General features: G+C 46.2%; 1 long non-coding RNA gene across 2 annotated transcripts; it reads left to right on the top strand.

The window, feature by feature from the left end:
* Positions 1 to 21,427: 21,427 nt before the first annotated feature.
* Positions 21,428 to 56,767, top strand: LOC144941248 (uncharacterized). 2 transcript variants are annotated; one of them, XR_013639240.1, is made up of 3 exons: positions 21,428 to 21,503; positions 21,649 to 21,984; positions 56,537 to 56,767. It is a non-coding gene; the product is annotated as an uncharacterized LOC144941248 (long non-coding RNA). The 2 variants fall into 2 exon arrangements; XR_013639241.1 differs by lacking the exon at positions 56,537 to 56,767 and adding an exon at positions 22,582 to 22,700.
* Positions 56,768 to 72,089: the final 15,322 nt, after the last annotated feature.

Below are 72,089 nucleotides of genomic sequence, written 5' to 3'. Positions count from 1 at the left end.
TTACATTCAGTATTGGATGCGCATCATCTGATTCTCTTTGCCCATCATGCCATCGCCCTTGCAGATGAAAGCCAAAGTGTTTTATCATGTTAACGGTCGTGTCACAGCCACATTCACGTGGGAATATTCCCGTGTTTTTTACTTGCGGAACTAAAAATGTTGTTGCACTGGTATTACTTTCACTTGTTTCATTACAGTAATGTAGTCCAAATTATTGAAGAGACATATACAATAGTTAATGTATAGCGCACTTACTTATATTTACACAATATTTCTCGCTAATTTAAACAGGTTTAGTTTTTTTCAAGTTGCCATATGAAGAGTTCAAGTGAGAATTACGAGTAGCGTTGCTGCTGTTGGCCATTCAAAGTCCTGCTCTGAGTTCACGTTCACAATCAGGTTTAGGTCGAGAGATTTGGGTTTAGACGATTCCTGGGCCAGTGCTTCTCGTGATCAATGGCCACGTGGTCTCCTCTTCACCCCTTCACCATCCCCACCCTGGAGTCTCTGTGCTCTGCTGCTGTAATCACGAGTAGAGGAGCAGTGCAGGAGGCATTCCATGATCTCAACTGCGCTGTGAGGACTCCAGGCTCCAATCTCCTGGAATCTTAGCACAGATGTGGATTCCACGTGACCAGGGATAAGCCATACCTCAAACTTCAGAATGATTTGTACTCTAGTTTGGCCTGTGATTTTGAATCAATGAGTCGTAAATGTTGATTTTTGTTTCGTGTTCTTTAGTTTTGTCCAACGCATCCGACACCGTAGCAGAAGGAGAGAGCACCAGTCTGACCTGCCAGCTCTCTAACGACTCCTATGCACACATGGTCAGATGGATTCACAATGGGATTGAGATCAGCCATCAAAGCAGCATCGTGTTGGTGAAAGTGAACGCTGCTCACAGTGGGTTGTTGAAGTGTGCCGTGAAAAGGGAGAGTGGAGAGATCTCAGAGGTAGCGTACAATGTGAACGTGCTGAAAAATGGTAAATACACATCTCACGTTACTTCAGTAACATTATAAAAGCACATAGTGAGAATAAATACTTTGATCAAGTACATGAATTAAGTTACATCTTGCGTGTATTAAAAAACACTTACATTGATTAAAGGAATTGGTGAGCTTGACACAATGTCCATGCTTATACCTGCAGCTGTAAGATATGTATCTGTGCGCCTTTTAGCGTTATTTGGTCCAACACCATGTGAGACTAGGCTCTAGGAAAAGCTGTCTCGGGTGTGGACCAATCAACTTCAAGGACAGTGCATACATTTCGATTTAAAGCTTTCGTGACTGCAGGGATTCATCTTCTTGGTTCTTTCGGTAAAGTCACGTAGAAGGGAAGTATTATTTTATTACTTCCCTTCTACGTGACTTTACCGAAAGAACCAAGAAAAAGTGCATACATTATTAGAGTTATTCATAATCAACGTTTTTGGGTTTAGATCGCGTTATTTATAAATGTGTCGTAACCCTCCATGAATAACATTGGTCGCAAAAGCCGACGTGTTAAACATTATTAGAGTTATGTTTTTTTTTGCATTACGACTGCAGGTATTGTGGTCTATGCAAACATGACTCCTTGTAAAAAAAGGTGTCAGTTTTGTTGCCAGATAAAAGGGTAAAAAACTCCAATTATCATATGTATCTGTATTGTGGCATCCTGTATTTGTTTGGTTGTCGATTAAACTATTAAACTATTGTTTTTACACGATTTGCAGACTCAGAGCATCAGGCAACCAGGAATTACGCGTCTCAAATTGGTGAAGGAATCACGTTGCCCTGCAACGAGTCTGACCCTGGGTTTGTGTGGAGGAGCTCCTCCAATGAGTCTCGTTCGGTCACCTGGTACTGGAGGCCACGTGGTGACAGCACAGTCCGTACGATACTCGCGGCTCACCCAGCCGGACCTCACGCTGCATTCAGTTCCCACCTCAACTCCAACGTAAACATCTCGTCCTCCGTTTTTGACGACGACGACTTCTCTCTGACCATCTCAGTGGTGAATGATGATGCAGGGGGGGTTTACACTTGTCAGGTTGAAGGATATTTCCGATCATGGCGGTTGGAAATGGAGTTGATTACGTCACAAGGTACAAGACTTCCCATTTTTGTCATGGAAAACAAACACATTGCTCTTTTTTATTATCTAAATTACGTCTCCCGCTTTTACGATATAATCACTGGCTTTCAATGTTACATTGCAGATCTGGAAAGTAAATGTTAATCTGAATCTTTTGTTACGTTAAAGTATACGGCTGTGAAATGCATGTTACTGCACTCCTTTCAATCTATGAAAATATAAAATGTGTTTATGAAATATCTTAAATTATTTTATCGTCTCTTTAGTTCATGCATTATTTTGTATTTCGCAACAGTTCCAGGGGCATCTCCGTACGTGTCGGTGGCTGTTGGAGTGGTGCTGGCTGTGCTGCTCGCTGCTGGAGCTGCTGTTGTTGCTGTGGTGGGCTACAGAAGAAGGAAGCTCAATGCAGGTCATTGGCACCACCCCCACCACTCTACAACCAAACAGCATTCCTCACACTGAACCCCGTTCACCCAACACACGTTGCGTAGCTCCCTTAAGGGTCACTACAACCGCATGTCATTTCATTAATGGAGGAGGGGGTTACCCCTTGGCTGGGATCGCTGTTGATGTCGGCATTGCTGCGGTGTCTCTATGTGTGGCTGTCAGCCTTGTGTGCTACACACAGCAACACTCGTGCAGGTGTGAGACCATCCACACGCCACTGCCAGCAATGCCTCCTCCGAGCAGGGGAAACAGCTCTCGTTCATTATGACCCAGCCGAGAGCCACTTGAGAATCTGCCATTGAGACCCGTGTACACCGTCTATGTGTAAATGTTGGTAAACTTTTTAAGAGTTGTGGGCAATGAAAGAAAACGTAATATTTAAAATGCGTTCCAGAATCAAATTAAACGTTTGGTATTCAAAAGAAATTCAGTAGTGTGTGCTGACCACCACAGTTTTAATAGCATGTGGTCTGTGTGTTCAAAGAGGTAAACCACACCTTTTGTTTTGACAAGTATATATATTTTTTGTGGAAATAACACTCGTTCAGTTTGGCTAACTCTATGCGAGACAAAGATGTTAACTCTTGGTTTTATTTCGATTCAATTAAAAACACTATTTCATATTCTTAGCAGAGTCTCAGCCAGAGCAAGACAGTGCTTATCAAGGATTGAACTTGCAATCGATGATGAGGGATGGTAAGTTTCCGCATTTATGCGGCACTATTTTCTACCCATATGCAAAACGCACTTACTTCACAGTGGCCAGACATCCCTTTGCAGGACGCACTTGAAACATATTCTCGAGACTCTGGCTTCCCAGGATACATTAATAGCATAACAACTTCAATATCCTTTGATCTATACGCTTTGTACCATTACAGGTTCACAGTTTTGTTTAAACGTCAGATTCAATGAAATCATACCCATGTTATTTGAAGATTTCCTGATAACTACATTGAATAAACAGTTCATGAAGTTGACAGTGAAGCACAGGCTACTGTAGTGCAGGCAAACAGAGCCAAAACAAGAACACGCGTTGTGACCATTGATGCCTTCGCCTCCTCACATTCGCTAATGGGTCGAGAGGAGTGGCATCGCCGTGAAGTCCACAGTGAAGTTTTTGTTTCACGACAGGTCCTGATCCACAGCGAGGAAGCGACTCCGAAGTGCTGGAATCGCCATCGGTGACCAGCAATGGTAGTAGCTGTCACTTGTTCACGCGTCGCTATGTCACGCACTTTGTGACGACGAGGATGTCTGCTGTCACGTGACGCTTGCGATCGTCAACTGAAGTCAGATGGCGCCTATGAATTGCAACGTATAAATTGCAACGTATTAAATGCAACGTATACATTACGACGTATACATTACGACGTATAAATAACGACGTATAAAATACGACCTATATATTACGTTTAAATTACAACGTATAAATTACGAAATAAATTACAACGATAAATTGTTTTGTTACCCTTATATCTGGCAATTGTTTTTTTACCCCCTTTTATCTGGCGAGATAAAAGGGGTTAAAAAACCAATCATCATATTTTGCTACTGGCAAAGGAGGTTCCAATGGTATGAATGACAACGTCAACAACTTGCTGGCAGATGCCCCCCGGCAGGAGCGCGAAGGCCACTACCAAGCCCTCAAGCTGCAGCGGAAGGAGGCAGAAGGAAGAGGGCGCACGAGACGACCTGCAGAGAGCGCCACGTGGCCCCACTTCACTTTGGCCATCGACCACAACATCGCCAGCGGCAGGCGCTGCAATGTTGCTTAACTTATTGAGAGTCCAAGGGACACGTCCACTGATTTAATCCATCCACTCCATTGGAGTTTATTTGCTTGTGCTGTTCAACTATTTTTAATCGTGTACTTTGGTCTTCATTACGTTGTTGATGCTGGAATGTAAACTCTTATTCCGTTTGTTGCAGACGAATATGACAATCTTAACGTGTGATGCGAGGACGGCACAGGCCTTGTGAGTACAGTATATCTTTTTGGGGTTATTTTGATTGTTCTATGAAATTAATACAACTCGCAGAGTTTAAGCCATACGATGCAAACAATTCCATTTTAAAGACAGCGTTTAGAGGACGAGCAGACAAAATGGAGATGCAGAGATGAAGACAACACCATAAGGCAGTTAAGGTTTTACCTGGTTAAGAACATCCTTCCAATGATTGCTCAATTTGTATCCATCTTCTCGGTTGAAGTTACGTCTATGTTTATTTATGTGTACACCTCAGTTGACTGTAATTCACTTGGTAAGGCCAAAGCAATGACAAAGTCGAACGCTGTCTCATAGTTGTGTTTGTACCGCACGCTGTGCCTCATTGTGTCCGCTAGGGGGCCCTGGCCACTCGTGCCCGTGAGGCGCCGTCTGGGCCTCCCAGCCCCTGCGGTGGCCCTCGGGAACGGCGTCCGTCGCTCGCATCTCCAGGGGATCTCGGCTGCTTCTTCCGGACCCAGCTTTAGTTTTCGTTGAGCACACAAGTGGTTTGTAGAGGCCAAAGGGTGTTTCAAAGGCAGTGGCTTGCTCGTGGCTCTTGATGTGAAGCGGTGAGGGGGGGATAACAAAACCACAATCGCTTAGCCCACTTACAGGTGACGCGTGGATGTCCAGCATCAGCCGCCATGGTGTCTCTGCCAAAGGCAATATCTACATCAGGGCCACTTAGGAACATCGATATGAATGTTTCCCACAAGGCCTGAACGCATTTTTTGTCGTTCTCAATACCTTTTCACTTAAGATGGTCCTGGTTTCTTACGTCAAAATTTTCCACCCTACGAAGTTGCCTCCTTCACCATGACACATCTGTGCCTGCTCACGATTATTTTGTAGTTTTATAGCCGTATAATTATTGTTTGATACTGCTAAATAGTCGCTTTTCATTCTGCTGTACCTTAAAGAGCCATATACACCGTACAATAATTTTCTAAATGTTGCAAGACAAGTTATTGAACTTGCGACTCCTGCTTGTCGTTAGTGGCAGGAGTGGCACCACACTGACTGCTTGGAAACCTGCTGAGTAGAGTCGCGTTTGACCGTAACGTTAATATGTTTGCATGCAAAATGTTCGTGCATAGCAAATTAATATTTTTATACTAATACTAGCAGTCTCGTGTATGCATAAACCACACTATAATGATAAAATATTCTTCAAGGTTTTTGCTATGCAAGTAGAATAGTGACTGCCTGTTGTGTGTAAGATAAGGATGCATGGGACGTATGTGCAGCACCAGGGGGAAACAAGGGAAGGGAAGTAATTACCCTGCCCATTTCTGTTCGTGATATTTTCATGAAAATTAAAGTTGACATTGTGAAATGACCACTTCATACGCAAGTACCCAGCCTGACAACGTAAAGCAGAGATGGCTGCGATGAAAGTGTTCATCTTTAATTTTGGTAGAAACCATCAAATGGGCCATGCCTCATCATTACAGAAGTGTAACATATGGTCTAAAAGTAAACATTCACCTGTCAATGTGATGCGATACTTGTCCCTTTATCGTAACACGTGGGATTGAAATTTACACCACATAACGCCAGTTGACAATATTGAGTAATTTACACCTATGTAAGTATCCACGAGTAATAATCTTGTTGTTGAAGTGAGAAATCCACCCCAGTGTCCCACAGTTGGCTCTGTGGTGGCTGCTGCTATTGAATGGATCCAACGGGGAGCAGCATCACCTGAGCCTTGGGTCAAACAGCAGCAAACAGCGTCCAGAGACGGGCTCTGACCTCATGACCAAGGAGGCAAATGCTGCACGGGCTGAGAAGTAAATTTTTGAGACTCCTCGACCTGTATTAATGAGCGATGCACATTTTCCAAATGCTGTGCAGTTACTTTTCTGGAGCCGAGTATTTCCATGTAACATTGTTTTGGTTCGATGATGTTATTTAATTGATTTAAATTCACGTTTTGAGTTATCAACAATCCAGTATTAAGATGGTTCTGTGCATATTTAACATTCGGTATATTAGAATAATCGCTGAAGGTTTGTAATCTTTCAGTTGTGTTCAAAAGCAGAAGTAACAAAGTGTGCTGTGCTCTTCACACGGAATGCGATTTAATGAGAAATCCTTCTCGCTTGGGCTTCAAATATCAAGACGTGCAAACAAAACGCGTGGCTATTTAAATGCTCATCAGTAATTTCCAGCTGTGATTCGTGTCTCTCTGAATCGGAGTCTGCCACTATAAATTCAAGTTGTAATAGAGACTTATTGTGTGAATGGGTATTTACCTTGTGAAACAAGGACTGGTATTGTATTTGCTACAAACGGAATCTGTATTTTTATTCGGTTATATTGTTCAACTTGATGTTCTAAAACAAGTTGTAATTCTGCTTTGTTGTACTTAAAAAACCCAAATGACATGCAATGGGACTTGTTCCATCTGCTTGTAGTGCTCTTTACCAGCGAACCATCACGTCATCCCTGTTTTTACTCATATGGAGAACACGCACAATAGTCGCAACAGTGACCATGTTAGCAGGGAGAAGGGCCGGGTTTAGATGTCTTTACCCCCGGGACACCGGATCAGAGAAGACCTCCCTCCCCTTCTGACATTAAAACAACGTAAGAAATAACACTTAATGAAGCTAGTATTGTTCATTTATTATTGTTAAAACAATTATACGTAATTAATTAAGTCATATTTCTAAATACAGATTTTTTTTTGTTATATTTCTTGCGCCTCTGGCGTTCTGGAGCCTGGACAAATGTCCCATCTCGCTGCACGCTGATGGGGCCCTGCGGCACTGCTGAGCCTTGGGTCAAACAGCAGCGAGCCGCGTCCAGGCAGCGCCTCCGACTTTATGGCCAGGGAGGCGGATGGCGCATGGACGCACACCACCAGACTTGACGTGCACGGACGCGAATTGAACACGCACGTTCCAAACGGCGTCAGGCGACTCTTCTATACACAAGCACGTTCATGGTGATTAATGTTAGTTATGAATTCGTATTTTGTTCTAGGTCAATAAATTACTTTTTGAGCACGATAACAGTGGTAACGTTTTTGTTTTTATTTGGCGCTGATACAGTAAAAGGAAGTGTGATGATGAAACCGTGCTCTAGAGAGAGGCTGGGGTTTGGCGTGGGAGCTGTGGTTGGAAGTGAAACCTCAGCGAGCTGTGGGTGGGATGTCGCGACTCTTCAACTGAAGGCGGCAGCAGGAGCGACATAAAACGTGGTGCGTGCTGAGAACTGAGCAGACGGCGCCGTGGCTCTGAGCCATGGACACGGGGACGAGGAGGCGTGCGGTGTGGATGAGTGTTGTCATCTGCATCTTGTCCCGCATCAGTGAGTTATTATTCACGTGCTGTTATACACCACACTGTGTTTAGGTACAGCATGTACGTTCAACTTGTTGCGCACCGTACATTTAAAAACCGTACCGGAGTGTTCAATATTTATAATTTGCCGTTTTGTCGTTTCACTTTTGAAGCGAGTGTTCATTTACAGACATCCTCCAGAGAGTATTTTGTTGCTGTGGGACAGGAAGTCACCTTTACGTGTGACAAAAACACACCAGGATGGACACAGAACGACAATTCCAATATCAGATATCTCACCTGGTGGCGTGGTGAAGACAGTGAAACTACCGGGATCGATTTAACAAACTCACGAGAGGCCAGGATAACAGCCACTGAAGATGATAATCAACATAGGTTTTCTATCCGAATCGCAAATGTGCAGCACAGTGACGCTGGCGTTTACAGTTGCCTTGAAAGGGAATTAGGAGAAGAGAGTCTCATGATGGAAATTATCACAATGGAAGGTAAGGAAATGTGTTACACTATTTTGCACAAGCACCCTTCCTACACTTCAAAGTGAAATGCATGATTATTTGTTGTACATTTCTAATCGTGATATACTTTCATCACATTTCATCCGTGAAGAACAAGTTGTGGTTTAAACGCTGCAAGAGTTTACGCGAGGGTGATGCGTGGCGCTGGTACTGCACGTGACGAGCCCTTCCACTGCAATGCCACCGGTAGATTGTCCTCGCTGCCTCACGTCCTCTGCCTCGTCGTGGCACTGCGACTTGTGGAGGTGACACGGCACAGACTTCCTATCGCTCCCACGGTGGCATTGCACAGGGAGTCCTGTTCGGCGCTCTCCTAGCGAAGCCGCGCGTTTACTTGCAGGAGTGTCAGTGCAACAGGAGACGTTGGTACTGATGCAGGCCCCTCACACCGCCCCCTGTCACACAGCCCGTCAGGTCTCTGTGGTGAACGGGGACAGTTTAGGAGTCGCCCAGACTCGCTGAGCGTCGCTGCTGTGGTCTCGTCCTCAAGAGGAGTAGTGGAGGCGTCTGGAGCACGGAGTCACTGCTGATGTCTGAGTTTGTTTTACTGCTTTTGCTTTCTTTAGTTTCAGCAAACCCATCCAGCTATGTGACAGAAGGAGATACTGTCATATTGACGTGTGACATCTCAAACAGTGCCTATGTAACAAGTATTGTTTGGACTCACGGTCGCATTGAGATGAACAAAGGCAATTCTGTGCTGACATTACACAAAGTCAAACGATGTCAAGAGGGAGCATGGACATGTGGTGTAAAAACCCAAACTGACCAAGCCTCTGCTTCTCACGATTTGAAAGTCTCATCACAGAGTAAGTGTATTCAGGGATTGATTTCAGCTGGAGCTGTCTGGGGTTGATCCCTGGAAAATATGTATCCCTTCCCCTCTCTTCCTTTTGCTACCCCCATCAGTTGGGGGAAGGGGTGGGGGGCGTCCAGGTGTTTGGGCAGCCCCAGAAATGTTTCAAAATAAATGAAGCCCTCGGTGAATTTAATTTCACACAGGGATCTGTTAACAATGTGGTTAATTTGTGTTACCAATGCAATCAGTATCTTCTAAATGTGATGAATATGATGTATGTGATGCATCCCCTGTGTAGTTGTAATAACTTAAAGCATCATTAAAATTGTCAAATATTTGTCCGTAATTTCAATGTTTAAAGTGTAATAATTTCTCGGTTTTATATTTTTGTAGATGTTTGTGAAGTAAAGGAACCTGCTCCTAGAAAGTATTTTGTTTCTGTGGGCCAGACGGCCATTTTGCCATGCGTTGAATCTGATCCAGAGTTTAAATGGAAAGATCACCCTTCCTCTGACCGGGCTGTGATCTGGAAATGGGAGAGGCAGGGTAGTGGCAGCGCAACGATTGTCCAGTATTCTAAGCAAACTGGTCAATGGACTAGGAAAAATACCGCTAGAATAACAGCATTGAAGTCTGCTTTTGATCAAGACAACTTCTCTATTCAAATCTCAAAAGTGCAACACAGTGATGCTGGGCTCTACATTTGCCACTTTGCTGGCTACTTTAGAACAAGCAGCTTAACAAGAGAACTGATCACAATGCAAGGTAAATTATATTTTACTGTTTTGTACAAGCATGTTCACTTAAATATTAAAGTCGAATGCATTTCATTATTCATTGTGTACAATTGCTTTATTAATAGTCCATGAATGTAAACTGCTACCAATTATTCTTTGGTTCTTTCGGAAAAGTCACGTCGAAAGATAATATAACACGACATTTCGATTGCAACACAAGCAATCGTCATCAGGTAGAAAACAAACCTAGTGAACTTAAAAATGATTGTGACGTAAATGCCAGAATGAGTTTATGTTCACATGAACGATTGTTACTTCTGCTGCACATACAAGCTGTCATTGCTGTTACATTCAGTATTGGATGCGCATCATCTGATTCTCTTTGCCCATCATGCCATCGCCCTTGCAGATGAAAGCCAAAGTGTTTTATCATGTTAACGGTCGTGTCACAGCCACATTCACGTGGGAATATTCCCGTGTTTTTTACTTGCGGAACTAAAAATGTTGTTGCACTGGTATTACTTTCACTTGTTTCATTACAGTAATGTAGTCCAAATTATTGAAGAGACATATACAATAGTTAATGTATAGCGCACTTACTTATATTTACACAATATTTCTCGCTAATTTAAACAGGTTTAGTTTTTTTCAAGTTGCCATATGAAGAGTTCAAGTGAGAATTACGAGTAGCGTTGCTGCTGTTGGCCATTCAAAGTCCTGCTCTGAGTTCACGTTCACAATCAGGTTTAGGTCGAGAGATTTGGGTTTAGACGATTCCTGGGCCAGTGCTTCTCGTGATCAATGGCCACGTGGTCTCCTCTTCACCCCTTCACCATCCCCACCCTGGAGTCTCTGTGCTCTGCTGCTGTAATCACGAGTAGAGGAGCAGTGCAGGAGGCATTCCATGATCTCAACTGCGCTGTGAGGACTCCAGGCTCCAATCTCCTGGAATCTTAGCACAGATGTGGATTCCACGTGACCAGGGATAAGCCATACCTCAAACTTCAGAATGATTTGTACTCTAGTTTGGCCTGTGATTTTGAATCAATGAGTCGTAAATGTTGATTTTTGTTTCGTGTTCTTTAGTTTTGTCCAACGCATCCGACACCGTAGCAGAAGGAAAGAGCATCAGTCTGACCTGCCAACTCTCTAACGAGTTCTATGCACACATGGTCAGATGGATTCACAATGGGATTGAGATCAGCAATAAAAGCAGCCTCGTGTTGGTGAAAGTGAAGGCTGCTCAGAGTGGGTTGTGGAAGTGTTCCCTGAAAAGGGAGAGTGGAGAGATCTCAGAGGTAGCGTACAATTTGAAGGTGCAGAAAATTGGTAAGTACACATCTCACCATACTTCAGTTCCATCATAAAAACACTGCAATCACATACTGAACATAAATATAATTGGTTTTTTACCCTTCTATCTGGCAACAGAACTGACACCTATTTTAACTGCAGTTTTGTTGCCAGATAGAAGGGTAAAAAACCAATTATCATATTTTTTACTGGCAAATGAGGTTCCAATGGTGAACATAAATACTCTGATCAAGTGTGTTACGTTTCATCCTATATATAAACTGCAGTTATTGCCATCATTCTAAATTGCAAAAGAAATTAATACACATGAAAGAAGTCTCTGGCCCTTTTCTTTATCCACAAGGTAAGGTCTTTATTTCACGGCGCGGGTCCACACCTTCCTTCTCGTTCTCTCTCCCGCAAAGCCCCGAACTCCAAACTCCAACTCCCTCTTTTAAACTCTTCCTCGCTCCGTACCTCGTCGCACTCCGTCTCCACCAATCATCACCTCTCTTACCCTCACCTGGCCTCACCATTCCACCTGGCGCTTACCGAACCCTCCAGTTCTTGTCTCTTCTGAACGTTCCGGACAATCCCCTTGCTCCCCGTTCCCTCACCAATCAGAGCGTGGAGTGTTTACTCCAGCCTGCTTGATTCCTCCGTCCCAGGGATCGTGTGAGACTCTCACTGCACGCATCGGACGTACAGTTAAATTGACGAAAGTAATTTGTGAGCTTAAAACAATTTCCATGCTTATACCTTCAGGTGCAAGATATGTAGCTGTATTGTGCCGTCCTGCCTGTTTGGTAATTAAACCATTGCTTTAACACGATCTGCAGGTGCAGAGCAAAACGCAAACAGGAATTACGCGGATCAAATTGGTCACGGAACCACGTTGCCCTGCACCGAGTCTGACCCTGGGTTTGTGTGGAGGAGCTCCTCCACTGAGTCTCGTTCGGTCACCTGGTACTGGAGGCCACGTGGTGACAACACCATCCGTACGATACTCGCGGCTCACCCAGCCGGACCTCACGCTGCATTCAGTTCCCACCTCAACTCCCACGTAAACATCTCGTCTTCCGCTTTTGACGACGACGACTTCTCTCTGACCATCTCAGTGGTGAATGAAAGTTCTGCAGGTGTCTACACTTGTCAGCTGACAGGATATTATCGGTCAGGGAGACTGATGTCGGAACTGTTTACAACACAAGGTACAATACTTTCCTTTTTATAACCTACAACAAAACACTTGACATTATTTTGTACGTTCCAAATTATGTCTCTAATGTTTGAATGATCATTACTCTCTTTCAATGTTATCTTGCAGATCAGGAAAGTAAATTTAAAGCTACAGCTCTTAGTATGTCATACTACGCAGCTGTGAAACACTTTTGAGTAAATGTTCCCACACTGCTTTAAAAAATTGCCCAAACAAAACTGTATTTGATTCCGTAAACTTTTTTTCCATCTCAGTTCTTGCAGTTTTCATATTTTGTATTTCGCATTAGTGCCATGGGCATCTCCGTACGTGTCGATTGCTGTTGGAGTGGTGCTGGCTGTGCTGCTCGCTGCTGGAGCTGCTGTTGTTGCTGTGGTGGGCTACAGAAGAAGGAAGCTCAATGCAGGTCATTGGCACCACCCACCACTCTACAACCAAACAGCATTCCTCACACTGAACCCCATTCACCCAACACACGTTGCGTAGCTCCTTTAAGGGTCACTACAACCGCATGTCATTTCATTAATGGAGGAGGGGGTTACCCCTTGGCTGGGATCGCTGTTGATGTCGGCATTGCTGCGGTGTCTCTATGTGTGGCTGTCAGCCTTGTGTGCTACACACATCAACACTCGTGCAGGTGTGAGACTATTCACACGCCACTGCCAGCCATGCCTCCTCCGAGCAGGGGAAACAGCTCTCGTTAATTATGACCCAGCCGAGAGCCACTTGAGAATCTGCCATTGAGACCCGTGTACACAGTCTATGTGTAAATGTTGGTAAACTTTTTAAGAGTTGTGGACAATGTAAGAAAACGGAATATAAAAAAATGCGTGCCAGCATAAAATGAAACGTTTGGTATTCAAAATAAATTCAGTAGTGTGTGCTGACCACCACAGTTTTAATAGCATGTGGTCTGTGTGTTCAAAGAGGTAAACCACACCTTTTGTCTTGACAAGTATATTTATTTTTTGTGGAAATAACACTCGTTCAGTTTTGCTAACTCTATGCGAAACTAAAATGTTAACCCTTGGTTTAATTTCGATTCAATTAAAGACACTATTTCATATTCTTAGCAGAGTCTCAGCCAGAGCAAGAAAGGGTGTATCAAGCATTGAACTTGCAATCGACGATGAGGGATGGTAAGTTTTTACGCATTTATGCGGCACTATTTTCTACCCATATGCAAAACGCACTTACTTCACAGTGGCCAGACATCCCTTTGCAGGACGCACTTGAAACATAGTCTTGATGTTGCACACTCGAAATGAAGGACGTGGGCAGGTGCTCGAAATCGGGGGCAAGCACATTTATTGTGGTTAATAGCAATCTTGTGAAGAACAGCACCGTCACTTTGTAAAATGCACCAGCACGTGGCACAAACAGCAATTATTCCGAGTCGCCATTAACCATGTGGCTGGTTTACATGTGCGGTTATTCATTAACAGTTTTCTCTTAAACCCAATTCTACTACTGATAAACCATCTTTGTCTTTGACAATCACATTTGCACATCACTATTCGAATATTCATTTAATCCTAAGCTGTATGTCTATCTATACCATCCACTTATATCGGTATCTTACACCCATTATATGTACTGTATGTGTACAGTATACGTACTGTATGTCACCATTGTACAGCTTACTACTTTACATGTGTTCTATTCTCAATAGCATTGCAAGTAATCATACTCTGGGTACATGGGCATGGTTATAGACTAAACAGTATTAGAGTTAGAGAATTACAATGACAGTAGGTAATTACAGTACGTCATCCTGGCAATGCACAGTGCTAAAACGCCTCTAATTGCATATATCACAAACTAACAATTCAAAGCCAAGCTTAACGTCTAGAACAAGTCTAGAAGAAGTCTAGAACATTTACATAACGCTCAAAAACATCCTTTGGATCCTATACCTGTAAAATGCACCAGCACGTGGCACACACAGCAATTATTCCGAGTCGCCATTAACCATGTGGCTAGTGTATCCGCGCGGTCATTCAATAACCCTCCCAGGCCACCTACAGGCCCAACTCAAACTCAGTCATCCCATGCTGCTGTACACACATGCATTGATGCACTGCACAGCACATCAGGACTTTCACAGAACCACACTTTACTCCCTTGCTGCACAAGGACATAATTAAAAGAGTGATCCATTCCTAATGTGCCACACTGAGACGCTGGCTTCCCAGGATACATAAATAGCGTAACAACTTCAAGAACCTTTGACCTATACGCTTTTTACCATTAAAGGTTCACAGTTATGTTTAAACGTCAGATTTAATGAAATTATACTCATGTTATTTGAAGATTTCCTGATAACTACATTGAATGAACAGTTATTGAAGTTAACAGTGAAGCACAGGCTACCGTAGTGCAGGCAAAAGAGCCAAAACAAGAACATGCGTTGTCACCGTTGATGCTTTTGCCTCCTCACGTTCGGTAATGGGTCGAGAGGAGTGGCATCGCCGTGAAGTCCACAGTGGAGTTTTTGTTTCACGACAGGTCCTGATCCACAGCGAGGAAGCGACTACGAAGTGCTGGAATCGCCATCGGTGACCAACAATGGTAGTAGCTGTCATTTGTTCACGCGTCGCTATGTCACGCACTTTGTGACGACGAGGATGTCTGCTGTCACGTGACGCTTGCGATCGTCAACTGAAGTCAGATGGCGCCTATGAATTACAACGTATTAATTACAATGTATTAATTGCAACGTATACATTACGACGTAAAAATTACGACCGATAAATTACGTTTAAATTACAACGTATAAATTATGACATAAATTACGATAAATTGGTTTTTCCCTTTTTATCTGGCAATTGTTTTTTTTACCCTTTTATCTACCCAGATAAAAGGGTAAAAAAAACAATTCTCATATTTTGCTACTGGCAAAGGAGGTTCCAATGGTATGAATGACAACGTCAACAACTTGCTGGCAGATGCCCCCCGGCAGGAGCGCGAAGGCCACTACCAAGCCCTCAAGCTGCAGCGGAAGGAGGCAGAAGGTAGAGGGCGCACGAGACGACCTGCAGAGAGCGCCACGTGGCCCCACTTCACTTTGGCCATCGACCACAACATCGCCAGCGGCAGGCGCTGCAATGTTGCTTAACTTATTGAGAGTCCAAGGGACACGTCCACTGATTTCATCCATCCACTCCATTGGAGTTTATTTGCTTGTGCTGTTCAACTATTTTTAATCGTGTACTTTGGTCATTAATACGTTGTTGATGCTGGAATGTAAACTGTTATTCTGTTTGTTGCAGACGAATATGACAATCTTAACGTGTGACGCGAGGACGGCACAGGCCTTGTGAGTACAGTATATTTTTCTGGGGTTATTTTGATTGTTCTATGCACTTAATACAACTCGCAGAGTTTAAGCCATACGATGCAAACAAATCAACAATTAAAATAGAGATAGAGGGAGGGGGGGAGCGTTTAGAGGACGAGCAGACAAAATGCCAGGGGGGGGGGGGGGAAGTAGGTGGGGCTGGGAGTGGGAGGCTGTAGAAAGCTGGCGATGCGGAAATGACGCCAACACCATGAATCCGTTAAGGTTTTACCTTGTTAAGAACATCCTTCCAATGATTGCTCAATTTGTATCCATCTTCTCGGTTGTAGTTACGTCTATGTTTATACATGTTTACAATTCAGTTGACTGTAATTCACTTGGTAAGGCCAAAGCAATGACAAAGTCGAACGCTGTCTCATAGTTGTTTGTACCGCACACTGTGCCTCATTGTGTCCGCTAGGGGGCCCTGGCCACTCGTGCCCGTGAGGCGCCGTCTGGGCCTCCCAGCCCCAGCGGTGGCCCTCGGGAACGGCGGCCGTCGCTCGCATCTCCAGGGGATCTCGGCTGCTTCTTCCGGACCCAGCTTTAGTTTTCGTTGAGCACACAAGTGGTTTGTAGAGGCCAAAAGGTGTTTCAAAGGCAGTGGCTTGCTCGTGGCTCTTGATGTGAAGCGGTGGCGGGGTACACACCAAAAAATTACTCAACAAATAACTAAATTAATATTGTACGTAGTGATCATCGCCCCCTGCAGGCAGATTAATGCCTCAACACTCTTGCAAACGAGATGCTACTGGCATCTTGAGTTCTCAACAGGTTAATAATAAAATATGTAAAAATACTTAAAAAAACACGCTTTAATGAAATGTACTGTCCGAGCTGCCCCTCCCCCTGCCCCCTTCGCCCCTCCCCTCTTTCGACATTCCCCAACGTAAGGGACCGTGGTGATTTACAGCCAACGTGAGTTGAGCGTCGACAATTAAAGCCGTAAAAAATATATATTTTTAAATATATGAAAAATTTTCAATGATAGAATATAGTATTGTCATCAGTATGACATACCTATACCAAGTTTGCAGTCGATACGACATTGGGAATACGGTTGAAATGGAGTTACAAGATTTTTGGATATGACAACACATACAGTAAGTTCAATAAAAACGTTTAAAAAGTTTTAAAATATATGTTTTGGATATTTTATGATAGAATATCGTGTTGTCATCAGTATGACATACTTATACGAAGTTTGCTGTCGATAGCACATTGGGAAGTGTGTAAAAATTGAGTTGCAAGATTTATTTTTTGAGGATACAACAGACGAAGTGAGTTAAATAAAAGCGTGTAAATAAATAAACCTGATCTTACAAAATCGCTGAATTGGCAACACGGGTGGTCAACCGCACAGTCGCGACTTTCTGAGATGTAGAGCCAATCACTGCACAGAATGCAATGTGATGACAATATGCACCTGCCTTGTCCTTACAAAAAGAATAAAGGGTAAATGAAATGCATTCTATCAGCGGTTCTCAACCGGTGGTCCGCGGACCCCTGGTGGTCGGTGAGGCTACTGCATGGGGTTCGCGGAAAATAAAAACAACATCCTCACCGAGGGAATTTCAAATAACTCGTGGCATGTTGTGGTCCGCGAAATGCTTGGAGGTTGAAAAAGGGTCCGCACACTGGAAAATGTTGGGAACCGCTGCATTCAGTTAAACATTTTATCAATGTGATTTATATTACAGTGTACACATCCGCGTATACTAATTGTTCTCAAGTTACTAATTTCTAAATTTTGCCTGCTGATTTAATTATGTAACTCGTCAAACATGGGATGTAATAGTAGAGTAGAATAGGCATTACAGTATATCCGTGGTTGCCATCTGTGCCATTATTTGTCTTTGTACATCTGGGCTGGATTGCACTGCTGCCCTGAAACCTGTTTGGCCCAGGTGACGCTTCTAATGGAGACTTGATGTGTCAGCGGGTCCTTGCCTGGCCAAGTGAAGTTGTTGAGTACAATGCTAATTAATCAAACTATTGATGAATTTTTATTTGATTATTTTGTAGTTTTATAGCCGTAGAATTATTGTTTGATACTGATAAAACGTCGCTTTTCATTCTGCTGTACCTTAAAAAGCCATATATACCGTACAATAATTTTCAAATGTTTCAAGACAAGTTATTGACCTTGCTACTCCTGCTTGTCGTTAGTGGCAGGAGTGGCATCACACTGACTGCTTGGAAACATTCTGCTGAGTAGAGTCGCATTTGACCGTAACGTTAATATGTTTGCATGCAAAATGTTCGTGCATAGCAAATTAATCTTTTTTTATACTAATACCCTCAGTCTCGTGTATGCATCAACCATACTATAATGATGAAATATTCTTCAAGGTTTTTGCTATGCAAGTAGAATAGTGACTGCCTGTTGTGTGTAAGATAAGGCTGCATGGGAAGTATGTGCGGCACCAGGGGGAAACACAAGGGAAGGAAAGTAATTACCCTGCCCATTCCTGTTCATGATATTTTTATGAAAATTAAAGTTGACATTGTGAAATGACCACTTCATACGCATGTACCCAGCATGACAACGTGAAGCAGAAATGGCTGCGATGAAAGTGTTCATCTTTTATATTGGTAGAAACCATCGAACGGGCCATACCTCATCATTACAGAAGTGTGTTGCGGTACATGTCTCTTTATCGTAACACGTGGGATTTAATTTTACACCACATGATGCCAGTTTGTAATCTTGAGCAATTTACACGTATCTGTAAGTATCCACGAGTAATAATCTTGTTTTTGAAGTGAGAAATCCACCCCAGTGTCCCACAGTTGGCTCTGTGGTGGCTGCTTCGATTGGAATGGATCCAACGGGGAGCACATGAGATTGAATTTTACACCACATAATGGCAGTTGACAATATTGAGTAATTTACACATCTGTCTCGGCCTCGCTGTGTGCTGCGTTGCACCACAACCTGAGTAGATAACCTCGCGTCCAATAAACCCTCAGAGCTAGGGTAAACATCCGACTCCAAACGTCATTTATTGATTTTAACGAGGTAAAACTGGTAAGAAAACAGCACAGATACAACATCTGTTAATACCCGGAAACACCAACACAATGAATGAACACCACAGCATCATAACATTGTCTTAGATAACATGTTTCTAAACAATAGATCCTGGATGGACCAGGCCCTTACATTACCACTGAATAACTATACAAGAGCATACGCTGCTGTGTTACATAAAGGCACATCATGTATTCATCACACTGCACCCCAAATGTACAGTATTACACATAACACTAAATTGTGGATGAGATATTTCGTCATCCTTGCTCTCAGGATCGCAATATAGTTACTTGGGTACAAGTTTGACTCGACTTATTAAATTACAAGTAACATTCACAATAAGGAAAGTTGCAGGCTTCGTTGTTAACTAGGCCTCGTATTTATAATAACACTTTAACAGCATTATAAAGGCATTTACATAATTATAACGGTCATTCTAACATTATACCAGCATTGCCAATATTATAAGAACATAAACGAACTTACAGACAATGATTCTTAAAGTCCCACAATGTACAGTTACAGTTGTCTTCACTGGGACGCGATGTGTGCCGCCATTTTGAATTCTGTGTAACGGCAGACGCCAGCCTCATGGTTGAAAGACTGTCAAATCGTAACTTGCTGTTCACGTGACCAAACTCAACCTCAAAACAGGAAATTCCGGTGTACTCACACCCCCACTCCTGCCGTGGAGTAAAACACCTGCTGTGAGGCAGAACAGTTGATGTTAACGTAAGGGGGGTATACAATTGCGGCTGGCTTCACTGGGACGCAATGTGTGCCGCCATCTTAAATTATGTGTGTAATGGCCGACGCCCGCGTGGTTGAGCGGGAATCTTAAATCGCAACTTCCTGGTCACGTGACCAAAATTAGCATCAAAAACAGGAAATTCCTGTGTACATACTGCCCCCCCCCCCGCCACCTGCCGTGAGGCAAAACCCCTGCCATGAGGCAGAACAACATCTGTAAGTATCCACAAGTAATAATCTTGTTTTTGAAGTTATAAATCCCACCCCAGTGTCTCAGAGTTTGAATGGATGCAACGGGGAGCAGCATCACCGGAGCTTTGGGTCAAACAGCAGCAAACAGCGTCCAGAGACGGGCTCTGACCTCATGACCAAGGAGGCAAATGCTGCACGGGTTGAGAAGTCCATTTTTGAGACTCCTCGACCTGTATGAATGAGCGATACACATTTTCCAAATGCTTTGCAGTTACTTTTCTGGAGCCGAGTATTTCCATGTAACATTGTTTTAGTTCGATGATGTTATTTACTTGATTTAAATTCACGTTTTGAGTTATTAACAATCCAGTATTAAGATGTGTTCTGTGCATATTTAACATTCGGTATATTGGAATAATCGCTGAAGGTTCGTAATCTTTCAGTTGTGTTCAAAAGCAGAAGTAAGTGCTATTCACACGGAATGCGATTTAATGAGAAATCCTTCTGGCTTGGGCTTCAAATATGAAGACGTGAAAACAAAACGCGTGGCTATTTAAATGCTCATCAGTCGTCATTGCCAGCTGTTATTACGGTCTTTCTGAATAGAAGTCTCCCACTATTAATGCAGCAATTGTGAAACAACGGACGGTCATGGTATTTGATAAAAAACGAAATCTGTATATTTTTTCGGTTATATTGTTCAACTTGATTCTGTAAAGCAAGTTGTAATTCTGCTTTGCTGTACTTAAAAAACCCAAATGACAAGCATTTATAATCTATTGGCTGTGCAAGGGAAGTTATGGAACTTGCTCTATATCCTGCAGTTGTTTACCAGCGAACCATTCACGTCATCCCTGTTCTGACTCAGATGGAGCGCACGCACAGAGGGTCTGGTAGTAGCAACAGTGACCGTGTGAGCAGAGAGAAGGGCCGGGTTTAGACGTCTTTACCCCCGGGACACCGAAGCAGAAAAGACCCAAGCCCCTTCTGACATTAAAACGTAAAAAATAACACTTAATGAAGCTAGTATTCATGTTATTTATTTCATTCTTTTTTCTATCTACGTGATTTTACCGAAAAAACCAGAGAGTATTCATTGTATTCTTGTTAAACAATTATACATAATTAATAAAGTCATATTTCTGAATACAGATTTTGTTTGTTATATTTATTGGGCCTCTGGCGTTCTGGAGCCTGGACAAATGTTGCATCTCGCTGCACGCTGATGGGGCCCTGCGGCTCTGCTGAGCCTTGGGTCAAACAGCAGCGAGCCGCGTCCAGGCAGGGCCTCCGACTTCATGGCCAGGGAGGCGGATGGCGCATGGACGCACACCACCAGACTTGACATGCACGGACGCGAATTGAACACGCACGTTCCAAATGGCGTCAGGCGACTCTTCTATACCCAAGCACGTTCATTGTTTTTAATGTTAGTTATGAATTCGTATTTTGTTCTAGGTCAATAAATTGCTGTTTGAGCACGATAACAGTGGTAACGTTTTTTTTTATTTATTTGGCGCTGAAACAGTCAAAGGAAGTGTGACGATGAAGTCGTGCTCTAGAGAGAGGTTGGGGTTTGGCGTGGGAGCTGTGGTTGGAAGTGAAACCTCAGCGAGCTGTGGGTGGGATGTCGCGACTCTTCAACTGAAGGCGGCAGCAGGAGCGACATAAAACGTGGTGCGTGCTGAGAACTGAGCAGACGGCGCCGTGGCTCTGAGCCATGGACACGGGGACGAGGAGGCGTGCGGTGTGGATGAGTGTTGTCATCTGCATCTTGTCCAGCATCAGTGAGTTGTTATTCACGTGCTGTTATACACCACACTGTGTTTACCTACAGTATGTACGTTCAACTTGTTGCGCACCATACATTTAAAAACCGCACCGGAGTGTTCAATATGTATAATTTGCCGTTTTGTCGTTCCACTTTTGAAGCGAGTGTTTATTTACAGGCATCCCCCAGAGAGTATTTTGTTGCTGTGGGACAGGAAGTCACCTTGACGTGTGACAGAAACACTCCAGGATGGACACAGCACGACAATCCCAATGTCAGATCTATCACCTGGCGGCGTGGTGAAGGCAGTGGAGCAACCGAGATCGATTTAACAAAATCACGAGAGGCCAGGATAACATTCACTACGGATGTTAATCAACATAGGGCTTCTATCCGAATCAAAAATGTGCAGCGCAGTGACGCAGGCGTTTACAGTTGCCTGGTTGAAAGCGAATTTGGAACAGAGAGTCTCATGATGGATATTATCACAATGGAAGGTAAAGAAATGTGTTGCACTATTTTGCACAAGCACCCTTCCAATACTTCAAAGTGAAATGTATGATTATTTGTTGTACATTTTTCATCGTGATATACTTTCATCACATTTTATCCGTCAATATCAAGTTGTGGTTTAAACGCTACAAAGAGTTGACACGAGGGTGATGCGTGGCGCTGGTACTGCACGTGACGAGTCCTTCCACTGCAATACCACCGGTAGATTGTCCTCGCTGCCTCACGTCCTCTGCCTCACCGTGGCACTGCGACTCGTGGAGGTGACACGGCACAGACTTCCTATCGCTCCCACGGTGGCATTGCACCGGGAGTCCTGTGCGGCGCTCTCCTAGCGATGCCGCGCGTTTACTTGCAGGAGTGGCAGTGCAACAGGAGACGTTGGTACCGATGCAGGCCCCCCACACCGCCCCCTGTCACACAGCCCGTCAGGTCTCTGTGGTGAACGGGGACCGGTTACGAGTCGCCCAGAGTCGCTGCGCGTCGCTGCTGTGGTCTCGTCCACAAGAGGAGTAGTGGAGGAGTCTGGAGCAGGGAGTCACTGCTGATGTCTGAGTTTGTTTTACTGCTTTTGCTTTCTTTAGTTTCAGCCAACCCATCCCGCTCTGTGACAGAAGGAACGACTGTCACATTTGAGTGTGACATCTCAAACAGTGCCTATGTACAAAGTATTGTTTGGACTCACGGTGGCATTGAAATGAACAAAGGCTATTCTGTGCTGACATTACGCAAAGTCAAACGATGTCAAGAGGGAGAATGGACATGTGGTGTAAAAACCCAAACTGACCAAGCCTCTGCTTCTCTCGATTTGAAAGTCTCATCACTGAGTAAGTGTATTCAAGGATTGATTTCAGCTGGAGCTGTCTGGGGTTGATCCCTGGAAAATATTTATCCCTTCCCCTCTCTTCCTTTTGCTATCCCCATCAGTTGGGGGAAGGGGTGGGGGGGTCCAGGGGTTTGGGCAGCCCCAGAAATGTTTCAAAATAAATTAAGCCCTCGGTGAATTTAATTTCTCACCGGGATCTGTTAACAATGTGGTTAATTTGCGTTACCAATGCAATCAGTATCTTCTAAATGTGATGAATATGATGTATGTGATACATCCCCTGTGGAGGTGTAATAACTTAAAGTATCATTAAAATTGTCAAATATTTGTCCGTAATTTCAATGTTTAAAGTGTAATAATTTCTCTCTTTTCTTATATTTTTGTAGATGTTTGTGAAGTAAAGGAACCTGCTCCCAGAAAGTATTTTGTTTCTGTGGGCCAGACGGCCATTTTGCCATGCGTTGAATCTGATCCAGAATTTAAATGGGAAGATCACCCTTCCTCTGACCGGGCTGTGATCTGGAAATGGGTGAGGCAGGGTAGTGGCAGCGCAACGATTGTCCAGTATCAAAAGCAAACTGGTCAATGGACTAGAGATGTAAGGAAAAATACCGCTATAGCACTGGTTTTCAGAATAACAGCATTGAAGTCTGCTTTTGATCAAGACAGCTTCTCTATTCAAATCTCAAACGCACAATACAGTGATGCTGGGCTCTACATTTGCCACTTTGCTGGCTACTTTAGAACAAGCAGCTTAACACGAGAACTTATCACAATGCAAGGTAAATTATATTTTACTTTTTTGCACAAGCATATGCACTTAAATATAAAAGTGGAATGCATTTCATTATTCATAGTGTACGATTTTGTATTAATAGTCCATGAATGTAAACTGCTACCAATTATATAAAAGTATTAATTTTGATGGCTGTAATGAGTTTAGTCAAGCATAAAACACACTGCTGCTATTGCCCATTATGAATTCTTCCAACGTGATGGCACCGCACGTCCGAGGAATCCCACGAGACTGACGATTGTACCCCGATCCATGGAGATGGCAACCCAGGCTTCCCATGGCACTCGCACTGGCGTCACATCCACAGCCATCGCCCGTGACATTCTGCCTGTGGTGTAGTGCAGCCACGTGTTTTACGGCACATCTGTGAACAGAAGAATCTCCTGCTGATGCAGACCCATCCTACTCACATGGACAGAGCTCTGTGGTGAACGGGGACCGGTTAGGAGTCGCCCAGACTCGCTGAGCGTCGCTGATGTGGCCTTGTCCACAAGAGGAGTCGTGGAGGAGTCTGGAGCGCGGAGTCACTGCTGATGTCTGAGTTTGTTTTACTGCTTTTGCTCTCTTTAGTTTCAGCCAATCCATCTCGCTCTGTGACAGAAGGAGATAATGTCACATTGACGTGTGACATCTCAAACAGTGCCTATGGAACAGGTCTGGTTTGGTATCATGGTGACACTTACATTTCACAAGGCAATCGGCTGACACTGAACAAAGTAAAACGATCTCAACAGGGAGAATGGAAATGTTTTCTACAAAAGCAGCACAACAGTCGCTTTGCCTCGTACAAATTGGAGTTTACATCAACTGGTAAGTCTACTGTTATATACATTTAAATGTACTGTTATTAACTCACGTTTTTTTATTTTTTGAATTTAAATAATTTTAATGTTAAATGTACAATTACATATTTACATTTAGCATATGTTTTGATAATTACTGTGCATTGGTTAATTCACTGCTGCTTGTTTTATAGGAAGTGATGATGGGCAGGCACCCGCAGTGAAGAAATATTTCATACACGAGGGTGGGAAGGTCACTTTGTCATGTGATGAATCTGATCCTGGATTTAAGTGGAAAGATCATTCACAGCTGTCACGCGCTGTCACTTGGAAATGGAGATCGCATGATGGCACAACACAGGGTTCTGATCAGAACCTACAAGATCCACCGCAATCGTCTTATTATACAGATCAGTTTCCTTTAACATTGTCGACAGTTACATTTTCACGTGGTGGGGTTTACACATGTGAGTTTACTGGCTACTATAGGATAGGCACCCTCACAATGGAACTGATCACAATCAAAGGTAAGACAATATTAAGTCATAGAATATAAATTTCCATTCAAAATTAAAATTAATACATTTTCATTATATTTCATTTTCATTAAAAATTAAAACGTATATTTACATATATTTAGATATACATTTATTTATGTAAATTATATGAAATGAAAATTTATATAGTCTACGTATGTATTCTATTTATATTTAATTTCATTAAAAAAGAAAATTTATATATATTTATATATAAATGTATACATATGTAATAAACGACTGGACCACGATGTCTGGCTCAGTGTCCTTTATTATTCGGTTCGTGCTGTACACCCACACGGCTGTCTTTACTCTGTAGCTTCTCCACGGTGCTGACTCCAATGTCGGCCCGATCCACAACAGCAGCTCCGCTGCTGTTTCTCTCACACAGCCCCCCTTGGCTGTACTCTCTGCTGCTCTTCTCCCTCCGCAGCTCTCACAGCTTCTTGCTCTCTCTCTCTCTCCGCAGCTCCTCCTGGCAGCCACACCGCTGCCTCTAACAAGCAGCCCCCTCTCTCTCTCTCTCCGCAGCTCCTCCTGGCAGCCACACTGCTGCCTCTAACACGCAGCCCTCCTGGCTGTCTCCTCTGCAGCTGCACACCACTCCGCAGCTTCCTCTTATCTTCGGGGTTGGCTCCCGATGGCCGTCGGCGCCCCCCCTCTCCACACTTGCCCGCGTGGCCTCACTCTTTTCCGCTCACACCCCGACTACTTTCCCCTTCCGGTTTACCCGCTTAAAGCCCCGAACCTTACCCCCACGTCACATGACTCCACCCCCCGTGACGTCACCTCCGGAAGGTCGCTTACGCCCGCATTACACCACCCTCCCCCGTAGAAAAATCCCAGCCGACCTCGGCTGACCAATAGCAAATCGTAATGCGGCGAACCGAGCTTCCCCCCCTAAAGGACACTAAGCATATAATGTAACAACAAGAACAACAACAACGCAATGAACATCAACGATCGTACAAAAGCATGCAATAAATACAACTGTAAGAAAAAAATAACAAGACAGCAACAATCAACGAAACGTAAGCGATTTGGAACGTGTGCGGGTCGCCGGCCCGTCCCGGACGGTCGGCGGCCCACTCGCAGAACGGGAACGCGATGAAAGTCGAGGAATGACAGGGGGTAATCCCCCTGTCGCAGCTGGAAGTCCACCGACGTCCCGTGTCCCTAAAGAGTTAGTCTTGGGCTTGTCCTGTGACCGTGCCCGCAGCTGGGTCGGAAGGGCTGCAGGGCTCGAAGGTCCCGCAGACCTGGCAGGCGTCCTCCGAGCAGGGCCCCTCGTCCCCCGCAATGTCACGGCCGGCCTGTCTGGAACAGGTACGACAGGCGCTCCAGCGAGATCAATGGACGCAGGCAGGGGAGAGTCAGCAGCAACAGACCCCGGCAAGGCAACATTGGGGGATGACGCATCATGTAAGGGAGCAACATATGGTTTCAAGCGCGACGTATGCACAACCCAGCGACGAGACCCAATCTGGACGCGTGCTGTCTGTGGGTTGGGAACCGCAATGAGGCGTACGGGACCATGCCAGGGTTTGTGCAATTTCGGCGAGGTCCCCGGACGTACCTGTGGACAATGAAGCCAGGCTAGGTCCCCAACCTTCCAAGGGCACTCCCCCTCAGACCGTCGCGCATATCGCTCGTTCCGGGCCTGGGCTTTGGCCGTAGCCACGCGGGCATTCTCCCGCGCCTCCGTGACTCGGCGAACCGTGTCCTGAATGTATTCAGGAAGTGGTTTACGAGGTCCCTTCACCCCAGTTCCCAATTGCACATCCACCGGCGGCACGTTTTCCCGACCATACATAAGGTAAAACGGCGAATATCCTGTAGCCGCATGAGGCGTCATCCTGTACGCCGAAAGCACCCCGGGGATGTGCAGATCCCAATCTGATTGTTGTTCACTCACGGTATGGCAAAGCATGGCAGACAACGTCCTGTTCAGCCGTTCAACCATACCATCCGTCTGCGGATGGTATGGGGATGTCCGTACTTTCTTAGTCCCAAGGCCCGCGCACACTTCCGCCAATAATTTAGAAGAGAAATTCCTGCCCTGGTCCGTGAGGAGTCTCTCAGGCGCCCCCTTATCCATAATATACCCAAACAAAAAGGCGTCGGTAATGGCCGCGGCCGACTGATCGGGCAACGGCCAGGCCATCGGCCAACGGGAGAGGTACTCAACCCCTACCAGCAAATATTTATTACCCCTCGCCGATGGTGGAAAAGGTCCCAATATGTCCAGCGCCACCAATTCATTGACTCGAGACACCTGAATCGACTGGAGAGGCGGCACGTAAGGATGTTTCGGCGGCTTACGTTGTGCACACGCAGGGCACGCGCGCACGTGCCCTACGACATCTGTCGCCATGCCGTGCCAAAAATAATGACGTTGCAACGTCAACAAGGTCTTCTGCACCCCTAAATGTAAGAGAGTGTCACAATGGAGGGTTCTAATCAACTCGAACCGCAAGGACGTTGGTACCACCAGGCGCCAACGTTCCTGGAACCCCTCCCGCCACATAAGCAGACCATCTCGGAGAGCGGTTTGCGGCCCCACAGCCGTACTCGGACTCCCATTGTCCTTAGCAGACCGCTTCCGCAAGGACACCAATGACTCATCCATCATCTGTTCCCGGATCCAGACAGACCGCGGCAGATTCAAAACCCCGTCAGCCGGTCCCGGTTCCATCGGAGTGTCCGACTTCTCGACGGCCAACGTGAGCGGCTGAGGGGGGTTTGGAATCGGCGAACACCTATGCGTCCCCGACTCACATTTACAAGGGGCGCGCCGCGGTAATCTGGAAAGTGCGTCAGCGTTCGCATGGCGCACTCCCTTCCGATGTTGAATTTGGAAGGAAAATTCCTGTAGCGTGTCCAACCAACGTGCCAACTGTCCGGATGGCTGGTCAATTTTAAGGGCATATTGCAAGGCCGCATGATCCGTACGCACAATAAAAGAACGACCGTAGAGGTATGGTCGAAATTGCCGTAGGAAAAAAACAACCGCCAATAGTTCTCTGCGAGTGACACAGTAGCGGGTTTCCGCAGGAGACAAGACTCGGCTACCATACGCCACGACACGCTCTACACCCCCTTTAGACTGTGATAACACCGCCCCAATACCTGTGTCACTCGCGTCCGTATCAAGAATGAATGGGTGATCGAAATCGGGATAATCCAATGTTGGGGCCGTGGCCAATAGATCACGCAGACTCCGAAAGGCCGCCTCCTCCGGCTGTCCCCAAACAAACTTCCGTCCTTTACCCGTAAGGAGATGCAAAGGCCTCGCAATCGTCGCAAAACCCGGCACGAATCTTCGGTAATACGAGGCAAATCCCAAAAACCGCCGAACATCCCCCACGGTGGCCGGAGTCGGCCAATCCCGGACGCACGCCGTCTTTTCCGGATCCGTGGACACTCCCTCAGCGCTCACGATGTGCCCCAAATAGCGGACGGACCGTTGCAGTAGGTGACATTTCTTTGGTTTGAATTTCAATTTGGCAGAACGCATCCTCGTGAACACTGTCTCCAGCCGCGTCAAATGTTCATCGAATGTGCGGCTGAAGACAATGATATCGTCCAAATATATAAGACATGTCTCCCACTGCAACCCCGTCAAAACGAGCTCCATCAATCTTTGAAATGTAGCAGGGGCCGCATTCAATCCCATCGGGAGACAGTTGAATTGAAATAACCCCTGCGGCGTACGGAATGCGGTTTTCTCCCGTGAGGACTCGTCAAGGGGAAGCTGCCAAAATCCCGAAGAGAGGTCCAGTGTGGAAAAGAACTTAGCCCCCGACAATGCGTCGAGGGAGTCATCCATACGCGGCAGGGGGTACGCATCTGCCACCGATATCTTATTCAATTTGCGGAAATCAACACAAAATCGCAATTTGCCATCCTTCTTCTTAACCAAGACGACTGGAGCGCCCCATGGGCTGTTAGATGGCGATATAATGTCCGCAGCCAACATGTCTTCCACTGCCCCCCGTACGTGTTCTCGCTCCGCAGGACTCATCCGATGCGAATTTAATCGAATAGGGGCAGCATCGCCCGTCTCAATGTGATGGTAAAGCAAGGAAGTGCGGCCCAAATCCAAATCATCGGAGCTGAACACGTCGGAATATGTCAACAACAATTTACGCAGCGCACCACGTTGCTCCATGGACAGGGAAGAATTTTCGTCACATAATTGAGCAACCCAACGATCATCCGAACTCCTTGGCTCGGAAACCCCAGCAACAACTCCCCGGCTATGTGGACAATCATGGGTCGCAAACGCCGTAGTGGCATGTGCCACAACCGTACCGGCCGGGACACGGACGTTTTCTCCCCCCGCATTAAGCACCTGTAAAAACGGTAATTGATCCGGCCGGACGATGGTCTGTGCCCCCACTAACGCCAACCCGGTTGTTATCGTGGCGGACGGTGACAACAAGACCCCTACTGCTCCTAGCCGATCAGGCAGGGGCTTCCGATACCGCAAGGGTATAAGCATCTGTGTACCAGGTGGGATGTCCACAGATGCGACGGACAGCGCCTGCACTTGTACGGCCGAAGCAGGTCGCCCCCAGGGCGACGGCAGAAACGAGATTTGACGGCCCCCCGGCAGTTCAATACAATTCTCATTGATTTTGATCAAAATGGGCATCTTAGCCAAAAAATCGGTGCCTAACAAACAAGGAACCGCCAAAGATCTCGATATCAACACAACACCCGAGGCCGACACATCCCCAATAGATATCTTAGCATCCACCTGACCCACGATACCCATGCTACCCCCGTTCGCAGCGACGCACGACCCATAAACCGGACGCACAGCCCGCGACGGAATGCCCAACAGATGGAAAATGACATCCGATATAATAGTCGCAGACGCGCCCGAGTCGACCAAAATGCGCACGTCCACACCTTGTATGGACCCCGGTACAGTGGACGAACCCGTAGCGGCCGCGACAACTCTCCGTGCCAATTTGCGCCACTGCGTAACTGAATGACAAGGCCCCGTCGATGGCCTTTCTTTAACAACAACAATAGGATCGCGCAACACAGGTGGTGGGTGAGGTGGAAAGCCTTGCCGAGTGTCTGGTGCGTGCCGACATGCCTGTTTCGGAGGATCTTTAGCCGACTTGACCGGTGCCGAGGCCTCCTGCTGCGGCGGAGCCGGGAAGCGGGCCCAGCAGTCTCTGGCGTAGTGGCCCCTACGCCCGCAGCGGAAACATTCGGCCTCGTTGCGCCGAAGCGCAGGCCTCGCCTCCTGACGGCCCCGTTCTGGTAGCACCGCGCGCGGTCTCGGCCCGCCGCGTCCCGTCCATGGAGCGGAGGCGGCCGTCAGTTGTTGAGGGCCCCGGTCATCCGGAACATAGACGGCCTGCGCAGGGTTCCACCCCAGCGCCTCCTCTTCTTTGACGGGCTCCCCCGTCCACGCCGTCACTTGTTTCCAGCGACGGAGGTTGAATTGCGCATCGAGACACTTAGCAGCCATCCGGGAAGTTAGCTTCTCATGCCCACACACAGGCATGGGGATCCCTAGATCCCGAGACAGCTCCAACATTTTCCCTAATATGAGAGGCTCCAGCAGGTCCTGTGGCGTCTCAGGATAAGCTGCCATGGCCAGCTCCAGCACCGCACCCCTGAACGCCACGGGCGACTCCTCTGGTGCTCGTTGTCGTTGAGCGAATCGCCGATGCGCATCATCTGGTGGCTCATAAGCATCGGCCATTTCTTGAAAAACACCACGTAAAGTTGCCTTCTTATCGGTCGCTATGGAACGGAAGAATCGGACAGATTCGTCGTCCAGGAGAGTCGGCAACACCTCCAAAGCCTCCGCATCGGTCCATCTTGCTGTGCGTACCGCCGCCAAGAAGCGGCAGGCGAACGCGCTCCAGTCCCCACCGACGGAAAATTCTTTAACTGTTGTAAGGTGGCGACTCCGACTCCTCTTCCCGCCGTCTTCCAATGGTGGTGGTTGTGATGGCAAATTCAAAATGGCGTCGGCCCGCGGCGTGGCCAAGATGGCGGTTTGGCGCCACGGAGCGCGCAAAATGGCGGCCTCTTGCCGCGTGGGCAATGGCGGCGGCAGGACAGGCAACGTGGCGGCCCGCGGAGCACCACTTGCATCATCCATCGTCCCTGGCGCGACGAGATGGCATAGATGCGCCAGGACGTCCTTAAGTGCCTCCAGTTGTACCGCCATCGCTTGCCATCGTTGATCCGCGTCTGATGATGTCGACGGACCCGCCACCGCGCCAACATCCTCCACTCCCGTTCCCGTGGTCTCCTCAGCCGGGCTCTCCTCCACCACCCCAACAGGATCCGCGGTTGGAGGGAGTTCGTCGTCGTCGGACGAAGAAGCCGATGCAGGCGCCGGATTAACTTTCTTCCTCACTTGTTTCGACATGCCGTTGCACTTCCGACACCAGTGTAATAAACGACTGGACCACGATGTCTGGCTCAGTGTCCTTTATTATTCGGTTCGTGCTGTACACCCACACGGCTGTCTTTACTCTGTAGCTTCTCCACGGTGCTGACTCCAATGTCGGCCCGATCCACAACAGCAGCTCCGCTGCTGTTTCTCTCACACAGCCCCCCTTGGCTGTACTCTCTGCTGCTCTTCTCCCTCCGCAGCTCTCACAGCTTCTTGCTCTCTCTCTCTCTCTCCGCAGCTCCTCCTGGCAGCCACACCGCTGCCTCTAACAAGCAGCCCCCTCTCTCTCTCTCTCCGCAGCTCCTCCTGGCAGCCACACTGCTGCCTCTAACACGCAGCCCTCCTGGCTGTCTCCTCTGCAGCTGCACACCACTCCGCAGCTTCCTCTTATCTTCGGGGTTGGCTCCCGATGGCCGTCGGCGCCCCCCCTCTCCACACTTGCCCGCGTGGCCTCACTCTTTTCCGCTCACACCCCGACTACTTTCCCCTTCCGGTTTACCCGCTTAAAGCCCCGAACCTTACCCCCACGTCACATGACTCCACCCCCCGTGACGTCACCTCCGGAAGGTCGCTTACGCCCGCATTACACATACATAAGTTATATAAAATGAAAATTTATATATTCTACGTATTAACACGTTTCAGCATCTTATTAAAATGAAATGTCGGACAGTATTGTTCATGATTGTGACGTAAATGCCAGAGTGAGTTTATGTTCACATGAACGATTGTTACTGCTGCTGCACATACAAGCTGTCATGTCTGTAGCATTCAGCATTGGATGCGCATCATCTGATTCTCATTGCCCATCATGCCATCGCCCTTGCAGATGAAAGCCTAAGTGTTCCATCATGTGAACGGTCGTATCACAGCCACATTCACGGGAATATTCCCGTGTTTTTTACTTGTGGAACTGATATCTTTTACAATGATTGGTTTACCAATAAAAATGTAGTTGCACTGGTATTACATTCACTTGTTTTATTACAGTAATGTAGTCCAAATTATTGAAGAGACATATACAATAGATAATGTATAGCGTACTTACTTATATTTACACAATATTTCTCGCAAATTTAAACAGGTTTAGTTTCTTTCAAGTTGCCATATGAAAAGTTCACGTGAGAATTACGAGTAGCGCTGCTGCTGTTGGCCATTCAGAGTCCTGCTCTGAGTTCACGTTCACAATCAGGTTTAGGTCGAGGGATTTGGGTTTAGACAATTCCTGGGCCGGTGCTTCTCGTGATCAGTGGCCACGTGGTCTCCTCTTCACCCCTTCACCATCCCCACCCTGGAGTCTCTGTGCTCTGCTGCTGTAATCACGAGTAGAGGAGCAGTGCAGGAGGCATTCCATGATCTGAACTGCGCTGTGAGGACTCCAGGCTCCGATCTCCTGGAATCTTAGCACAGTTGTGGATTCCACGTGACCAGGGATAAGCCATACCTCAAACTTCAGAACGATTTGTATTCTAGTTTGGCTTGTGATTTTGAATCAATGAGTCGTAAATTTTGATTTTTGTTTCGTGTTCTTTAGTTTTGTCCAACGCATCCGACACCATAGCAGAAGGAGAGAGCACCAGTCTGACCTGCCAGCTCTCTAGCGACTCCTATGCACACATGGTCAGATGGATTCACAATGGGATTGAGATCAGCCATCAAAGCAGCATCGTGTTGGTGAAAGTGAACGCTGCTCAGAGTGGGTTGTTGAAGTGTGCCGTGAAAAGGGAGAGTGGAGAGATCTCAGAGGTAGCGTACAATGTGAACGTGCTGAAAAATGGTAAATACACATCTCACGTTACTTCAGTTACATTATAAAAGCACATAGTGAGAATAAATACTTTGATCAAGTACATGAATGAAGTTACATCTTGCGTGTATTAAAAAACACTTACATTGATTAAAGGAATTGGTGAGCTTGACACAATGTCCATGCTTATACCTGCAGCTGTAAGATATGTATCTGTGCGCCTTTTAGCGTCATTTGGTCAAACACCATGTGAGACTAGGCTCTAGGAAAAGCTGTCTCGGGTGTGGACAAATCAACTTCAAGGACAGTGTATACATTATTAGAGTTATGTTTTTTTTTGCATTACGACTGCAAGTATTGTGGTCTATGCAAACATGACTCCTTGTAAAAAAAGGTGTCAGTTTTGTTGCCAGATAAAAGGGTAAAAAACTCCAATTATCATATGTATCTGTATTGTGGCATCCTGTATTTGTTTGGTTGTCGATTAAACTATTAAACTATTGTTTTTACACGATTTGCAGACTCAGAGCATCAGGCAACCAGGAATTACGCGTCTCAAATTGGTGAAGGAATCACGTTGCCATGCAACGAGTCTGACCCTGGGTTTGTGTGGAGGAGCTCGTCCAATGAGTCTCGTTCGGTCACCTGGTACTGGAGGCCACGTGGTGACAGCACAGTCCGTACGATACTCGCGGCTCACCCAGCCGGACCTCACGCTGCATTCAGTTCCCACCTCAACTCCAACGTAAACATTTCGTCCTCCGCTTTTGACGACGACGACTTCTCTCTGACCATCTCAGTGGTGAATGATGATGCAGGGGGGGTTTACACTTGTCAGGTTGAAGGATATTTCCGATCATGGCGGTTGGAAATGGAGTTGATTACGTCACAAGGTACAAGACTTCCCATTTTTGTCATGGAAAACAAACACATTGCTCTTTTTTTATTATCTAAACTACGTCTCCCGCTTTTACGATATAATCACTGGCTTTCAATGTTACATTGCAGATCTGGAAAGTAAATTTTAATCTGAAGCTTTTGTTACGTCAAAGTATACGGCTGTGAAATGCATGTTACTGCACTCCTTTCAATCTATGAAAATATAAAATGTGTTTATGAAATATCTTAAATTATTTTATCGTCTCTTTAGTTCATGCATTATTTTGTATTTCGCAACAGTTCCAGGGGCATCTCCGTACGTGTCGGTGGCTGTTGGAGTGGTGCTGGCTGTGCTGCTCGCTGCTGGAGCTGCTGTTGTTGCTGTGGTGGGCTACAGAAGAAGGAAGCTCAATGCAGGTCATTGGCACCACCCCCACCACTCTACAACCAAACAGCATTCCTCACACTGAACCCCGTTCACCCAACACACGTTGCGTAGCTCCCTTAAGGGTCACTACAACCGCATGTCATTTCATTAATGGAGGAGGGGGTTACCCCTTGGATGGGATCGCTGTTGATGTCGGCATTGCTGCGGTTTCTCTATGTGTGGCTGTCAGCCTTGTGTGCTACACACAGCAACACTCGTGCAGGTGTGAGACCATTCACACGCCACTGCCAGCCATGCCTCCTCCGAGCAGGGGAAACAGCTCTCGTTAATTATGACCCAGCCGAGAGCCACTTGAGAATCTGCCATTGAGACCCGTGTACACCGTCTATGTGTAAATGTTGGTAAACTTTTTAAGAGTTGTGGGCAATGAAAGAAAACGTAATATTTAAAATGCGTTCCAGAATCAAATTAAACGTTTGGTATTCAAAAGAAATTCAGTAGTGTGTGCTGACCACCACAGTTTTAATAGCATGTGGTCTGTGTGTTCAAAGAGGTAAACCACACCTTTTGTTTTGACAAGTATATATATTTTTTGTGGAAATAACACTCGTTCAGTTTGGCTAACTCTATGCGAGACAAAGATGTTAACTCTTGGTTTTATTTCGATTCAATTAAAAACACTATTTCATATTCTTAGCAGAGTCTCAGCCAGAGCAAGACAGTGCTTATCAAGGATTGAACTTGCAATCGATGATGAGGGATGGTAAGTTTCCGCATTTATGCGGCACTATTTTCTACCCATATGCAAAACGCACTTACTTCACAGTGGCCAGACATCCCTTTGCAGGACGCACTTGAAACATATTCTCGAGACTCTGGCTTCCCAGGATACATTAATAGCATAACAACTTCAATATCCTTTAATCTATACGCTTTGTACCATTACAGGTTCACAGTTTTGTTTAAACGTCAGATTCAATGAAATCATACCCATGTTATTTGAAGATTTCCTGATAACTACATTGAATAAACAGTTCATGAAGTTGACAGTGAAGCACAGGCTACTGTAGTGCAGGCAAACAGAGCCAAAACAAGAACACGCGTTGTGACCATTGATGCCTTCGCCTCCTCACATTCGCTAATGGGTCGAGAGGAGTGGCATCGCCGTGAAGTCCACAGTGAAGTTTTTGTTTCACGACAGGTCCTGATCCACAGCGAGGAAGCGACTCCGAAGTGCTGGAATCGCCATCGGTGACCAACAATGGTAGTAGCTGTCACTTGTTCACGCGTCGCTATGTCACGCACTTTGTGACGACGAGGATGTCTGCTGTCACGTGACGCTTGCGATCGTCAACTGAAGTCAGATGGCGCCTATGAATTGCAACGTATAAATTGCAACGTATTAAATGCAACGTATACATTACGACGTATACATTACGACGTATAAATGACGACGTATAAAATACGACCTATATATTACGTTTAAATTACAACGTATAAATTACGAAATAAATTACAACGATAAATTGTTTTGTTACCCTTATATCTGGCAATTGGTTTTTTTACCCCTTTTATCTGGCGAGATAAAAGGGGTTAAAAAACCAATCATCATATTTTGCTACTGGCAAAGGAGGTTCCAATGGTATGAATGACAACGTCAACAACTTGCTGGCAGATGCCCCCCGGCAGGAGCGCGAAGGCCACTACCAAGCCCTCAAGCTGCAGCGGAAGGAGGCAGAAGGTAGAGGGCGCACGAGACGACCTGCAGAGAGCGCCACGTGGCCCCACTTCACTTTGGCCATCGAACACAACATCGCCAGCGGCAGGCGCTGCAATGTTGCTTAACTTATTGAGAGTCCAAGGGACACGTCCACTGATTTCATCCATCCACTCCATTGGAGTTTATTTGCTTGTGCTGTTAACCTATTTTTAATCGTGTACTTTGGTCATTAATACGTTGTTGATGCTGGAATGTAAACTCTTATTCCGTTTGTTGCAGACGAATATGACAATCTTAACGTGTGACGCGAGGACGGCACGGGCCTTGTGAGTATAGTATATTTTTCTGGGGTTATTTTCATTGTTCTATGAAATTAATACAACTCGCAGAGTTTAAGCCATACGATGCAAACAAATCAACAATTAAAAGAGAGATTGGGAGGCTGAAGAAAGCTGGAGATGCGGAAATGACGCCAACACCATCCGTTAAGGTTTAACCTGGTTAATTACATCCTTCCAATGATTGCTCAATTTGTATTCATCTTCTCGGTTGAAGTTACGTCTATGTTTATTTATGTTTACAGCACAGTTGACTGTAATTCACTTGGTAAGGCCAAAGCAATGACAAAGTCGAACGCGGTCTCATAGTTGTGTTTGTACCACACGCTGTGCCTCATTGTGTCCGCTAGGGGGCCCTGGCCACTCGTGCCCGTGAGTGAGGCGCCGTCTGGGCCTCGCATCCCCAGCGGTGGCCCTCGGGAACGGCGTCCGTCGCTCGCATCTCCAGGGGATCTCGGCTGCTTCTTCCGGACCCAGCTTTAGTTTTTGTTGAGCACACAAGTGGTTCGTTGGAGGCCAAAGGGTGTTTCAAAGGCAGTGGCTTACTCGTTGCTCTAGATGTGAAGCGGTGGCGGTGGGGACAACACAACCACAACCGCTTAGCCCACTTACAGGTGACGCGTGGAGGTGCAGCATCAGCCGCCATGGTTTCTCTGCCAAAGACAATATCTACATCAGGGCCACTTAGGAACATCGATAGGAATGTTTCCCACAAGGCCAGCATGCATGTTTTAAAACGTGCTGTTCTAGATGCCTTTCCACTTAAAATGGCCCTGGTTTTTTACGTCAAAATTGTCCACCCTACGAGGTTGCCTCCTTCACCTTGACACATCTGTGCCTGCTCACGTCTCCCTTGTGTCTGCGGGGCGCCACGGTGGCGAGATGTTAACTGCCTCGCCTGGTATGCGGGAGGTCGTGGGTTCGATCCCGATCCCGATCCCGACCCTGACGTCTGTATATTTGGAGTGTGCGTGTTTCTCTCCCCGTGGTCGCGTGGATTTGTCTCCGAGTTCTCTAGGTTTCGCCTCCATATTTATAAACATGCGTACTCTTTGTTTCTTTCGGTATTTTTTTAATTTTATACCCACGTGACTTTACCGAAAGAACCACAGAGTACGCGTGTTTGTAAATAAGGAGGCGGAACTTGGAGGACTCAGAGACAAATCCATAATTAAAATGAAGTCCATACATAAAATAAATCAAAAATGATTTTATACCTACGTGACTTTACCGAAAAAACCAAAGGGTATGGATTTCTGCAGTCACGAAATATTCAAATCTAGATGTAAACACGCGTTTAGATAATTTGGCCGCTGTACATTTCCACCTGATAATCCACTTGGTTGAGCTATAATTTGTGGCCAGGTTGCTAGCACAGTTGGCCTTACCTGGTAAAATAAAAATTGCTTATAAATATTTTAGTTTTTGTGTTGGCAGTGCCACTGCAGGTGTCTCCTTTGTCCGTGTAGGTCATAGACACGGAGCAATCCGTGCAGCCACTTCCCTGACAGCAGCTGCTGCTGCTACCCACACGTGGGCACAGGATGACGTGGTCAGCAGTAATGCCAACTCCTTGAAGCGGAAAGTCGCCAACCTAACCTCGCACGGCCGCTAGATGTCCTTATAAAGTCATCGAATATTTCACGAGACAATTTGCCAAGTATTTAAGATAGACAACTGATACAGAAATCCTTGATACATTGCTGCAATTGCTCTTAAATCTGTCTAATGCCGTCATCCCAGAAAGTCACATGTCACTTTGGCAAAACATTTCACCCAGGGAAACTCTTCGCACATTCACCGTTTTAGAGCAGTACTTGGATCGAATCCACTGGCTGCCCTGATTATAACTGTGAGTGATTCACATTGGGCGTCAAATATTCTTTGACATTCGCTGGAGTCGGCCATTACGTAACTGATTTCAGGATCAAAACTCCAAATTACAAAAAATGACAATAAATAACTCGATTAATATTGTACGTAGTGATCATCGCCCCCTACAGGCATATTAATGCCCCAACACCCTTGCAAACGAGATGCTAATAACTCGCGGTATGTGGTGGTCCGCGAAATGCTTGGAGGTTGAAAAGGGGTCCGCACACTGGAACATGTTGGGAACCGCTGCATTCAGTTAAACATTTTATCAATGTGATTTATATTCCAGTGTACAAATCCGCGTATACTAATTGTCGTTAAGTTACTAATTTCTAAATGTTGCCTGCCGATTTAATTATGTAACTCGTCAAACATGGGATGTAATAGTAAAGTAGAATAGGCATTACAGTATATCCGTGGTTGCAATCTGTGCCATTATTTGTCTTTGTACATCTGGGCTGGATTGCACTGCTGCCCTGAAACCTGTTTGGCCCAGGTGACGCTTCTAATGGAGACTTGATGTGTCAGCGGGTCCTTGCCTGGCCAAGTGAAGTTGATGAGGACAATGCTAATTAATCAAACAATTGACACATTTTCATTTGATTATTTTGTAGTTTTATAGCCGTAGAATTATTGTTTGATACTGATAAAAAGTCGCTTTTCATTCTGCTGTACCTTAAAAAGCCATATATACCGTACAATAATTTTCAAATGTTTCAAGACAAGTTATTGACCTTGCTACTCCTGCTTGTCGTTAGTGGCAGGAGTGGCACCACACTGACTGCTTGGAAACATTCTGCTGAGTAGAGTCGCGTTTGACCGTAACGTTAATATGTTTGCATGCAAAATGTTCGTGCATAGCAAATTAATATTTTTTTATACTAATACCCTCAGTCTCGTGTATGCATCAACCACACTATAATGATGAAATATTCTTCAAGGTTTTTGCTATGCAAGTAGAATAGTGACTGCCTGTTGTGTGTAAGATAAGGCTGCATGGGACGTATGTGCAGCACCAGGGGGAAACACAAGGGAAGGGAAGTAATAACCCTGCCCATTTCTGTTCGTGATATTTTTATGAAAATTCAAGTTGACATTGTGAAATGTCCACTTCATACGCAAGTACCCAGCCTGACAACGTGAAGCAGAAATGGCTGCGATGAAAGTGTTCATCTTTTATATTGGTAGAAACCTTCGAACGGGCCATGCCTCATCATTACAGAAGTGTAACATATGGTCTAAAAGTAAACATTCACCTGTCAATGTGATACGGTACGTGTCTCTTTATCGTAACACGTGGGATTGAAATTTACACCACATAACGGCAGTGGACAATATTGAGTAATTTACACATCTGTAAGTATCCACGAGTAATAATCTTGTTGTTGAAGTGAGAAATCCACCCCAGTGTCCCACAGTTGGCTCTGTGGTGGCTGCTGCTATTGAATGGATCCAACGGGGAGCAGCATCACCTGAGCTTTGGGTCAAACAGCAGCAAACAGCGTCCAGAGACGGGCTCTGACCTCATGACCAAGGAGGCAAATGCTGCACGGGTTGAGAAGTCCATTTTTGAGACTCCTCGACCTGTATGAATGAGCGATACACATTTTACAAATGCGGTGCAGTTACTTTTCTGGAGCCGAGTATTTCCATGTAACATTGTTTTATTTCGATGATGTTATTTACTTGATTTAAATTCACGTTTTGAGTTATCAACAATCCAGTATTAAGATGGGTTATGTGGATATTTAACATTCGGTATATTAGAATAATCGCTGAAGGTTCGTAATCTTTCAGTTGTGTTCAAAAGCAGAAGTAACAGTGTGCTGTGCTGTTCACACGGAATGCGATTTAATGAGAAATCATTCTGGCTTGGGCTTCAAATATGAAGACGTGAAAACAAAACGCGTGGCTATTTAAATGCTCATCAGTCGTCATTGCCAGCTGTTATTACGGTCTTTCTGAATAGAAGTCTGCCACTATAAATGCAGCAGTTGTAACAGAAACGAATTGTCAGGGTTTTTACCTTGTGAAACAACGGACGGTCATGGTATTTGATAAAAAAACGAAATCTGTATATTTTTTCGGTTATATTGTTCAACTTGATTCTGTATAGCAAGTTGTAATTCTGCTTTGCTGTACTTAAAAAAACCCAAATGACAAGTATTTATAATCTATTGGCTGTGCAAGGGAAGTTATGGAGCTTGCTCCATCTACCTGCAGTGTTGTTTACCAGCGAACCATTCACATCATCCTTGTTCTGACTCAAATGGAGAGCACCCAAAGAGGGTCTGGTAGTAGCAACAGTGACCGTGTGAGCAGGGAGAAGGGCCGGGTTTAGACGTCTTTACCCCCGGGACCCTGGAGCAGAAAAGACCCAAGCCTCTTCTGACATTAAAACGTAAGAAATAACACTTAATGAAGCAAGTATTCATGTTATTTCTTAATATATTTTTTTTTATATCAACGTGACTTTACCGAAAGAACCGGAGAGTTTTCATTTTATTCTTGTTAAAACAATTATACAGAATTAATAAAGTCATATTTCTGAATACAGATTTTGTTTGTTATATTTATTGGGCCTCTGGCGTTCTGGAGCCTTAACAAATGTCCCATCTCGCTGCACGCTGATGGGGCCCTGCGGCACTGCTGAGCCTTGGGTCAAACAGCAGCGAGCCGTGTCCAGGCAGCGCCTCCGACTTCATGGCCAGGGAGGCGGATGGCGCATGGACGCACACCACCAGACTTGACGTGCACGGACGCGAATTGAACACGCACGTTCCAAATGGTGTCAGGCGACTCTTCTATGCCAAAGCACGTTCATGGTATTTAATGTTAGTTACGAATTCGTATTTTGTTTTGGTAAATAAATTGCTTTCTGAGCACGATAACAGTGGTAACGTTTTTTTTATTTGACGCTGATACAGTAAAAGGAAGTGTGACGATGAAGTCGTGCTCTAGAGAGAGGCTGGGGGTTGGCGTGGGAGCTGTGGTTGGAAGTGAAACCTCAGCGAGCTGTGGGTGGGATGTCGCGACACTTCGACTGAAGGCGGCAGCAGGAGCGACATAAAACGTGGTGCGTGCTGAGAACTGAGCAGACGGCGCCGTGGCTCTGAGCCATGGACACGGGGACGAGGAGGCGTGCGGTTTGGATGAGTGTTGTCATCTGCATCTTGTCCCGCATCAGTGAGTTATTATTCACGTGCTGTTATACACCACACTGTGTTTACGTACAGTATGTACGTTCAACTTGTTGCGCACCGTACATTTAAAAACCGTACCGGAGTGTTCAATATTAATAATTTGCCGTTTTGTCTTTTCACTTTTGAAGCGAGTGTTCATTTACAGGCATCCCCCAGAGAGTATGTTGTTGCTGTGGGACAGACAGTCACCTTGACGTGTGACAGAACCACTCCAGGATGGACACAGAACGACAATTCCAATATCAGATATCTCACCTGGTGGCGTGGTGAAGACAGTGGAACTACCGGGATCGATTTAACAAACTCACGAGAGGCCAGGATAACAGCCACTGAAGATGATAATCAACATAGGTTTTATATCCGAATCGCAAATGTGCAGCACAGTGACGCTGGCGTTTACAGTTGCCTTGAAAGGGAATTAGGAGAAGAGAGTCTCATGATGGAAATTATCACAATGGAAGGTAAGGAAATGTGTTACACTATTTTGCACAAGCACCCTTCCTACACTTCAAAGTGAAATGTATGATTATTTTTTGTACATTTTTTATCGTGATATTATTTCATCACATTTTATCCGTGAAGAACAAGTTGTGGTTTAAACGCTGCAAAGAGTTGACACGAGGGTGATGCGTGGCGCTGGTACTGCACGTGACGAGCCCTTCCTCTGCAATGCCACCGGTAGATTGTCCTCGCTGCCTCACGTCCTTTGCCTCACCGTGGCACTGCGACACGGTGGTATTGCACCGGGAGTCCTGTTCGGCGCTCTCCTAGCGAAGCCGCGCGTTTACTTGCAGGAGTGTCAGTGCAACAGGAGACGTTGGTACTGATGCAGGCCCCTCACACCGCCCCCTGTCACACAGCCCGTCAGGTCTCTGTGGTGAACGGGTACCGGTCAGGAGTCGCCCAGACTCGCTGAGCGTCGCTGCTGTGGTCGCGTCCACAAGAGGAGTCGTGGAGGAGTTTGGAGCACGGAGTCACTGCTGAGTCTTGAGTTTGTTTTACTGCTTTTGCTTTCTTTAGTTTCAGCCAACCCATCCAGCGTCGTGAGAGAAGGTGCGACTGTCACATTGACGTGTAACATCTCAAACAGTGCCTATGGAAAAGGTCTGGTTTGGACTCACGGTGGTATTAAGATGAACCCAGGCAATTCTGTGCTGACACTGTACAAAGTGAAACGATCTCAACAGGGAGAATGGAAATGTGTTTTACAATACCAGCACAACAGTCCCTTTGCCTCGTACACATTGGAGGTTACATCAACTGGTAAGTCTGTTATATACATTTAAATGTACTGTTATTAACTCACGTGTTTTGTTATTTCTTGAATTTAAATCATTTTAATGTCAAATGTATCAATTACATCTTTACATTTAGTGTATGTTTTGATAATTACTATGCATTGGTGAATTTTCTGCTGTTTATTTTATAGGTGATGTTGGGCAAGCACTTGCAGTGAAGAAATATTTCATACACGAGGGTGGGATGGTCTCATTGTCATGTGATGAATCTGATCCTGGATTTCAGTGGAAAGATCATTCACAGCTGCTACGTGCTGTCACTTGGAAATCGCATGATGGCACAATAAAGCAATATGATCAGAACCTACAAAATCCACCGCGATCGTTTTATTATGAAGATCAGTTTCCTTTAACATTGTCGCAAGTTACGTTTTCACGTGGTGGGGTTTACACATGTGAGTTTACTGGCTACTATAGGACAGGCACCCTCACTATGGAACTGGTCACAATGAAAGGTAATGTGATTTTGGTTTATATATCATAAAAAAAACACTTTCATACAATAGTGCAACTTCTATATCAAGATAAATTACATCCCCATGGTATTAAAATACATATTTCCAGTAATGTTCAGTTAAAACCTGTTGCATGTTTTAGGAGTACGTTTAAATGGGTATCATAGATAGTAATTCTGCTGCATGTATGTTGAACTTCTTTCGCACCGTACGTAGCCAACCGTGCTAATCCGAGGTGCTGCACATTGGGTCCTGCCCTGTTGGAGATGTCTGACATTGGATGAGCCCCTCCTGACTCTCCCTGTCACTCCGTGCCCTCTGGTGACGTCACACGACCTGTGGTGCCACGTCAGTGCCACGGTGCCCGTGCGACGTCACCCGTGTTCCAGTGGAGCCACGCGATTTCATGCGGAACTGTTCATGGAATGGCAATTATTGTTTCTGGACCTCGCCTGACATTGACTCCTGTCACGTGCGATACTGTTTTAGTGAAACTGCGTGTTTACTTGCAGAACTGTCAGTGCTACGTAGGCCCCTCACACCGCCCCCTGTCACACAGCCCGCCAGGTCTCTGTGGTGAACGGGGACCGTTTAGGAGTCGGCCAGACTCGCTGAGCGTCGCTGCTGTGGTCTCGTCCACAAGAGGAGTAGTGGAGGCGTCTGGAGCACGGAGTCACTGCTGAGTCCTGAGTTTGTTTACTGCTTTTGCTTTCTTTAGTTTCAGCCAACCCATCCCTCTCTGTGACAGAAGGAGAGACTGTCACATTGATGTGTAACATCTCAAACAGTGCCTATGTTCAAAATATAGTTTGGACTCACGGTGGCATTGAGATGAACAAAGGCAATTCTGTGCTGACATTACACAAAGTCAAACGATGTCAAGAGGGAGAATGGACATGTGGTGTAAAAACCCAAACTGACCAAGCCTCTGCTTCTCTCGATTTGAAAGTCTCATCACAGAGTAAGTGTATTCAGGGATTGATTTCAGCTGGAGCTGTCTGGGGTTGATCCCTGGAAAATATGTATCCCTTCCCCTCTCTTCCTTTTGCTATCCCCATCAGTTGGGGGAAGGGGTGGGGGGGTCCAGGGGTTTGGGCAGCCCCAGAAATGTTTCAAAATAAATTAAGCCCTCGGTGAATTTAATTTCACACCGGGATCTGTTAACAATGTGGTTAATTTGCGTTACCAATGCAATTAGTATCTTCTAAATGTAATGAATATGATGTATGTGATACATCCCCTGTGGAGGTGTAATAACTTAAAGTATCATTAAAATTGTCAAATATTTGTCCGTAATTTCAATGTTTAAAGTGTAATAATTTCTCTCTTTTCTTATATTTTTGTAGATGTTTGTGAAGTAAAGGAACCTGCTCCCAGAAAGTATTTTGTTTCTGTGGGCCAGACGGCCATTTTGCCATGCGTTGAATCTGATCCAGAATTTAAATGGGAAGATCACCCTTCCTCTGACCGGGCTGTGATCTGGAAATGGGTGAGGCAGGGTAGTGGCAGCGCAACGATTGTCCAGTATCAAAAGCAAACTGGTCAATGGACTAGAGATGTAAGGAAAAATACCGCTATAGCACTGGTTTCCAGAATAACAGCATTGAAGTCTGCTTTTGATCAAGACAGCTTCTCTATTCAAATCTCAAACGCACAATACAGTGATGCTGGGCTCTACATTTGCCACTTTGCTGGCTACTTTAGAACAAGCAGCTTAACACGAGAACTTATCACAATGCAAGGTAAATTATATTTTACTTTTTTGCACAAGCATATGCACTTAAATATAAAAGTGGAATGCATTTCATTATTCATAGTGTACGATTTTGTATTAATAGTCCATGAATGTAAACTGCTACCAATTATATAAAAGTATTAATTTTGATGGCTGTAATGAGTTTAGTCAAGCATAAAACACACTGCTGCTATTGCCCATTATGAATTCTTCCAACGTGATGGCACCGCACGTCCGAGGAATCCCACGAGACTGACGATTGTACCACGATCCATGGAGATGGCAACCCAGGCTTCCCATGGCACTCGCACTGGCGTCACATCCACAGCCATCGCCCGTGACATTCTGCCTGTGGTGTAGTGCAGCCACGTGTTTTACGCACATCTGTGAACAGAAGAATCTCCTGCTGATGCAGACCCATCCTACTCACATGGACAGAGCTCTGTGGTGAACGGGGACCGGTTAGGAGTCGCCCAGACTCGCTGAGCGTCGCTGATGTGGCCTTGTCCACAAGAGGAGTCGTGGAGGAGTCTGGAGCACGGAGTCACTGCTGATGTCTGAGTTTGTTTTACTGCTTTTGCTCTCTTTAGTTTCAGCCAACCCATCTCGCTCTGTGACAGAAGGAGATAATGTCACATTGACGTGTGACATCTCAAACAGTGCCTATGGAACAGGTCTGGTTTGGTATCATGGTGACACTTACATTTCACAAGGCAATCGGCTGACACTGAACAAAGTAAAACGATCTCAACAGGGAGAATGGAAATGTTTTCTACAAAAGCAGCACAACAGTCGCTTTGCCTCGTACAAATTGGAGTTTACATCAACTGGTAAGTCTACTGTTATATACATTTAAATGTACTGTTATTAACTCACGTTTTTTTATTTTTTGAATTTAAATAATTTTAATGTTAAATGTACAATTACATATTTACATTTAGCATATGTTTTGATAATTACTGTGCATTGGTTAATTCACTGCTGCTTGTTTTATAGGAAGTGATGATGGGCAGGCACCCGCAGTGAAGAAATATTTCATACACGAGGGTGGGAAGGTCACTTTGTCATGTGATGAATCTGATCCTGGATTTAAGTGGAAAGATCATTCACAGCTGTCACGCGCTGTCACTTGGAAATGGAGATCGCATGATGGCACAACACAGGGTTCTGATCAGAACCTACAAGATCCACCGCAATCGTCTTATTATACAGATCAGTTTCCTTTAACATTGTCGAAAGTTACGTTTTCACGTGGTGGGGTTTACACATGTGAGTTTACTGGCTACTATAGGATAGGCACCCTCACAATGGAACTGATCACAATCAAAGGTAAGACAATATTAAGTCATAGAATATAAATTTCCATTCAAAATTAAAATTAATACATTTTCATTATATTTCATTTTCATTAAAAATTAAAACGTATATTTACATATATTTAGATATACATTTATTTATGTAAATTATATGAAATGAAAATTTATATAGTCTACGTATGTATTCTATTTATATTTAATTTTCATTAAAAATGAAAATTTATATATTTATATATAAATGTATATATATATAAATTATATAAAATGAAATTTATATATTCTACGTATATATTCTATTCATATTTAATTTCATTAAAAAAGAAAATTTATATATTTTTATATATAAATGTATACATACATAAGTTATATAAAATGAAAATTTATATATTCTACGTATTAACACGTTTCAGCATCTTATTAAAATGAAATGTCGGACAGTATTGTTCATGATTGTGACGTAAATGCCAGAGTGAGTTTATGTTCACATGAACGATTGTTACTGCTGCTGCACATACAAGCTGTCATGTCTGTAGCATTCAGCATTGGATGCGCATCATCTGATTCTCATTGCCCATCATGCCATCGCCCTTGCAGATGAAAGCCTAAGTGTTCCATCATGTGAACGGTCGTATCACAGCCACATTCACGGGAATATTCCCGTGTTTTTTACTTGTGGAACTGATATCTTTTACAATGATTGGTTTACCAATAAAAATGTAGTTGCACTGGTATTACATTCACTTGTTTTATTACAGTAATGTAGTCCAAATTATTGAAGAGACATATACAATAGATAATGTATAGCGCACTTACTTATATTTACACAATATTTCTCGCAAATTTAAACAGGTTTAGTTTCTTTTAAGTTGCCATATGAAAAGTTCACGTGAGAATTACGAGTAGCGCTGCTGCTGTTGGCCATTCAGAGTCCTGCTCTGAGTTCACGTTCACAATCAGGTTTAGGTCGAGGGTTTAGGTTTAGACAATTCCTGGGCCAGTGCTTCTCGTGATCAGTGGCCACGTGGTCTCCTCTTCACCCCTTCACCATCCCCACCCTGGAGTCTCTGTGCTCTGCTGCTGTAATCACGAGTAGAGGAGCAGTGCAGGAGGCATTCCATGATCTCAACTGCGCTGTGAGGACTCCAGGCTCCGATCTCCTGGAATCTTATCACAGTTGTGGATTCCACGTGACCAGGGATAAGCCATACCTCAAACTTCAGAATGATTTGTACTCTAGTTTGGCTTGTGATTTTGAATCAATGAGTCGTAAATATTGATTTTTGTTTCGTGTTCTTTAGTTTTGTCCAACACATCCGACACCGTAGCAGAAGGAGAGAGCATCAGTCTGACCTGCCAGCTCTCTAACGACTCCTATGCACACATGGTCAGATGGATTCACAATGGGATTGAGATCAGCCATCAAAGCAGCATCGTGTTGGTGAAAGTGAACGCTGCTCACAGTGGGTTGTTGAAGTGTGCCGTGAAAAGGGAGAGTGGAGAGACCTCAGAGGTAGCGTACAATGTGAACGTGCTGAAAAATGGTAAATACACATCTCACGTTACTTCAGTTACATTCTAAAAGCACATAGTGAGAATAAATACTTTGATCAAGTACATGAATTAAGTTACATCTTGCGTGTATTAAAAAACACTTACATTGATTAAAGGAATTGGTGAGCTTGACACAATGTCCATGCTTATACCTGCAGCTGTAAGATATGTATCTGTGCGCCTTTTAGCGTCATTTGGTCAAACACCATGTGAGACTAGGCTCTAGGAAAAGCTGTCTCGAGTGTGGACCAATCAACTTCAAGGACAGTGTATACATTATTAGAGTTATGTTTTTTTTGCATTACGACTGCAGGTATTGTGGTCTATGCAAACATGACTCCTTGTAAAAAAAAGGTGTCAGTTTTGTTGCCAGATAAAAGGGTAAAAAACTCCAATTATCATATGTATCTGTATTGTGGCATCCTGTATTTGTTTGGTTGTCGATTAAACTATTAAACTATTGTTTTTACACGATTTGCAGACTCAGAGCATCAGGCAACCAGGAATTACGCGTCTCAAATTGGTGAAGGAATCACGTTGCCCTGCAACGAGTCTGACCCTGGGTTTGTGTGGAGGAGCTCCTCCAATGAGTCTCGTTCGGTCACCTGGTACTGGAGGCCACGTGGTGACAGCACAGTCCGTACGTTACTCGCGGCTCACCCAGCCGGACCTCACGCTGCATTCAGTTCCCACCTCAACTCCAACGTAAACATCTTGTCCTCGGCTTTTGACGACGACGACTTTTCTCTGACCATCTCAGTGGTGAATGATGATGCAGGGGGGGTTTACACTTGTCAGGTTGAAGGATATTTCCGATCATGGCGGTTGGAAATGGAGTTGATTACGTCATAAGGTACAAGACTTCCCATTTTTGTCATGGAAAACAAACACTTTGCTCTATTTTTATTATCTAAATTACGTCTCCCGCTTTTACGATATAATCACTGGCTCTCAATATTAAATTGCAGGTCGGGAAAGTTAATTTTAATCTAAAGCTCTTGTTACGTCAAAGTATACGGCTGTGAAATGTATGTTACTGCACTCCTTTCATTCTATGAAAATATAAAATGTGTTTATGAAATTACTTAAATTATTTCATCGTTTATTTAGTTCATGCATTATTTTGTATTTCGCAACAGTTCCAGGGGCATCTCCGTACGTGTTGGTGGCTGTTGGAGTGGTGCTGGCTGTGTTGCTCTCTGCTGGAGCTGCTGTTGTTGCTGTGTTGGGCTACAGAAGAAGGAAGCTCAATGCAGGTCATTGGCACCACCCACCACTCTACAACCAAACAGCATTCCTCACACTGAACCCCGTTCACCCAATACACGTTGTGTAGCTCCTTTAAGGGTCACTACAACCGCATGTCATTTCATTAATGGAGGAGGGGGTTACCCCTTGTCTGGGATCGCTGTTGATGTCGGCATTGCTGCGGTGTCTCTATGTGTGGCTGTCAGCCTTGTGCGCTACACACAGCAACACTCGTGCAGATGTGAGACCATCCACACGTCACTGCCAGCAATGCCTCCTCCTAGCAGGGGAAACAGCTCTCGTTCATTATGACCCAGCCGAGAGCCACTTGAGAAGCTGCCATTGAGACCCGTGTACACCGTCTATGTGTAAATGTTGGTAAACTTTTTAAGAGTTGTGGGCAATGAAAGAAAACGTAATATTTAAAATGCGTTCCAGAATCAAATTAAACGTTTGGTATTTAAAAGAAATTCAGTAGTGTGTGCTGACCACCACAGTTTTAATAGCATGTGGTCTGTGTGTTCAAAGAGGTAAACCACACCTTTTGTTTTGACAAGTATATATATTTTTTGTGGAAATAACACTCGTTCAGTTTGGCTAACTCTATGCGACACAAATATGTTAACTCTTGGTTTTATTTCGATTCAATTAAAAACACTATTTCATATTCTTAGCAGAGTCTCAGCCAGAGCAAGACAGTGCTTATCAAGGATTGAACTTGCAATCGATGATGAGGGATGGTAATTTTCCGCATTTATGCGGCACTATTTTCCACCCATATGCAAAACACACTTACTTCACAGTGGCCAGACATCCCTTTGCAGGACGCACTTGAAAAATATTCTTGAGACTCTGGCTTCCCAGGATACATTAATAGCATAACAACTTCAATATGCTTTGATCTATACGCTTTGTACCATTACAGGTTCACAGTTTTGTTTAAACGTCAGATTCAATGAAATCATACCCATGTTATTTGAAGATTTCCTGATAACTACATTGAATAAACAGTTCATGAAGTTGACAGTGAAGCACAGGCTACTGTAGTGCAGGCAACAGAGCAAAATCAAGAACACGCGTTGTGACCATTGATGCTTTTGCCTCCTCACGTTCGCTAATGGGTCGAGAGGAGTGGCATCGCCGTGAAGTCCACAGTGGAGTTTTTGTTTCACGACAGGTCCTGATCCACAGCGAGGAAGCGACTACGAAGTGCTGGAATCGCCATCGGTGACCAACAATGGTAGTAGCTGTCATTTGTTCACGCGTCGCTATGTCACGCACTTTGTGACGACGAGGATGTCTGCTGTCACGTGACGCTTGCGATCGTCAACTGAAGTCAGATGGCGCTTATGAATTACAACGTATTAATTACAATGTATTAATTGCAACGTATACATTACGACGTCGAAATTACGACCTATAAATTACGTTTAAATTACAACGTATAAATTACGACATAAATTACAACGATAAATAGTTTTTTTACTCTTTTATCTGGCAATTGTTTTTTTTACCCCCCTTTTATCTGGCCAGATAAAAGGGGGCTAAAAAACCAATCATCATATTTTGCTACTGGCAAAGGAGGTTCCAATGGTATGAATGACAATGTCAACAACTTGCTGGCAGATGCCCCCCGGCAGGAGCGCGAAGGCCACTACCAAGCCCTCAAGCTGCAGCGGAAGGAGGCAGAAGGTAGAGGGCACACGAGACGACCTGCAGAGAGCGCCACGTGGCCCCACTTCACTTTGGCCATCGACCACAACATCGCCAGCGGCAGGCGCTGCAATGTTGCTTAACTTATTGAGAGTCCAAGGGACACGTCCACTGATTTCATCCATCCACTCCATTGGAGTTTATTTGCTTGTGCGGTTCAACTATTTTTAATCGTGTACTTTGGTCATAATTACGTTGTTGATGCTGGAATGTAAACTCTTATTCCGTTTGTTGCAGACGAATATGACAATCTTAACGTGTGACGCGAGGACGGCACGGGCCTTGTGAGTACAGTATATTTTTCTGGGGTTATTTTCATTGTTCTATGAAATTAATACAACTCGCAGAGTTTAAGCCATACGATGCAAACAAATCAACAATTAAAAGAGAGATTGGGAGGCTGAAGAAAGCTGGAGATGCGGAAATGACGCCAACACCATCCGTTAAGGTTTTACCTGGTTAATAACATCCTTCCAATGATTGCTCAATTTGTATCCATCTTCTCGGTTGAAGTTACGTCTATGTTTATACATGTTTACAACTCAGTTGACTGTAATTCACTTGGTAAGGCCAAAGCAATGACAAAGTCGAACGCTGTCTCATAGTTGTGTTTGTACCGCACGCTGTGCCTCATTGTGTCCGCTAGGGGGCCCTGGCCACTCGTGCCCGCGAGGCGCCGTATGGGCCTCCCAGCCCCAGCGGTGGCCCTCGGGACCGGCGTCCGTCGCTCGCATCTCCAGGAGATCTCGGCTGCTTCTTCCGGACCCAGCTTTAGTTTTCGTTGAGCACACAAGTGGTTTGTGAAGGCCAAAGGGTGTTTCAAAGGCAGTGGCTTGCTCGTGGCTCTTGATGTGAAGCGATGGCGGGGGACACACAACAAAAATTACAATAAATAACTCGATTAACATTTCGATTTAAAGCTTTCGTGACTGCAGGGATTCATCTTCTTGGTTCTTTCGGTAAAGTCACGTAGAAGGGAAATAATGAAATAATAAAAATAAAACATAAAATTATTCTCACGACGTTTCGGCCACAACGCAAGCAGCCGTCCTCAGGTGAAGACCAGGTCTGTCGGGGAGACAGTGTCTGAATGATTAATATTGTACGTAGTGATCATCGCCCCCTACAGGCAGATTAATGCCTCAACATTCTTGCAAACGAGATGCTACTGGCCTCTTAGAGTTCTCAACAGGTTAATAATAAAATATGTAAACATACTTTAAAAAACACGCTTTAATGAAATGTACTCTCCGAGCTGCCCCTCCCCCTGCCCCCTTCGCCCCTCCCCTCCGACATTCCCCAACGTAAGGGACCGTGGTGATTTACAGCCAACGTGAGTTGATCGTCGACAATTAGAGCCGTAAAAAATATATATTTTTAAATATAATAAAAATTTTCAATGATAGAATATCGTTTTGTCATCAGTATGACATACCTATACCAAGTTTGCAGTCGATACGACATTGGGAATACGGTTGATATTGAGTTACAAGATTTTTGGATATGACAACACATACAGTAAGTTAAATAAATAAAATATATGTTTTGGATATTTTATGATAGAATATCGTGTTGTCATCAGCATGACATACTTATACGAAGTTTGCTGTCGATAGCACATTGGGAAGTGTGTAAAAATTGAGTTGCAAGAATTATTTTTTGAGGATACAACAAACGAAGTGAGTTAAATAAAATCGTGTAAATAAATAAACCTGATCTTACAAAATTGCTGAGTTGGCAACACTGGTGGTCAACCGCACCGTCGCGACTTTCTGACATGTAGAGCCAATCATTGCACAGAATGTAATGTGATGACAATATTCACCTGCCTTGTCCTTACAAAAAGAATAAAGGGTAGATGAAATGCATTCTATCATCGTTTCTCAACCGGTGGTCCGGGGACCCCTGGTGGTCGGTGAGGCTACTGCAGGAGGTTCGCGGAAAATAAAAACAACAGCATTCTCACCGGGGAAAATTCAAATAACTAGTGGCATGTGGTGTTTCGCAAAATGCTTGGAGGTTGAAAAGGGGTCCGCACACTGGAAAATGTTGGGAACCGCTGCATTCAGTTAAAAATGTTATCAATGTAATTGATATTACAGTGTACAAATCCGCGTATACTAATTGTCAAGTTACTAATTTCTAAATGTTGCCTGCCGATTTAATTATGTAACTCGTCAAACATGGGATGTAATAGTAGAGTAGAATAGGCATTACAGTATATCCGTCGTTGCCATCTGTGCCATTATTTGTCTTTGTACATCTGGGCTGGATTGCACTGCTGCCCTGAAACCTGTTTGGCCCAGGTGACGCTTCTAATGGAAACTTGATGTGTCAGCGGGTCCTTGCCTGGCCAAGTGAAGTTGATGAGGACAATGCTAATTCATCAAACTATTGCTACATTTTCATTTGATTATTTTGTACTTGTATAGTTCCATAATTGTTTGATAATGCTAACAAGTCGCTTTTCTTTCTGCTGTACCTTAAAAAGCCATACCGTAATAATTTTCAAATGCTTTCAAGGCCAAGTTATTGAACTTGCGACTCCTGCTTGTCGTTAGTAGCAGGAGTGGCGCCACACTGACTGCTTGAAAACCTTCTGCTGAGTATAGAGTCACGTTTGATCGTAAGGTTAATATGTTTGCATGCAAAATGTTCGTGCATAGCAAATTTATATATTTTTTATACTAATACCCTCAGTCTCGTGTACGCATCAACCACACTATAATGATGAAATATTCTTCAAGGTTTTTGCTATGCAAGTAGAATAGTGACTGCCTGTTGTGTGTTAGAAAAGGCTGCATGGTATGTATGTGCGACACCAGGGGGAAACACAAGGGAAGGGAAGTAATTACCCTGCCCATTCCTGTTTATGATTTTTTTTATGAAAATTTAAGTTGACATTGTGAAATGACCACTGTATACGCATGTACCCAGTCTGACAACGTGAAGCAGAGATGGCTGCGATGAAAGTGTTCATTTATTTTGGTAGAAACCATCGAACGGTCCATGCCTCATCATTACAGAAGTGTAACATATGGTCTAAAAGTAAACATTCACCTGTCAATGTGATACGGTACGTGTCTCTTTATCGTAGCACGTGGGATTGAATTTTACACCACATGATGCCAGTTTGTTATCTTGAGCAATTTACACATATCTGTAAGTTTCCACCAGTAATAATCCCACCCCAGTGTCCCACAGTTGGCTCTGTGGTGGCTGCTTCTATTGGAATGGATCCAACGGGGAGCAGCATCACCTGAGCCTTGGGTCAGACAGCAGCAAACAGCGTCCAGAGACGGGCTCTGACCTCATGACCAAGGAGGCAAATGCTGCACGGGTTGAGAAGTCCATTTTTGAGACTCCTCGACCTGTATGAATGAGCGATACACATTTTCCATATGCGGTGCAGTTACTTTTATGGAGCCGAGTATTTCCATGTAACATTGTTTTAGTTCGATGATGTTATTTACTTGATTTAAATTCACGTTTTGAGTTATCAACAATCCAGTATTAAGATGGGTTATGTGCATATTTAACATTCGGTATATTAGAATAATCGCTGAAGGTTCGTAATCTTTCAGTTGTGTTCAAAAGCAGAAGTAACAGTGTGCTGTGCTGTTCACACGGAATGCGATTTAATGAGAAATCATTCTGGCTTGGGCTTCAAATATGAAGACGTGAAAACCAAACGCGTGGCTATTTAAATGCTCATTAGTCGTCATTGCCAGCTGTTATTACGGTCTTTCTGAATAGAAGTCTACCACTGTAAATGCAACAGTTGTAACAGCAACGAATTGTCTGGGTTTTTATCTCGTGAAACAAAGGACGGACATGGTCTTTACCCCCGGGACACCGGATCAGAAAAGACCTCCCCCCCCCTTCTGACATTTAAACAACGTAAGAAATAACACTTAATGAAGCTAGTATTGGTCATGTTATTCTTGTTAAAACAATTATACAGAATTAATAAAGTCATTTCTAAATACAGATGTTTTTGTTTGTTATATTTATTGGGCCTCTGGCGTTCTGGAGCCTTAACAAATGTCCCATCTCGCTGCACGCTGATGGGGCCCTGCGGCACTGCTGAGCCTTGGGTCAAACAGCAGCGAGCCGTGTCCAGGCAGCGCCTCCGACTTCATGGCCAGGGAGGCGGATGGCGCATGGACGCACACCACCAGACTTGACGTGCACGGACGCGAATTGAACACGCACGTTCCAAATGGTGTCAGGCGACTCTTCTATGCCAAAGCACGTTCATGGTATTTAATGTTAGTTACGAATTCGTATTTTATTTTGGTAAATAAATTGCTTTCTGAGCACGATAACAGTGGTAACGTTTTTTTTATTTGACGCTGATACAGTAAAAGGAAGTGTGACGATGAAGTCGTGCTCTAAAGAGAGGCTGGGGTTTGGTGTGGGAGCTGTGGTTGGAAGTGAAACCTCAGCGAGCTGTGGGTGGGATGTCGCGACACTTCGACTGAAGGCGGCAGCAGGAGCGACATAAAACGTGGTGCGTGCTGAGAACTGAGCAGACGGCGCCGTGGCTCTGAGCCATGGACACGGGGACGAGGAGACGTGCGGTGTGGATGAGTGTTGCCATCTGCATCTTGTCCCGCATCAGTGAGTTATTATTCACGTGCGGTTATACACCACACTGTGTTTACGCACAGTATGTACGTTCAACTTGTTGCGCACCGTACATTAAAAAACCGTACTGGAGTGTTCAATATTAATAATTTGCCGTTTTGTCTTTTCACTTTTGAAGCGAGTGTTCATTTACAGGCATCCTCCAGAGAGTATGTTGTTGCTGTGGGAAAGACAGTCACCTTGACGTGTGACAGAACCACTCCAGGATGGACACAGCACGACAATCCCAATATCAGCTCTATCACCTGGCGGCGTGGTGAAGGCAGTGGAGCAACCGAGATCGATTTAACAAACTCAGGAGAGGCCAGGATAACATTCACTGAGGATGTTGATCAACATAGGGCTTCTATCCGAATCGCAAATGTGCAGTGCAGTGACGCTGGCGTTTACAGTTGTCTGGTTGAAAGGGAATTGGGAACAGAGAGTCTCACGATGGAAATTATCACAATGGAAGGTAAGGAAATGTGTTACACTATTTTGCACAAGCACCCTTCCTACACTTCAAAGTGAAATGTATGATTATTTGTTGTAAAATTTTAATCGTGATATTCTTTCATCACATTTTATCCGTCAAGATCAAGTTGTGGTTTAAACGCTGCAAAGAGTTGACACGAGGGTGATGCGTCTCGCTGGTACTGCACGTGACGAGCCCTTCCACTGCAATGCTAGCGGTAGATTGTCCTCGCTGCCTCACGTCCTCTGCCTCACCGTGGCACTGCGACTCGTGGAGGTGACACGGCACAGACTTCCTATCGCTCCCACGTGGCATTGCACCGGGAGTCCTGTGCGGCGCTCTCCGAGCGAAGCCGCGCGTTTACTTGCAGGAGTGTCAGTGCAACAGGAGACGTTGATACTGATGCAGGCCCCTCACACCGCCCCCAGTCACACAGCCCGTCAGGTCTCTGTGGTGAACGGGGACCGGTTAGGAGTCGCCCAGACTCGCTGAGCGTCGCTGCTGTGGTCTCGTCCACAAGAGGAGTGGTGGAGGAGTCTGGAGCACGGAGTCACTGCTGATGTCTGAGTTTGTTTTACTGCTTTTGCTCTCTTTAGTTTCAGCCAACCCATCCCGCTCTGTGACAGAAGGAGAGACTGTCACATTGACCTGTCTCATCTCAAACAGTGCCTATGGAACAGGTCTGGTTTGGTATCATGGTGACGCTTACATTTCACAAGGCAATCGGCTGACACTGAACAAAGTAAAACGATCTCAACAGGGAGAATGGAAATGTGTTCTACATAACCAGCACAACAGTCCCTTTGCCTCGTACAAATTGGAGTTTAGATCAACTGGTAAGTCTATTGTTATATACATTTAAATGTACTGTTATTAAATCACGTGTTTTGTTATTTCTTGAATTTAAATCATTTAAATATGCAAATATAACAATTACATATTTACATTTAGTGTATGTTTTGATAATTACTATGCATTGGTTAATTTACTGCTGTTTATTTTATAGGTGATGTTGGGCAAGCACTTGCAGTGAAGAAATATGTCATACACGATGGTGGGCAGGTCACTTTGTCTTGTGATGAATCTGATCCTGGATTTCAGTGGCAAGATCATTCACAGCTGCTACGTGCTGTCACTTGGAAATCGCATGATGGCACAATACAGCGATATCATGAGAACATGCAAGATCCACCGCGATCGTTTTATGATAAAGATCAGTTTCCTTTAACATTGTCGCAAGTTACGTTTTCACGTGGTGGGGTTTACACATGTGAGTTTACTGGCTACTATAGGACAGGCACCCTCACAGTGGAACTGGTCACAATGAAAGGTAATGTGATTTTGGTAAAAATATCATCAAAACACTTTCACGCAATATTGTAACTTCAATATTAAAATGAATGGCATCTTCATATAATACACCATGGTATTCGAATAATAATTTTCAGTAATGTTCAGGTAAAACCTGTTGCATGTTTAAGGAGTACGTTTAAATGGGTGTTATAGGTAGTCATGCAGCATGTATGTTGAACTTCTTTCGCACCGTACGTAGCCAACCTTGCTAATCCGAGGTGCTGCACATTGGGTCCTGCCCTGGTGGAGATGTCTGACATTGGATGAGCCCCTCCTGACTCTCCCTGTCACTCCGTGCCCTCTGGTGACGTCACACGACCTGTGGTGCCACGTCAGTGCCACGGTGCCCGTGCGACGTCACCCGTGTTCCAGTGGAGCCACGCGATTTCATGCGGAACTGTTCATGGAATGGCAATTTATGTTTCTGAACCTCGCCTGACATTGACTCCTGTCACGGGCGATACTGTTTTAGTGAAACTGCGTGTTTACTTGCAGAACTGTCAGTGCTACGTAGGCTCCTCACACCGACTCCTATCACACAGCCCGTCAGGTCTCTGTGGTGAACGGGGACCGGTCAAGTGTCGCCCAGACTCGCTGAGCGTCGCTGCTGTGGTCTCGTCCACAAGAGGAGTAGTGGAGGAGTCTGGAGCACGGAGTCACTGCTGATGTCTGAGTTTGTTTTACTGGTTTTGTTTTCTTTAGTTTCGGCCAACCCACTCCGCTCTGTGACAGAAGGAGAGACTGTCACATTGACCTGTCTCATCTCAAACAGTGCCTATGGAACAGGTCTGGTTTGGTATCATGGTGACACTTACATTGACAAAGGCAATCCGCTGACACTGAACAAAGTAAAACGAATTCAACAGGGGGAATGGAAATGTGTTCTACAATCCCAGCACAGCCGTCCCTTTGCCTCGTACAAACTGGAGTTTAGATCAACTGGTAAGTGTCCTGTTAAATGTATTTAAATGTCACGTTATTAACTCACGTGATGAGTTATTACATTGAATTTTAATCTGTACAAATCAACAAATACATATTTACATTTATTATACGTTTTGATAATTATTATGCGTTGGTTAATTCACTGCTGTTTATTTTATAGGAACTGCTGTTGGGCAGGCACCCGCAGCGAAGAAGTATTTTAAACACGAGGGTGGGGAGGTTTCTTTGTCATGTGATGAATCTGATCCTGGATTTGAGTGGAAAAATGGTTCACAGCTGCAACGCGCTGTCACTTGGAAATGGAAACCACGTGGTACAACGAAGGGATCTGATCAGACAATACAATATACGCCACGATCACGTGATTTTGATAACGATCAGTTTCCTTTAACAATGTCCAACGTTAAGTTTACAGGTGGTGGGGTTTACACATGTGAGTTTACTGGCTACTATAGGATAGGCACCCTCACTATGGAACTGGTCACAATAAAAGGTAAGGCGATTTTTGTGTAAATAATTCAAATACTTTCATACAATAGTACAAATTTCTATATAAGATAAATGACACCTTCATATCACATACCATGGTATTCAAATAAGTTTCAGTAATGCTCACGCAAAACCTGTGTAGTGGTGATACGCGCTGGGTGTATACGTCGTGTGCCAGCGCGTATGTACGGGTGTGTGTGTGGTGACGCGCGCTGACGGGGAGGAGCAGGCGTCAGTGCGCGGGTGGGGGTAGTGCTGCTGATTGGCTGTGTGCCGGTGACGCGCTGAGAGGGAGTGATCGGGTGGCAGCGCGGTGTGATTGGTCGGGGAGTGGAAACACGCGCTGGGCGGAAACGGATCGTAGAGATAGCGCGTGGTGATTGGGTAACTGAGGAGCGGTGGCGACGTTGAGGTCCGCATCCGCTCCGTCTCCCGGGAAGAAGAGATATATAAGGTGATGCACAGAGGAGTAGGGGGGCAGAAGTGGAACCATCTAAGAATGAAGACGAAGGTGCAGAGATAGAGCCCGGAGAGGAGAGTAAAGGAGAGTAATGGAGAGTAGAGGAGAGTAAGGTATAGGTGTGTAGCCAGAGAGAGAGAACGGTCTACACGAGCTGAGTAATGTATAGTGTGTAGCCAGAGAGAGAGAACGGTCTACACGAGCTGAGTAATGTATAGTGTGTAGCCAGAGAGAGAGAAAGGTCTACACGAGCTGAGCGATGTATAGTGTGTAGCCAGAGAGAGAGAAAGGTCTACACGAGCCGAGTATGCATACGGTGTAGCCAGAGAGAGAGAAAGGTCTACACGAGCCGAGTATGCATACGGTGTAGCCAGAGAGAGATGCAAAGTCTACACGAGGCGAGTGGAGAGTGTAGCAGAGGCGCGGAGTCTACACGAGACGAGAGAAGAGTGTAGCCGAGGCGCGGAGTCTACACGAGGCACAGAGAGCCAGCAGCACAGAATCTAAGAGAGTCAAGAGAAGCGTAGGGCGGAGAGAAGAGGTCACGAGTTGTACCGTTGTATGGTGACCGCATTGTGAAGAAGAGAGGCCACGCGTTGTATCGTTACAAGTCAAGATTTAATAAAAGAAGTGTGTTCCCGTCAAGGAGTTTCCTGCCGTCATTTTCCAATACTTCATCTGGCGTCAGAAGTGAAACGGGCTTCCAAGCATGGAGACAAGGAAGACCCGTAGGACCCACGGGATTGACCGCGAGGAAAACCTGGACGACTCGGGGCCGCTGGTGGCGGGGGGTGAGGAGGAGGACTTGCCCACGCTACAGGATCCGTCGACGGCGCCGGCCGAGCGACCGGGGACCGACGCCGGGCTTCGTGAGGCGCACTCCCGACTGGCGGAGCTGCTGCTCGCCGCCGCGTCCATCTTGGCGGAGATCAGCTCGTCGGGAGGAGCGGGGACAGTGGGGGACATTTTACAAGGTCGCCCCGCAGATTCCCGCCAAAACGAATGGGGGATTCCCGCCATTGCGCCTGGGCCTACTTTTGGCGGGAACGGCGAGCGCCACGTGGTGGTGGGTTCCCAAGCGCGCGCATCGACGTCATCAGCGCGCGAGGGGGTCCGCCATTTTACGTCTGCTGCTGGAGCCGCCATCTTACACACCGACGGAGAGGCGGAGAGGAACCACGAGGCGGATGACTTCATTTTTCAGCAGCGCCTGCCCACGTTGTCAGCCTTCAAGGCGGAAGGCGGAGACTGGGGCCAATTTCAGCGAAGGTTTTTGGCGCATCAAGAGATGTCAGCGTGGTCCGATGCTACGGCGCTGCGGGCGTTGCCCGCCATGCTGGACGACGATGCGCTCGCGGCCTTCAGGGCTGCACGGAAGTCGGACCGCTCCACGCTGAAGGATGCGCTGGGTTTGTTGGCCAGGGTCTACGGACCTCCCTCGGCGTGCCGCCATCATTTCTACGCAAGACGGAAAGCGGCCACGGAGACCGCGCTGGCCTATCGCACGGCGTTGCTGGCTCTTGCTGATGCTGCGTTCCCTCGGATGGAAGAGGAGGGCCAAGACGCGATGGTTTTGGAGCAGCTGCTTAAGTTGGCGCAGGACCTGGGGGTCCCTATCAACACAGCTGACGAGATTGATATTTCTTCTTTGAGAGTCGCCACGAGTATTCAAGCGCACGAGGCCCTACAACGGAAACAAGGCGTTGGTTGCAACGCTGCTGTCGTCGCAGCCCCGGGTTCGGTGGTCACCGAACCCCAAGTCGTCAGCCCACGAGAGGAGGCGTTCGCCACGGGACGACCAGGGGACTGGAGGCCGGGGGCCCGGTCGCCTCTGCGATCGGGCCGAAAGTCGGAGCAACCAAGATCTACTCCGACCCTCGTCACGTGCTATAACTGCGGCCTCCGGGGCCACGTGGCGTCCGGGTGCCGCGCTCCGCGGCAGCGCGCCATGGGAGCTCGGCTGGACGACGACCGAGAGCCCAAGTCATCTCTACAATCCCCGGCAAGTCGCGGCACCTCACACGCTCGGCCTGTTTATTCGGCACACATGGGACGCCGCGTTGCGGCGGAGGAGGGCCGGTTAAGGTTCGGGGATTCGGTTCGGCGAGGGGGGTTCGGCCGGGACCAGGGAGACATTGAATGGGCGGAATTGGGGCATAGAATTGTGGCTGCTTCGGCGGGTTCGTCCGTTGTTACGGGATCTATTGATGGGGTTGAGATTAGGGTGTTAGTGGACACGGGGGCATCGGCAACTATTATATCGGACCTCATTTATAATATTCTTCCAGTCCAATGTCGTCCGCTGCTTCCGGTGGATGTGCCATTTTACGCCGCTAATGGGGGATCGTTGGGCATTATCGGTCAGGTTAGGGCGTCCATTTGCATTGGAGATATCAAATTGTCGGGACCCGTTTTCGTTTCGTCTTCTTTGGCAGTTCCGTGTCTTTTGGGCACTGATTTTTTGGCTAAAATGCCTATTAAAATTCTTATCGATCAACGATGCATTGAACTGCCATCGGGTCGCCGGATTTCATTTTTGACGGGCCCTACTGACATTCGGACGGCGTGCGCTACGATACAAGCGGTGGCGACGCAGACCGTGCAAGTGCCCCCGGGTTCACAGATGTTGATTCCCCTCCGGTTGCGGAAACCATGGGTGAGGGAGGCTTCGGGACAAAGTATGCTTTTGGGTCCTTCTAACAAGGCTGTCGGGGGTCTTGATTTATCGGTGGCTCACACTTTGGTGCGGGCTGACAGGGATCCGTTTGTGATGGTTTTGAACGCGGGGTCGCGACCAGCTGTCATTCCGCAGGGCACCGTGCTGGCTCACGCGGCGCGGGTCCCTGTGGATGATGGGTTGGTTGCGCAGGTGGGCTCGAGCCCCGCGCGGAACGTTGAGCCAAGGGAAGACCTTGAGTGGGTCCATTCGCTATGCGCCGCCTCGGACGATTTGTCGGCGGCGCAGTTGGGTGCGCTGCGCGAGTTGCTCATTGAATTCTCTGATGTATTCAGTAAACATAAGTATGACATTGGGTGCACGGATTTGTTGCACCATCACATTGAAACGGGCGATGCGGCGCCGGTCAAGCTAAATCCCTTCCGACTGAGTCCCGTGGAGAAGGAACATGTTCAGTCGGCTGTTAACGAAATGCTAGAAGCCGATATTATTTCGCCCTCCTCTAGCCCGTGGGGAGCGCCTATTGTGCTGGTTAAGAAGCAGGACGGGTCCCTGCGATTCTGCGTTGATTTCCGTCGCCTGAATAAGATCTCTGTGGCTGACGCGTATCCGCTCCCCAGGATGGATGAGTCCCTCGATGCATTGTCTGGTGCGCGATATTTTTCGACTCTTGATTTGTTATCGGGGTTTTGGCAGTTGCCGCTCGACGAAGAGTCGAAACCTAAGACAGCATTTCGGACTCCAGGGGGGCTGTTCCAGTTTAACCGGTTACCCATGGGACTTCACTCCTCTCCAGCGACGTTTCAGCGACTTATGGAGCTGGTTTTGTCGGGCTTGCAGTGGGATACATGCTTGATTTATATGGACGATGTCATTGTTTTCAGTAAAACGTTTGAAGAACACCTCCAGCGATTGAGAGGGGTGTTCTTGCGAATGCGATCGGCTAAGTTGAAATTTAAACCGGCCAAATGTCACCTCCTTCGTAGGTCGGTTAGATACTTGGGTCACATTGTCGATTCTTCGGGGATCTCCACCGATCCCGCGAAGACGGATTGTGTCGGTTCGTGGCCGACACCTACGTCCGTTTCCGACGTGCGTAGTTTCATCGGGTTTGCTTCTTATTATCGGCGGTTCGTTGAGCACTTCGCCACTATTGCAAAACCCTTGCACGCTCTAACGGCGAAGGGAGTGAAGTTCAAATGGGGACCGGAGGAGGAGGCCGCGTTTCGCTCCCTCCGGGACGCCTTGGTGGGTGCCCCACCCTTGTGTTATCCCGATTTTGCCAGTCCCTTTTTGCTGGACACGGATGCTAGCAACACGGGCATTGGGGGGGTGCTATCCCAAGTCGTTGGGGGTGTCGAAAGAGTTGTCGCCTACGGTAGTAGGGTGTTGTCTCCGGCGGAGCAGCGCTACTGCGTCACCCGTCGCGAGCTGCTTGCCATTGTCTTTTTTGTGCAGCAGTTTAGGCCATATCTCTATGGTCGTCACTTTACGGTCCGAACGGACCACGCGGCGCTACAGTATTCATTGAGGGTCGCCCAGCCCTCGGGCCAGTTGTCGCGTTGGTTGGAAGTCCTCCAGGACTATCAGTTTACGACTACGTACCGTAAGGGGTTGCGACACACAAATGCCGATTGCTTGTCGCGGTTGTTGCCTTGTGATGAATGCGCGTGTTTGTCGGGATCGGCGCGCTGTAAACCGACGCTTGCGGGGGAGATGGGGGCACTGGCTGCGACAGCGGGCGCACCGATCGTGGATGATTCCACTGCCTCTCAGGGTCGGGACTCGCTGCTCTCGTTGTCGCTCAGCGAATGGGGCCGCCTCCAGATGGCGGACAGCTCGCTGCTAGCATTGCGCCGCAAGGTTGGGGGTCCCGAGGGGGACCAGGAGCGTACCGGCTCCTATGTACTTGAGCAGGGCATGTTATTGAGATGGGACAGTTTGTCCCGGCGGAACGCACTCGTGGTGCCTTCCGCTGTGAGGGGGAGGGTTGTCTTGGCGGCACACGAACGCCTCTTGCACTTGGGAGTTAACAAGACGCTTGCCCTGCTTCAGCGTGACTATTACTGGCCGGGAATGGGAAGTGATGTGGTAAATATTCTGAAGGGGTGCGTTGAGTGCGCCAGGCGTAAACCACCGCCCGTGGCAGCTAATCCACCGCTGCAATCTATTCAGGTCTCGCGTACCAACGAGCTCGTTGCACTCGGTATTTTGGGGCCCTTCCCAGTCACGCCGAGAGGGAATAAATATTTGTTAGTGGGGGTCGAATACTTTACCCGATGGCCTATGGCGTGGCCTCTCGCTAACCAGTCGGCAGCGGCTGTGACGGATGCCTTCGTCCAGGGCTATGTCCTGGACAAGGGGGCTCCCGAACGCCTGCTGACCGACCAAGGTAAAAAATTTTCTAGTAAATTGTTGCAAGAGGTGTGCGATCTGTTGGGTACCAAGAAGGTGCGCACCTCCCCGTACCACCCGCAGACAGACGGGATGGTGGAGAGACTCCACAAAACTTTGACTTCCATGCTGTGCCAGCAGGTGTGCGAGGCACATGTAGATTGGGACCTGCAGGTCCCGGGAGTCCTTGCCGCGTATAGAATGGCCCCCCATGCAGCTACGGGATTTTCCCCATTCTATTTGATGTACGGTCGGGAAGCTGACCCGCCAATGGAAACGCAACTTGGCCTGTCCGCTCCACGAACTAATTCTAATTTGGCAGAACATATTAAGTTTAATATTCACAAGCTGACAGAGGCGAGGGAGGCCGCACGGCTTAATTCGCGGGCTCGCCAAATTGCTAATGAACGGTTGCGGGCACGGAAGGTGTCCATGCACGAATGGAAACCAGGTGACAGGGCCTGGCTGCATTGCCCTCAGGCACCCTTGGCTACGTCGCCTAAATTGTTGAGACCGTGGAGGGGACCCGTGGAGGTCGTGCGCGTTGCACGGCCCCAGTGCGTTCAGATAAAGTGGGGAAAGCGCCGTTGGTACGTTCACCCCTCCCGACTGAAACCGTTCTCGCCTCCATATGGCCTCCCCTTGTGTCGTGATGGCCGGGCGTGTGACGTGACCGGCGACCCAGAGGGGGAAATGTCTCTGCCTGATCCACACGTATTTTCGCCTGATCTGCTCCCAGGTGTCTCGGAACTGACAGCTGCCGATCACCGGCGGCCGGATCTCCGCGGCGGGGCCGGCCCTTTCAGGCCCGTTCCGCGCCGTCTGGAGCAGCCGGAACCGCCGGACGGTCGTCAGTGTCCCGCCCCATACGACGGACCAGCCAGACGGACTCGCGCCAGGTCGTGCTACTTTGCATGACCTGCCTTGTGAGGAGTCGGGGCAGTTGGAGCGCCTCGTCACTGCGTGTAGTCGCAGGGACGTGGGGCGCGTTCGTTTTTGGAATTTGCTTGTATCGTGTTATTGTTGACTTTTCGTGTTCATTGTCAATCTGTACATAGTTATTCTTGTTGTTGTTGTTGTTATGTTACGGGGCACACTGGGGGGGTTACGGGTTTTTTTTTGTTGGTTGTCGTCTTATCGTTGCGGTTGGTTGTTGTTAGCAGCCGGGCCGGCTGCGAGCTATGTGGGAGGGGGTGATGTAGTGGTGATACGCGCTGGGTGTATACGTCGTGTGCCAGCGCGTATGTACGGGTGTGTGTGTGGTGACGCGCGCTGACGGGGAGGAGCAGGCGTCAGTGCGCGGGTGGGGGTAGTGCTGCTGATTGGCTGTGTGCCGGTGACGCGCTGAGAGGGAGTGATCGGGTGGCAGCGTGGTGTGATTGGTCGGGGAGTGGAAACACGCGCTGGGCGGAAACGGATCGTAGAGATAGCGCGTGGTGATTGGGTAACTGAGGAGCGGTGCCGACGTTGAGGTCCGCATCCGCTCCGTCTCCCGGGAAGAAGAGATATATAAGGTGATGCACAGAGGAGTAGGGGGGCAGAAGTGGAACCATCTAAGAATGAAGACGAAGGTGCAGAGATAGAGCCCGGAGAGGAGAGTAAAGGAGAGTAATGGAGAGTAGAGGAGAGTAAGGTATAGGTGTGTAGCCAGAGAGAGAGAACGGTCTACACGAGCTGAGTAATGTATAGTGTGTAGCCAGAGAGAGAGAACGGTCTACACGAGCTGAGTAATGTATAGTGTGTAGCCAGAGAGAGAGAAAGGTCTACACGAGCTGAGCGATGTATAGTGTGTAGCCAGAGAGAGAGAAAGGTCTACACGAGCCGAGTATGCATACGGTGTAGCCAGAGAGAGAGAAAGGTCTACACGAGCCGAGTATGCATACGGTGTAGCCAGAGAGAGATGCAAAGTCTACACGAGGCGAGTGGAGAGTGTAGCAGAGGCGCGGAGTCTACACGAGACGAGAGAAGAGTGTAGCCGAGGCGCGGAGTCTACACGAGGCACAGAGAGCCAGCAGCACAGAATCTAAGAGAGTCAAGAGAAGCGTAGGGCGGAGAGAAGAGGTCACGAGTTGTACCGTTGTATGGTGACCGCATTGTGAAGAAGAGAGGCCACGCGTTGTATCGTTACAAGTCAAGATTTAATAAAAGAAGTGTGTTCCCGTCAAGGAGTTTCCTGCCGTCATTTTCCAATACTTCACCTGTAGCATTTTTGGAGTACACTTCAATGGGTATCATAGGTAGTCATGCAGCATGTATGTTGAACTTCTTTCGCACCGTACGTAGCCAACCTTGCTAATCGGAGGTGCTGCACATTGGGTCCTGCCCTGGTGGAGATATCTGACATTGGATGAGCCCCTCCTGACTCTCCCTGTCACTCCGTGCCCTCTGGTGACGTCACACGACCTGTGGTGCCACGTCAGTGCCACGGTGCCCGTGCGACGTCACCCGTGTTCCAGTGGAGCCACGCGATTTCATGCGGAACTGTTCATGGAATGGCAATTTATGTTTCTGAACCTCGCCTGACATTGACTCCTGTCACGGGCGATACTGTTTTAGTGAAACTGCGTGTTTACTTGCAGAACTGTCAGTGCTACGTAGGCTCCTCACACCGACTCCTATCACACAGCCCGTCAGGTCTCTGTGGTGAACGGGGACCGGTCAAGTGTCGCCCAGACTCGCTGAGCGTCGCTGCTGTGGTCTCGTCCACAAGAGGAGTAGTGGAGGAGTCTTGAGCACGGAGTCACTGCTGATGTCTGAGTTTGTTTTACTGGTTTTGTTTTCTTTAGTTTCAGCCAACCCACTCCGCTCTGTGACAGAAGGAGAGACTGTCACATTGATGTGTAACATCTCAAACAGTGCCTATGTTCTAAGTATTGTTTGGACTCACGGTGGCATTGAGATGAACAAAGGCAATTCTGTACTGACATTACACAAAGTCAAACGATGTCAAGAGGGAGAATGGACATGTGGTGTAAAAACCCAAACTGACCAAGCCTCTGCTTCTCTCGATTTGAAAGTCTCATCACTGAGTAAGTGTATTCAGGGATTGATTTTAGCTGGAGCTGTCTGGGGTTGATCCCTGGAAAATATTTATCCCTTCCCCTCTCTACCTTTTGCTATCCCCGTCAGTTGGGGGAAGGGGTGGGGGGGTCCAGGGGTTTGGGCAGCCCCAGAAATGTTTCAAAATAAATTAAGCCCTCGGTGAATTTAATTTCACACCGGGATCTGTTAACAATGTGGTTAATTTGCGTTACCAATGCAATTAGTATCTTCTAAATGTAATGAATATGATGTATGTGATACATCCCCTGTGGAGGTGTAATAACTTAAAGTATCATTAAAATTGTCAAATATTTGTCCGTAATTTCAATGTTTAAAGTGTAATAATTTCTCGGTTTTATATTTTTGTAGATGTTTGTGAAGTAAAGGAACCTGCTCCCAGAAAGTATTTTGTTTCTGTGGGCCAGACGGCCATTTTGCCATGCGTTGAATCTGATCCAGAATTTAAATGGGAAGATCACCCTTCCTCTGACCGGGCTGTGATCTGGAAATGGGTGAGGCAGGGTAGTGGCAGCGCAACGATTGTCCAGTATCAAAAGCAAACTGGTCAATGGACTAGAGATGTAAGGAAAAATACCGCTATAGCACTGGTTTCCAGAATAACAGCATTGAAGTCTGCTTTTGATCAAGACAGCTTCTCTATTCAAATCTCAAACGCACAATACAGTGATGCTGGGCTCTACATTTGCCACTTTGCTGGCTACTTTAGAACAAGCAGCTTAACACGAGAACTTATCACAATGCAAGGTAAATTATATTTTACTTTTTTGCACAAGCATATGCACTTAAATATAAAAGTGGAATGCATTTCATTATTCATAGTGTACGATTTTGTATTAATAGTCCATGAATGTAAACTGCTACCAATTATATAAAAGTATTAATTTTGATGGCTGTAATGAGTTTAGTCAAGCATAAAACACACTGCTGCTATTGCCCATTATGAATTCTTCCAACGTGATGGCACCGCACGTCCGAGGAATCCCACGAGACTGACGATTGTACCACGATCCATGGAGATGGCAACCCAGGCTTCCCATGGCACTCGCACTGGCGTCACATCCACAGCCATCGCCCGTGACATTCTGCCTGTGGTGTAGTGCAGCCACGTGTTTTACGCACATCTGTGAACAGAAGAATCTCCTGCTGATGCAGACCCATCCTACTCACATGGACAGAGCTCTGTGGTGAACGGGGACAGTTTAGGAGTCGCCCAGACTCGCTGAGCGTCGCTGATGTGGCCTTGTCCACAAGAGGAGTAGTGGAGAAGTCTGGAGCACGGAGTCACTGCTGATGTCTGAGTTTGTTTTACTGCTTTTGCTCTCTTTAGTTTCAGCCAATCCATCTCGCTCTGTGACAGAAGGAGATAATGTCACATTGACGTGTGACATCTCAAACAGTGCCTATGGAACAGGTCTGGTTTGGTATCATGGTGACACTTACATTTCACAAGGCAATCGGCTGACACTGAACAAAGTAAAACGATCTCAACAGGGACAATGGAAATGTGTTCTACATGACCAGCACAACAGTCACTTTGCCTCGTACACATTGGAGTTTACATCAACTGGTAAGTCTACTGTTATATTCATTAAAATGTACTGTTATTAACTAATATGTGTGGGTTGATGTTGAATTTAAAACATTTTAATGTCAAATGTAACAAATACATATTTACATTTAGTATATGTTTGATAATGATTGTGCATTGGTTAATTTACTGCTGTTTATTTTTTAGGAAGTGATGTTGGGCAGGCACCCGCAATGAAGAAATATTTCATACACGAGGGTGGGGAGGTTTCTTTGTCATGTGATGAATCTGATTATGGATTTGAGTGGAAAGATGGTTCACAGCTGCAACGCGCTGTCACTTGGAAATGGAAACCACGTGGTACAACGAAGGGATCTGATCAGACAATACAATATACGCCACGATCACGTGATTTTGATAACGATCAGTTTCCTTTAACAATGTCCAACGTTAAGTTTACAGGTGGTGGGGTTTACACATGTGAGTTTACTGGCTACTATAGGACAGGCACCCTCACTATGGAACTGGTCACAATAAAAGGTAAGGCGATTTTTGTGTAAATAATTCAAATACTTTCATACAATAGTACAAATTTCTATATAAGATAAATGACACCTTCATATCACATACCATGGTATTCAAATAAGTTTCAGTAATGCTCACGCAAAACCTGTAGCATTTTTGGAGTACACTTCAATGGGTATCATAGGTAGTCATGCAGCATGTATGTTGAACTTCTTTCGCACCGTACGTAGCCAACCTTGCTAATCGGAGGTGCTGCACATTGGGTCCTGCCCTGGTGGAGATGTCTGACATTGGATGAGCCCCTCCTGACTCTCCCTGTCACTCCGTGCCCTCTGGTGACGTCACACGACCTGTGGTGCCACGTCAGTGCCACGGTGCCCGTGCGACGTCACCCGTGTTCCAGTGGAGCCACGCGATTTCATGCGGAACTGTTCATGGAATGGCAATTTATGTTTCTGAACCTCGCCTGACATTGACTCCTGTCACGGGCGATACTGTTTTAGTGAAACTGCGTGTTTACTTGCAGAACTGTCAGTGCTACGTAGGCTCCTCACACCGACTCCTATCACACAGCCCGTCAGGTCTCTGTGGTGAACGGGGACCGGTCAAGTGTCGCCCAGACTCGCTGAGCGTCGCTGCTGTGGTCTCGTCCACAAGAGGAGTAGTGGAGGAGTCTGGAGCACGGAGTCACTGCTGATGTCTGAGTTTGTTTTACTGGTTTTGTTTTCTTTAGTTTCAGCCAACCCACTCCGCTCTGTGACAGAAGGAGAGACTGTCACATTGACCTGTCTCATCTCAAACAGTGCCTATGGAACAGGTCTGGTTTGGTATCATGGTGACACTTACATTGACAAAGGCAATCCGCTGACACTGAACAAAGTAAAACGAATTCAACAGGGGGAATGGAAATGTGTTCTACAATCCCAGCACAGCCGTCCCTTTGCCTCGTACAAACTGGAGTTTAGATCAACTGGTAAGTGTCCTGTTAAATGTATTTAAATGTCACGTTATTAACTCACGTGATGAGTTATTACATTGAATTTTAATCTGTACAAATCAACAAATACATGTTTACATTTAGTTTATGTTTTGATAACTATTGTGGGTTAGTTAATTCACTGCTGTTTATTTTATAGGAACTGCTGTTGGGCAGGCACCCGCAGCGAAGAAGTATTTTAAACACGAGGGTGGGGAGGTTTCTTTGTCATGTGATGAATCTGATCCTGGATTTGAGTGGAAAAATGGTTCACAGCTGCAACGCGCTGTCACTTGGAAATGGAAACCACGTGGTACAACGAAGGGATCTGATCAGACAATACAATATACGCCACGATCACGTGATTTTGATAACGATCAGTTTCCTTTAACAATGTCCAACGTTAAGTTTACAGGTGGTGGGGTTTACACATGTGAGTTTACTGGCTACTATAGGATAGGCACCCTCACTATGGAACTGGTCACAATAAAAGGTAAGGCGATTTTTGTGTAAATAATTCAAATACTTTCATACAATAGTACAAATTTCTATATAAGATAAATGACACCTTCATATCACATACCATGGTATTCAAATAAGTTTCAGTAATGCTCACGCAAAACCTGTGTAGTGGTGATACGCGCTGGGTGTATACGTCGTGTGCCAGCGCGTATGTACGGGTGTGTGTGTGGTGACGCGCGCTGACGGGGAGGAGCAGGCGTCAGTGCGCGGGTGGGGGTAGTGCTGCTGATTGGCTGTGTGCCGGTGACGCGCTGAGAGGGAGTGATCGGGTGGCAGCGCGGTGTGATTGGTCGGGGAGTGGAAACACGCGCTGGGCGGAAACGGATCGTAGAGATAGCGCGTGGTGATTGGGTAACTGAGGAGCGGTGGCGACGTTGAGGTCCGCATCCGCTCCGTCTCCCGGGAAGAAGAGATATATAAGGTGATGCACAGAGGAGTAGGGGGGCAGAAGTGGAACCATCTAAGAATGAAGACGAAGGTGCAGAGATAGAGCCCGGAGAGGAGAGTAAAGGAGAGTAATGGAGAGTAGAGGAGAGTAAGGTATAGGTGTGTAGCCAGAGAGAGAGAACGGTCTACACGAGCTGAGTAATGTATAGTGTGTAGCCAGAGAGAGAGAACGGTCTACACGAGCTGAGTAATGTATAGTGTGTAGCCAGAGAGAGAGAAAGGTCTACACGAGCTGAGCGATGTATAGTGTGTAGCCAGAGAGAGAGAAAGGTCTACACGAGCCGAGTATGCATACGGTGTAGCCAGAGAGAGAGAAAGGTCTACACGAGCCGAGTATGCATACGGTGTAGCCAGAGAGAGATGCAAAGTCTACACGAGGCGAGTGGAGAGTGTAGCAGAGGCGCGGAGTCTACACGAGACGAGAGAAGAGTGTAGCCGAGGCGCGGAGTCTACACGAGGCACAGAGAGCCAGCAGCACAGAATCTAAGAGAGTCAAGAGAAGCGTAGGGCGGAGAGAAGAGGTCACGAGTTGTACCGTTGTATGGTGACCGCATTGTGAAGAAGAGAGGCCACGCGTTGTATCGTTACAAGTCAAGATTTAATAAAAGAAGTGTGTTCCCGTCAAGGAGTTTCCTGCCGTCATTTTCCAATACTTCATCTGGCGTCAGAAGTGAAACGGGCTTCCAAGCATGGAGACAAGGAAGACCCGTAGGACCCACGGGATTGACCGCGAGGAAAACCTGGACGACTCGGGGCCGCTGGTGGCGGGG

This window comes from Lampetra fluviatilis, chromosome 24 (genome assembly GCF_964198595.1).
Source record: "Lampetra fluviatilis chromosome 24, kcLamFluv1.1, whole genome shotgun sequence".
Classification (NCBI taxonomy): Eukaryota; Metazoa; Chordata; class Hyperoartia; order Petromyzontiformes; family Petromyzontidae; genus Lampetra; species Lampetra fluviatilis.
Note: the sequence above shows the minus strand (reverse complement) of the source record. Positions and strands in the feature narration are given on the sequence as shown.